The sequence below is a fragment of the Jaculus jaculus genome, chromosome 9, assembly GCF_020740685.1.
Source record: "Jaculus jaculus isolate mJacJac1 chromosome 9, mJacJac1.mat.Y.cur, whole genome shotgun sequence".
In the NCBI taxonomy this organism is placed as follows: domain Eukaryota; kingdom Metazoa; phylum Chordata; class Mammalia; order Rodentia; family Dipodidae; genus Jaculus; species Jaculus jaculus.
The window spans coordinates 1,160,571-1,232,659 of NC_059110.1; the positions used below are offsets into that span (position 1 = coordinate 1,160,571).

General features: G+C 45.0%; 1 protein-coding gene across 2 annotated transcripts; it reads left to right on the plus strand.

The window, feature by feature from the left end:
* The first annotated feature begins 18,943 nt into the window (after window positions 1-18,943).
* Thbs2 (thrombospondin 2) lies at window positions 18,944-53,440 on the plus strand. 2 transcript variants are annotated; one of them, XM_045157890.1, is made up of 22 exons: window positions 18,944-19,205; window positions 21,668-21,811; window positions 23,045-23,601; window positions 27,792-27,876; window positions 30,442-30,638; window positions 31,627-31,767; window positions 32,462-32,558; window positions 34,251-34,415; window positions 34,652-34,828; window positions 35,607-35,780; window positions 36,332-36,459; window positions 36,536-36,688; window positions 37,836-38,054; window positions 40,352-40,459; window positions 41,724-41,883; window positions 43,817-43,935; window positions 44,598-44,832; window positions 46,643-46,870; window positions 47,277-47,548; window positions 48,062-48,159; window positions 50,255-50,394; window positions 51,770-53,440. In XM_045157890.1, exons 2-22 carry the CDS (start codon window positions 21,760-21,762, stop codon window positions 51,775-51,777), a joined length of 3,513 nt encoding a protein of 1,170 aa, XP_045013825.1. In that variant the 5' UTR covers window positions 18,944-19,205; window positions 21,668-21,759; the 3' UTR covers window positions 51,778-53,440. The 2 variants fall into 2 exon arrangements, with proteins under 2 accessions (XP_045013825.1, XP_045013824.1); XM_045157889.1 differs by having other exon boundaries at window positions 18,945-19,205; window positions 34,245-34,415.
* Window positions 53,441-72,089: the final 18,649 nt, after the last annotated feature.

Below are 72,089 nucleotides of genomic sequence, written 5' to 3' on the forward strand. Positions count from 1 at the left end.
CACTTCTCCCACATGTGGACTCTGTATCCACATCTATGGCTCATACCAGTTGAAGCCTGGGTATGCATGTACAAAGGATTCCAGGCTTGCTTTGGAACTCTGAAGTTTATGTACTGAGTGCGGATGTTGCTCCCAAAGCAAGTGTAAGGATTGGGGTGAGAGAAACACCTCGGCCCTGTGCTGGCACAGGATGCCCTCGACAGGAACAAGAGGCAAAAGTCCCAGCTCTCCTGGGTTCTTTCATCCCAGTGACTCTTCGCAGCATGACTTCCAAGTGACTCTCAGGCAGTGACAGTCAGACTAGAGTCATGAACCTTTTTGGTGATCTGAGGGTGGTACTTTCTCCCCTGACGAATAGCTACACACCAGGACCCACAGTTTCCTGCAGTTTTAGATGTTTCAATGGTGATCTAAATTGATCCTAGGATATTTTTCACTCTTCTTCTGAATGAGTAAGATAATAATGGATAATCAGGAAAATTCACATATTTTCTATGCTTCAATAGCTACAAAACATCAACAAAATGAACATGATAAGAAGCACTTTTAGGACCAAAGATTTGCCTTAAAAGGATCTGTAGTGTTTTGGATGTGTGTTGCCCTTGGCTAAGGTATTAAAATTAAAGCTTGTAACTTGGATCTCTAGCTGCTTGGCTAGAGAAGGTGTCACTGGGGAGTAGATCCTGGGTCCAGCCCAAAGGTGCATTTGGAAAGGGAACTGCATGGCAGACAAAAGGTATGCAGAGAGGGTTTGGGCTTTGGTGGAGTCCTGCTTGCGGCTGGCTCATGTTTGCTGCTTTTGGATTTTGCTGGCTGGGAGTTTCTTTCTTTCTCTTTGCTTGTATATATGGAAACAGCTTCTTCCATCATCGATAGAACTTCCCGGGATCTCTCAGTTTGAAATAAACCCTTTCCTCCCATATAAATTGTGTCTGGTTTGTATGTCTATTGCAGCAATGTGAAGCTGTCTACAACAGGATCCCATGTAGATGGACTTCAATATGAGCTCATCTTGGTGCCTCCTATTCCATCCTCAGAGGTTTCAAGGAGACCCTGTCAGGAATTATCTACCCAGTTGTGAGCTCCATTTTCATTGCTCCTCATACACTGTGTCCACTGAACCCAGCAATCTCTGTACCTTCTCTTTTGTTGGGTTTTATCTTGCCCATAAAAAGAGATCACAGGGTACCCCAATACTGGTCAAACATTATCCTAGGTGAATTGGAGGATTGTTTGTGTGAGACTGACATTTGACTCTATAGATTAGCAAGCAACAGACCTCTCCAGTGTGGTGGACCTCGCCCAATCAGGTGAAGGAATTAATAGACTAAAGACCGAGCCATCCTTGTAGAGATGGGAACTTTTCATTTAATGGTCATTAGCCTTTCTCCATATTGCTGACTGGAACTCACATAAAACATAGGTTCTTCCTGGGCCTGGAGCCTGCTGGCCTCTGAGGAAAGCTACACCCTCACTTCATCTGGGTCTGTAGTTGCTGGCCTCATTTGTTTGGATGTATGACTCATATGAACCAATTATTTATGATCAATCCCCCCCACACACACACATGCACGCACACACACTATTGGTTCTGTTTCTCCAAAGAGCCCTGACTAAGGTATAAACTTAGCCAAACATGTTTCAAAAGAATTCAGAATGGAGGAAAGTAGAGGTCCTAAGATGTCCTTATGAGGCTGTGTGGTTCCACACATCTTGCAAAACTCAGTCTTATAACAGCCTGCTGACACGGAGGGGAAAGAACTCTTTCATGGCTGTGCTTTGCAAAAGGTTGAGCTTGCTCAATGTAGGAAATTATATGTGCATATGTCAAACCGACTGGGAGATATCATAATCACTGGAATTCTTCTGCCTTCTTGACTGATGCATGGCTCCCAGTGTGACAAGGCAAAAGGCACATGCATTCAGCAAGTGAGCAGGAGCTTCGAGATGAGCAAAAGATGACTGCTTTCTGCTTGATCTCCATGCGCAAATTCCTATATAATTACAAAAATCTTGTGCAAATGATCAGTCACGAGACTCGGTTTATTAAACCCACTGCCATGTGTACATTCTCCAGGGACAATGTGGTGTGTGACTCTATCCTAAGAGGCTTCCATCACAGAGACAGCCCCAGGAAGGCACACTGTGCTGGTCAGGCAAAGGACTCCCATGACACTGAGCCTCTGGTGCGCATGCTCTGTCAGTCACATGTAGTGTTAAGGTAGCATTCCCATGCCCAGTTCTCATGCTGTTGATAACCAGTTTCTGCTCTCTATAGTGGAATGAGGATGAGTTTTAAAGGCTAGAAGCATCAGGAGTCAAGCAAGGGAGACAGGTGTAGAGAAACCCCCCTAAGGACAGGATGCAAATACTTTCTGTTCAGCTCCTGGGAGCTTGTCTATAGCTTCCTTAGCAAATAGCACTTTGTGTATGTGTGCTCAGAGGTGGACTTTGCTCAGAGCATACATGGTGTGCCCACCTTCTTGTATCACCAATAGGCAATAATGCCTACCTGTGGCTCTGCCCCAGAACCCAGGCCACATAGCGTTTGTCTACCCTGAGGAAAAGAGTGCTCCCATAAGGCCTGGCCTAAAGTCTGGCTGTGGGAAGTGCTCCAAATACCCTTCATTTTCTTTCTCCTCCATGTTCATTCCCTTCTTCCTTCCATCTTCATGATCCTTCCATCTCCAGGAGCCATGCAGATGTGAGGAGGTTCAGAACTCAGTTCTCTTCCATGGTAGGGTTCCTCCTGACCAACTAGGACATAGATCTTCACAGACTATCTGACTCAGGCTAGTGGGGACCACCTTGTTGTGCACCTGTGATTCCACACAGGAGCCAAGGTGTTTGGGGAGCCAGTAGTTGAGATACCATTCAGTTAGTGCCAGAAAGCTGGGTTCTGGTGAAGGCACAGGCTGCCTTCTTCCTCCAGGGTGAACCTAGCTTTGAGAGTCACTGGACTTTTCAGAAGAGTACTGGAGTCTATTTTGAGCTTGTGGATGTTGGACTTTGATTTCTGATTTGCAAGAGAAGGGCTGGGATTGGAGATCATCCTATTAAGCAAAATAAGCCCGAAACAGAAAGAAAAATATCACATTCTCTCTCATATGTGGAACTTAGATTTTACACACACACACACACACACACACACACACACACACACACAGAGGTTTAAGGGGAAATATGTGAAGAGGAAGGGGATTAGCAGAAGGACAATAAGATGACTATGGTCAAAGTACACACCGTACTTGAATGGAAATGACATTAGGAAACCCAGTGTTTTGTATGATGAACATATGCAGATCATAGTCACTCAGAACCTTAAAAAAAGGTTGTGGCCTTTACATTTTGTTTTCAGATTGTCACTCTTTCTTTCTTTTTTTGGTTTTTCGAAGTAGGGTCTCACTCTGGTCCAGGCTGACCTGGAATTAACTCTGTCATCTCAGGGTGGCCTTGAACTCATGGCAATCCTCCTACCTCTGCCTCCCAAGTGCTGGGATTAAAGGCGTGCGCCACAACACCCGGCTCATATTGTCACTCTTTATTCTCTGTGTTCTTTTGGCAACTGGGTAGACCTGTGAAACCCGCATGTGAAACCTACCATAGGCTTATGTTTCTTTGCACATCTTTGTTACTGACTACATTCCTGCTCTAGTAACACAAGGTAGGGAATTCAAAAGATCTTCATTGTTTTTGAAACCCATTGCCAAAGCACTTGGCTATCCACCATATCTAAATGGCAAGACCCTGTTTCTGAAGACACCACCAGCTGTGGTTTTAGGACATCAAGAGATCATGCTGGAACTGAGATGAAATCCAGCTCCCTGTTGGCTAGCTCTCATAATGCTCTAAAGTGTGAAGTGAACTTCCAGGGGATAATGGTCACCAACAGCAGGAACAAGTGGGGATCCTGTAAGCTATGAAGCCAACCAGCTGGGCAAGATGCATACACCTGTGCAATAATGGCACACGGGCTGTGTTTGGGGGGGGCGGTAGTCAATTCCTCTCTGAATGGATATGAGGCACAATCAGTGAGAAAGAATTCATACCTGGTACTGAAAACCAAGTTAGAAGCCTATGGCTTGGAAAGTCATAGACCCTATAGGGAAGCTTCTACTCTTCTTTGGTTAAAAGAAGAGGGTATTCCCTTCCAACAGTCTTATCAATGTCTATTTTTTATCCCTTTTGAGCCATGCTACTCTCAATTTTAGAGATTCTGTTTTTTATAGATGGCAGAAAATACCAGGATACCCAAAATCCATCACTATGACAAGAAAACTAACTTCCTGGCATGAGCCCAGTCATCTCTATCACAACTTCCAGGGCCCAGGAACCATTACAGAGATAGTAGTGGACTAAGTATGAGTTCTGATTTCACTGCTAACCTGAGGTTCTCCTCCAGGGAGATAGCAGTAGACACCAAGGAGACTCAAAACACATCCCCACATAGAAAATCCAAGGCTGCTGAAAGCTCAAAGCCTAAGGAGTCTTATAACATGCCCTCCAAGGCTCAGGGAATGTTGTGAAAAGGAGGAGGAAATATGTAAGAACCACAGACAGGAAGGTGTATTCTGAGGCATTGGCCCGCCCTCTCAAGACTACCTGGTGCATTCTTCACCCCATAGTTCTTACTGGAAGGACAGTGTGGACATGAGTATAACCCAATAGGAATATGATCAATATACAATATGTTTATGCAATAAAGTTCTCATTTAATATCTTAGAGATAAGCTGGGCATGGTGGCGCACGCCTTTAATCCCAGCACTTGGAAGCACAGGTAGGAGGATTGCAGTGAGCTCAAGGCCATCCTGAGAATACAGTGTGAATTCCAGGTCAGCCTGGGCTAGAGTGAGACCCTACCTCAAAAAACCAAAAGAAAAAAAGTCTTAGATATATCTTGGAGATGGCTTATGAATTTGTCCTCATCCCTGCATTTCTTCAAGGCCACCTAGATGTTGTCTCTAGTACATTCTACCAACTGTCATAGTTTCAGGGTTGGCATGCATCCTGTGATCCACAGTGTATGGGGAACATATGGGGCAGCACTGAGGCTTGGTGTAGCACATACCAGGTCAGTGGGTGTCAGATACTGCAGGTTATTTGAGTGTCTCATTCTTAAATGCAGCCTAATGTCTGGGGAGATAAAATAGCTCAGTGGAAAAGTCTTTGCTCCACAAACATGAGTACCAGAGTTCAGAAGCCTAGCACCCATGTACAAAGCAGGACTGTATGGCAGGCATATATAATCCTAGCTGTGCCTATGGGCAGGAAGGAAAGTGGAGTCAGGAGCCAGATAGCCTGGTGAAAGCAGTGGTGAGCAAGGTGAGACCTTGCTTCAAAAGAGGACTGCTACCCCCAGATTGTCCTCTGACCTCCACATGGGTACCCACTGTGCATGCCCATATGCACATGACAACACACACGCACAACACACACACACACACACACACACACACACACACACACAATTAAAAAAGGCTGCTTGTCACATTCGCTCTATACTTTTGCCCTGGGCATTAGTAGTGGCTTATTATGTAATCAGATTGTATGCTAAATGTCACCTGAACCTTCTGGCAGTACTCATCCATCAGTGACTCTGAGGTTACTGTGTGGGAAAGAGGCTGCAGGGTATAGGGAGCTGCTCTCCCTATATTTGTATGTGAGTCAGGAATTTGGGGGTTAAGAGCCAGGTATGTTCCCAGGTATGGGCCTCCATGAGGCAATCAGAATACTTGATTAGCTGAGAAGTTAGGGTACAACAGACTGTGGCTCCTGGGCCAAGGAACCTGCTGTGGGCAGGAGATATCAGCTGTGTGAATTTGGGCAGAAGCTGGAAAGATGAATCTATTGGAAGGATGAAACATGCAACTGCAGGCTAGAAGTCATGTTTAAAGAGCAGGCAAAGCGATGACACGTGGCAGCTAGGGGAAGGAGGCTGGGTAGCTGCGTCCTGCATGGCAGGTGAGTTCCATGTAGAGGCTGATATAACCCATCAGAGAGAAGTCCTGTGACTGCAGCCTGGGCTTCCCCCTGTCTTTCTGTGGGCAGCCTCTGTCCCTACCCTGCTCCTTTACCAGATGTTTACTGATAAGCACTCATAAAACCCTGTGTGACTCTTTTGACAGATCACAGAGGATTTGAAAAGAAACAGCCATTGTATTTGCATGGCTCAGTTGCTACTGAATTCCATAATCCAGAACATGAGATTTAGGGACCAGGATCCCCACTGCAGTAGCAGGTTCTGAAGCAGGTATCATGGTGACCTCACAGTGGTCTGGAGACACTTTTATGTTGGGCAGTTTGAGGTGGCTACAGTGATCATAAGAGTTGACTGCACAATGTCTGTGTGGCTTCCTGGCTGGGAACTGCATAGACAGAGCTTGATTCATGGACTCTGACCCAGGAGGCTTGAGGCTGGGGACAGAGTGCCCCGAGAGTCCCTCAGACCACAGGTACATCCCTCCCCATTTCATTGCGAGAGGGTTCTCATTGTGGAGGAAACCAAGGCCACAAGAGGCATCGGAGTACAACAAGCTGGCTTAGGGCTGGGTAAGGCTTTCTGCATACCTCAGACAGGGTCCTGTCCACCCTCATTTGTGCTGTGGCTTGACTCATACAAAGAGTAGAGGCAGCCCTGGCCTGATCCCACCCAGTTCTTATCCCCATGAGCCTTTGGGGGAAGTTCTTTTCTTTTGCTACCAATCCTGAGATGCTCACGTGGTTCTCCAGATAGCTACTCTTCTCTGCTACTGGTCAGAACAGAGTTAGTTCCTGGAACCCCCTCCCCAAGGAGGGCTCAGGGCCCAGTGCTTACTCACTAAGTCCAAGACACACTAAGAGGAAACAGATGTCTGAGACTGTGACTTTGCAAGCCCTGTGCTTCTGGGTTCACTGTGCCCAGTTCTTGGAGTGCCAGGGCCTGTGGGGCATCCCTAAGATGTGCGCCAGTAGATGGAAGCTGTGTTGTGCCCTCTATGCTTTCCCATGAAGAAGGAGAGAAGACAACATTGTCCCTTGTGCTCACTGACACCAGGTTCTGGGGGTCAGGAGCCTCCCCTGGAGAGTGGCCCAAGTCCCCAGGCTATTGCTAGGCCACTTAGTTCCTCTTTCTTGGCCCCATGCACACTTGACTGACTCAGTGCTCCTTCAGAAGGGGGTGGAACATTATGCTTATTCATTTGTAAATCTTTTTTGTTCATTTTTTATTAAAAATATTTGAGACTCTGCCACACCTAATTCATACCAGATACTTTTCACAGTGCTGACCCTCAGAGATGAGTGTGAAACAGTGTCCTTGAATTCCTGGGGCTCATATCAACCTATCACTGCCTTATTCTCACATCCCCTGAGGCATCACTACCATAGGCCCTGATGGACTCTCAGGCCTGTCCTGCAACAAGGGTCTCAGATAGCTATGGTAAGTGAGACAGCGTCTTCTGCCCCTCTCCTTGTACACAAGCTGTTTTCTTTTAGGCTTGTTAAGTTGATAGGCTAACTTCAAACTCATGGTCTCCTTGCATCCAATTCCAGACTGAGGGGATTATTAGTGGCTATGGCCACCACACCCAGCTAAGCCATAGGTCCTGCTCCTCCTGCTTCTGCAGCCTTTGGCAGCAGAGGTGTCCTTAGTCCCTGTCCTTAGAAACATAGATCCTCATTGTTCCTTCACTGTCCTGACCATCCTTCACCTTTATCTACCAATGGTCATTCCTTCTTCATCTTAAGTCTGGACCTAAGTGTCTCCCCAGAGTAGCAGACAGCAGTGAGCACTGAGCTGTGTCTACCATATCCAAATGCTCCTGTGTCACCAAGTTCCCTCCCTTTCTTGTTCAGGATGCCTCCAGAGCACTCAAGGTTTGAACCTATATGAAGATCTTTCATCTCACCCTATGCATTGGGCTTTCTGGATGTCCTCATTTCCTGTGTTCAGACTTGAAATTCTCAGGCTGACTTAACTCTGGTCCAAAATTTGAAAAACTCCATTAGCCAGGCATTGGTGCTAGCTAAACACTGACTTGCTCCTGATTCTAGCAAGTGACCCCATAAGGGGTGCTTTGTAATACACACAATGTATAGGTGGTCCACTTAAGCTCCTTTATCTCTGCCTACGCTTTCTACTCCTTTGTGTAACCTTATCCATTCCAATGGCCTCATGGCTTTCTGTAATAGATGGTGCCTGATTCATGCACTCAAAGCAGGCCTGTGCATACAATTACTCTACAGTGTTACAGTGCTTGTTAAAGGATGGTGTCAATCCTCATTAACCACCTGCAGAAATTTAGTGTGATGGTACCAAACAGAAGCACATAGGGAACCACAAATGTCCTCAACACATGATAGGAAGAAACCCCCTGTCTTTTACCATTATGATAGTCACTCTCTGTACCCCATACACCTGAGTACCCCTTTACTGTCCCCAAGGTGCTCTTGCAGCTACACTCCAGGTATCCCTGCACTTTACTGGGGTCCTCATTCCCACTGACTGGATCCCTCCTTCTCACATACATTATCCAAGTCTAGCCTTGCTCCTTTATCTGTCTGCTCTGCTAGATCTAGAGTAGCTCTCTGGGAATAGGATCATGAGCAAGGCCTGGTGGTCCATATTCCGGTCCTTGAATTCAGATTATCAGTCCACCATCTGGGATCCATGCACTCTTACCTCTGGCCTGAGTCCTGCCTAGACTGAGCAGTAGCTAGTGGAACTCCTGAGCAAGGGATGGACTTTATGGTGAGGCTCCCTCCAACAGGGTGCTGAGCTGACCTGCCAGTCTTCTTCACTGGACTGCGAGGGCTCCAGGTAGGAGGCCAACCCTGTCCTTCCTCTCACCTTCAATGCCATGTAGTGGACATGATTACCAGTCATGCTTGCCATCTGGCCACTTTCTGCCCATCCTCAGGATCTGGCAGGGACATTCACCCAGAACCCTGGCCTTGCAAGTGGTGACCATTCAACTTTGCTGGCTACTCTGTCTTCTGCTGCACTTGCATGGCATAACACCCAGAGCCCAGGTGGCTATCCTGCCCTGGCTGCTTCCATAGGCTGAGTGTGGAATTGCCTACTGCCTCTGAACTTCTCTCTTCCTATGAACTGCAGTTATACTGCACGCAGGTGTCTAGTCTCCAGGGTCTAGAATCATTACCTAAATCTGTCAGTGCCTGTGCATATCAGGCTTGCCTCCAGTTCTGGTAAGCATGTTTTATTTATTTATTTTTTAATATTTTTATTTATTTATTTGGGAGCAGAGAGAGACAGAAATGAGAGAGAGAGAAGAAGAAGAAGAAGAAGAAGAAGAAGAAGAAGAAGGAGAAGGAGAAGGAGAAGGAGAAGGAGAAGGAGAAGGAGAAGGAGAAGGAGAAGGAGAAGAAGAAGAAGAAGAAAGAGAGAGAGAGAGAAAGAAATAGGTGCACTAGGACCTCTAGCAACTTCAAACAAATTCCATACACATTTGCCACTTTGTGCATCTGGCTTTTTGTGGGTACTGGGGAATGGAACCAGGGTCTTTGGGCTTTACAGGCAAGTGCCTTAACTGCTGAGACATCACTCCAGCCCAGCATGTTTAAAAGTTTTTTTTTATTGAGAACTTTAATCTATAAATTTGATCATGTCCCCATAATTTTATCCTTTTTGGTCCCCTTTCCCCTGTCCCCACCACTTGAGGACCCTTCTTATTCAAGGTAGTCCTTCCCCTGTCTTGTGGTCTCCTTCATTTTTGTCCTCTTCCTTCCTCCATGTCAAAATGCTGATGGTCTCAGAACCATGCTGCTTTTGTAGGGGTATCAGCAACCACTGGGTAGGTCCTGAATGTGCCAGTCCATTCATGTTGGGAAGACAGTGCCCCAAAGTATGCCTACATGTGGCCCTTACATTTGTTCTACTCCTTAATGCTTCCTTTTGCCTCAGGTGCATAATCAAGTGCTTTGACAGAAGCCTGTCTTGTTTTCAGGACTTCATAGGTCTCTCTGATCAATAGTTCAGTGTGGGTAGCAACCTATTTCTGGTGCTGGGAGTTACAGGCCCAAGCCAAGTGTTTTAAGAATAGGCATCATTCCACTCACTTCAGGGCCCTCCTTTCCAGAAAATTCCCCCCATACTCCTACTGAGTGTTAAATCTTTTAGTCTACCTTCAAGGAGAAAGATTTCTATAATACCAGTTCCTTTGGGGTTTAGTTTTGTGTTTATTCCCCCCCCCCCCAACTTCCCTTTCCCTCTCTCAAAACCCTTCCATCCCTATTGTCTGGGCCTTGAGTTACCTGTCAGGTATGTCAGCAACTCCAGCTGTTTCAGAAGAGGAATGCAGATAAGTGACAACATGTAGCATTTGTCTTTCGGTGATCAAGTGATTTCACTGAGTATGGTCTCTTCCAAGTCTGTTCGTTTTCCTATAAATTTCATTGTATTATTTTTCTAAGGGTTAGGTCTTCAATTCTGTTCTATTATTCTATGCGACTGTTTTTATGCCAGCACCATGGTGTTTTTCTTACTATGGATTTGTAGTATAGCTTTAGATCAGGGATGGTGATACCTCCAGAGGTGTTTCTTTTGCTGAGAATATGTTTGGAAATCCAAGGCCTGCTGCAATTTCATATGAATTTTGGGATCATTTTTCTATCTTTGTGAAGAATGATGCTGGAAATTTTATTGGTGTTGCATTAAATCTGTGTATTGCTTTTGGTAGAATTGCCATTTTCACAATATTAATTATACCTATCTAGGAGCATGGGAGGTCTTTTCATATTCTCAAGTCCTCAAATTCCTTCCTGAGTGTTTTTATGATTTTATTATACAGGTCTTTCTTGTCTTTGGTTAGTGTTATTCTAAGGCATTTGATTTTTTTTTTTTTGCAACTACTTAAATGGGACAGCTTCACTGATTTCTTTCTCTGCATATTTGCACTTTGCATATAGGAAGGCTGCTGATTTTTGTGTGTTGATTTTGCATCCTGCCACTTTGCTGAAAGAGTTAAATCACCTTTAGAAATTTTGTTGTGGAGTCTTTTAGGTCACATATATATGATCATGTCACCCACAAATGAGGCTAATTTGACTCCTTCCTTTCCAGTTTGCATCCCTTTTATATCTTTCTTCTTTCTTATTGCTTGGGCTAGGACTTCTAGTACTATGTTGAAGAGCAGCAGTGAGAGTGGACACCATCTTGTTCCTAATCTCCATGGGAATTCCTTGAGTCTTTCCCCATCAAGTATTATTTGGGCTTTAGGTGTTTTGGATAGTGCCTTTATGGTGTTGAGATAGAAACCCTCCATATTTATTTACCATGAAATGATGTTGCATTTTGTCAAAGGCCTTTTCTGCATCTATTGAAATGATTATGTGGTTCTTGTGATTAAGTTTATTTATGTGGTGGAATATGTTAACCTATTTCCCTGTTGAACCATCCCTGCATCCTTGTGATGAAGCCTAATTGATCAAGATGGGCAGTGCTTTTGATGTGTTGTTGAATTTGGTTTGCAAGGATTTTGTTCAGGATCTTTGCATTTAAGTTAATCAGGGATATAGGCATATAGTTTTCTTTTCTTGTTGTATCTCAGTCTGGTTTTGGTATTAGGGTGATGCTAGCTTCATAAAAAAACGTTAGGGAGCATTCCTTGTACTCTAATTATGTGAAACAACTTGGGAAAACTGGTTTAAGCTCTTCAATGAATGATTTATAGGATTCAGCTGAGAAGCCACCAGATCCCAGAGGTTTTTTTGAGCAGGGTTTTGATTACCTTTTCAATCTTGATGGATGTGATAGCTTTGTTTAGGAGGTTAGTCTGCTCCTAATTTTGTTTTGGTGAGTGGTATGTACCTAGGAATTCATCTATTTCTACCAGATTCTCCAATTTTGTGGAGTAGAGGTTTTGGAAGCATGGCCTGATGATTCTTCAATTTCACTGATGTCTGTTGTGACCATTCCCTTTTCATTTATGATTTTATTAATTTGAGACTTCTTTTATTTTAATTTGATCAAATTGGTCAGGGGTTTATCAATCTTGTTTACTATTTCAGATGGATGCACAAGTTGTGGAGGGCATAAGTGTACCAACAGCTCTGGGCTGGTGCTCAATAAGAAAGGTGAGGTTGCAGGTCTGCAATCTCTTTGACCTGGTCTCAGTTTTGTCTTGCCTATGGCTCAGAGTTTATATCACTTGCCCTTGCTCCCCTACTGGACCCAGATGGGCAGGTTATGGAGGACTCACTGGTTTCTCTAGCAGGTGATTGTCAGATGTTTCTGTGCTGAGATGATGCCCCAAGTAGTCATGGGTGGGGCAGTGACTACAGGTGGTGGGGGTCTCTGGGCTTCATAGACCAGAGTTAACTGGTATAGGGGAGACAGAGGCATGGCTCAAGGGCCCACACAAGGGCACCTGCAGGCAGCACATGGTGTAAAGGGGCTGTGAGCTGGAGCAGCAAGGGAGGGACATGTGTGAGCCAAGGGGAGCACTCAGGGCCACCTGTCGGCAGTGCAGTGGGCAAACCTGGTTGGCAAGGCAGGGGTACACATAGGCTGAGGGGTGCATTCAGGACCTCCTGCTGGTAGCATAGCTGGAAAACCTGGTAGGAGAGGCAGGGCATGTGCACCAGGTGTGGCAAGTGATGAGGGAGCCCCGAGGGTCTAGTAGACTGCCTGAGAGCATCCCTGTGACCACCCAGTGGAGGTATGCCAAGACTTTCTCATACTGGAGCCCCACAATTCTTGCCTGGTATTACCACAGGAGCCTAAGTGTGGTTAGGAGGCTGCCATTTTGACTAGCGCCTCTCAATATCCTCTTATTTTTTACTCTGATGAATCTTGAGTCTCCTCAGTGTCTTCCATCATTTCCATAGAGACAGTACACTGACTAGGGGTAGAAACATTACTCATTCTTTCCACAGTCACCTCTGCAATGTTTCCTGAGACCTGTGGTGCAGACTGAATCCTGTGAGAGAGATGGCATGTTCACTGCTGAGCCCTGAACTTTCAGTCCTTGCTGTGATTATATCAGCATATCTATCAGCTGCCAAGGTCCCTTGGTTCGTGAATGACCAGTGCCTTCACTCTCTCTTGCACTGACATCAGCATGTCCTGACTTCAGGTGGCATCCACATCAGAGCAAGGTGGGATACTGTGTCCCCTCTCCACTTCCTTTCTGACCACTACCTTAACTCTCTTTGCCCTGATGAGTCACCATCACTGACCACCTTGCCCCTCCCCTTGGGACTGGATTTTTTGGCATAGGCCAGTGTTGCCTTATCTTCTGCAGTAGAATTTCCCTTTGTACTGTGTGTGTGTGTGTGTGTGTGTCTATAGGGCTGTTCGGTTAATGGTGCCTGTGGCATTGAGTTGCAAATAAGGCGTCAGGCAAGGTGTCTGACAGATAACATGTCTATCAGGCAGCATATCTGTTTCCTAGGACTGCCATAATGGTATACTCCAAACTGGGAAGCTTAACAAGAATAAAATTGATTTTTCCAATGCTTTAGGAGGTAAAATTCTGAAGTCACTGTGTTATAAGGTCACATTCTTTCTGGAGGCCCTAGAATCCTTTTTGCCTCCTGTTACGTTGGTGTTCTTGGCAGCTCTTCGTGATCCTGAACCTCAACACACAGCAGTTGCAGATGTTCCCACTCCATCCCAGGTGTTTCTATCACCATGAACTGGCTGGATCTTTTTGTGCAGTCAGACAGAAATCGTGAGTAGTTGGGGACAGGAAGACCTGGACCTTTGGGTGCCAATGGCTTTGAGGCTCAGACAACAAACTCTGAGGTTATAGTTCTGAGTCTTGAGAATCAGAAGCTTATGGCTCCAAACTCTAGGGCCAGATACTTAAGACTCCTACTGCTTGACTAGAAGATTATCATTCTAGGCTTTGATTGGTAGTGGCCTGGCACTGGTCAGCTAGTATAATCTTAGATTCTCATCCATCAGCAGCACCTAGTACTACTGATCCCAAGCCTTGTACACAATGGCTCATGGCTCCCCAGAGCAGCGAGAGTCACAGTTCTTGAGTCTTGAATGTCAAGACCCTCCACCTTAAGGCTTGGAAGCCTTAAACCACTCTCCAAGGGAGCGAGACTTACAATCTTCTATCTTTGGCTCTTTGAAATCTTCTCTGGCCTTTGTCATCTCTGGTCACATGATCTTACCTCCCTGGCTACTGTCTGGAATTCTTAAGCCTCTTTCTTGCTGCTTATTGCCCATCACTGCAATTGTTACTGCTGTGTGGTCTCTTCTTTGAGTTAATAGCTCATCTTGGTATATTTGTGGCAAAAACCAAAAAACAGACAAAGAAAAGACCATTTGGGAGAAGACTTTGAGCCAAATGTTGCAAGACCAAGGGCATCACAGGAAAGTGTCTACCATCTGACTTGAACTGTGAGCCAGGTTATATAGTTATGAGTGGGGAAAGCGGTCCTGTCAGCAGATAGTTCAGAGTTGGTAACACATAGGGCTTGAAAATCCCTTAGGCACAGCTGGTGTCTGGCTAGAAGCATATATCATGCTCACCAAACTGCCCTGTAAGCACTTTTCTTGACATTCATATTTGTATATTAATGCTACTCTCACTTCTGGCTAGAGAAGTTGCTCTTTTCAGATGGTGGTGACCTCTGGGATGACCCAAAGGGTACCACAATGCTGAGAAGTGACAGAGGAGTGCTCAGCACTGAAATATCTCTCTCACAAATTCCAAGGCCCAGGGTCCATTGTGAAAGAGGGGGTGGAAAGAATGTAAGAGTCAAAGGAAGGGTATCACTCTTTACAATGCACTTTTCCAGACACAAAATGGCCTGGATATACATAACCTCACAGTGCCTGGCACTGCCTACACAAGACCAGTATAATAGGAGGAAAAGATGATGATATCAATATAAAGGAGACTGATTGAGAGGGGGAGGTGATATGATGGAGAATAGAGTTGTAAAGGGGAAAGTGGAGAAGGAGAGGGAATTATCATGGCTTATTGTATTGTCTATAATTATTGATGATGTTGTCAATAAAACAGTTTTAAAAAGTAAAAAAAAAAATCCCTTAGGCACAGACAGCTTTGGCACTTAATTTTTGCAGCTGGTTTAGCAGGTCTGGGAGTGAGGAGCGCTTCCTTAGTGGCAATAGAGCGCCAGCGAGGAACTCTTGCTGCCGCCCCACTGCATGCTCTACCATGATTTTGAAAGCCAGAGGAGTTTTCCTCTACTTTCTGTGACTCTTTCCACACTCCACCATGTTCTTTTTAAAGCTGGTACTGCTTCCTAGTGGTCACTGTGAAGACATGGGAAAGAAAGCCCCATGTTTGGTGAGACGTGCTTTCCCTCCCCAGTTTGGCCAGCTCCCCTAGTTGTCACCTGTGATTTTTACCTCACTTGCATGCTCTCAACTCATCAAGGCCTGCCTGGGTCTACGTGCATGCCTGTACCCAGCCTTTCTGTCTCAGAGTCGTCAGACTGCAAACTCCTTGCTTGGACTATCATATTTGTTGGATACTGAAGAAAGCAAAGACCTGAAAGAAAGACCTGTTTTTGGTTCCAGTTATGTTTCTATCTGGCTCTGGAGTTGCTGGACCTACTCCTGCTTCCAACACCACCCACCCAGGACTGTGCATGCTCAGGGCTCTGCACCTGTACTTGCCTCTGAAGGACCAAAGCTACTCTTGGAGCATGGACCTGCCGCTACTCTTGGCACAAGGTCAATACCTCCGTTCAGATGTGACTTTTGATGTTTAGATTCACTCATTCCTTGGAGAAAGATCTTTAGCTTTACCCTTCCATTCTAATTTCACATTTGTATGTGAGTTTGAGTGCCTGTGTAAATAAAGTCTCCTTATTTTTTCACTTTTTACTGTCTGTCCACTTCATTCTCTGTTGATAGGGACATAAGAACCCAGACGAATTTACCATTTCAGTTGGGGGTGGGGTATGACAAGGGTGTCTGGGCCATTCACGGCACAGTCTGTATTGTACCAATCACAACCTTTCTGCTAACCACCATGAAAACTGGATAAATACAGTTGTAGGGTCATCTAGAGTTTGCCAGTCTAGGCTGTCCTGAGTGGTTATGACTGGAGCATGTCTTCAGCTGTGGCTGTACGGTCCTCTGAAGCAACTGGAGTTTCCTCAGATTGATCTTAAGGTATAAGACTAGCCAGGTTGCAGTAAATGGGCTGCTTTGCTGACAGTTTCCTGCCCAAGGCTGTCAGGCCTAAGGGAAGAGCCTATTAACAAGCTACTCTTCATGCAAAAATATTTCACAGAAACCACTAAAAGTGTGTTCATGGGCTGGAGGGGTGGCTTAGGGGTTAAGGAGTTTGCCTGCAAAGTCAAAGGACCCAGGTTCAATTCCTCAGGACCCATGTTAGCCAGATGCACAAGGGGGCACACACATCTGGAGTTCATTTGCAGTGGCTGGAAGCCCTGGAGTGCCTGTTCTCTCTCTCTCTCTCTCTCTCTCTCAAATAAATAAATAAATAAAAGTTTTTTTTTTTTTTTTAAAGTGTGCTTACAACAAGGACCAGTGAAAGCTCCATAAAGAACTACACTCCAGCACCATCTAGTTTCTGTCTCAGGCCCCAGGAGAGGTGAGTCCCGTGGACTGGTGTCATTCTTGTCACTGGGTTGTAATTTCCTCTTCCAACAGGTACACCAGCTATTGGTGAGTACTGATGTATTCCAGTACAACTCCACCTTAATTCCTTTCCATGTGCAAAGACCCCGATTCCAGCAAGTTCACACCTACAGACTCCAGATCTCCTTCTGGTAGTTTTTCCCAAGGCCATGTCCCTTTCATACTCTGCACAACATTTTACCAAAGTCTCCACAGGTTTGGGGAATCCCATCTGTCCCACCATGTTCTCTGTCTTCTCTGTGGTTTTACCATCATGTCCCTTTTGCCCTTTCTCAAGGACACCAGAGGTAAGCGGTCTTGGAGAGTACCCTCTATGTCATAGTGGGTCCATGGAGTCAGTGTTGCTAGTTTCATGATTTCCTGACCCAGGGATGTTCCCCTGGCCATTGCTGTGCCCTCTTATTGCTCTCAGCAATTGCTGCCCTACGAACTTATCGCACACTCCAATTCCACATTCATGTTGCTGACTGGGCTGTTTCTGGTCCCTATGATGCTCCATCCACAAACCACACATTGTCAGTTAATGTTGCCTTCTCCACGATGAATTGCAGACTGTCCCCATGGGGTACTATAAGGAAGAGATATCTCCACATCCCAGGAGGAGTGCAGGCCTCTGCAGGCCAATTGTGCTGCAAAGCATGGTAGCCTTTCCTCTCCAGATCCCCTGTGCTCCACCACACAAGTCACTCTATGGGAGAGACCAACCTGTGAGCAGCAGATGGGCAGTTAGGTACCAAAGCTACCTCAGGGAGACTGGTGTGGTGTATTGAACGTGAAATGCCCACTCCCAGACACTCGTGTGTCTGAATACTTCATTCCCTATTTATGGTCATGTTTGGGAAGGTTGTGGACATTAGGAGAGAGTGTGTCACTGGGTGGGGAGAGGAGGCTTGAGGTGTCTCCCTTGCATTCATTTCCCCATTTCTTCTTTTCTGATGTGACACCAGTTGTCTGCAACCTACAGCAAAATAAACTCCTTCCCTAAGCTGCTTCTGGCTTAGCAACAAGAAAGTAAAATGTTTGTTTCATTTGGAACTATGAGAAGACATTAATTTTGATAAATTTGAGTCTAGATACTTTGATTCAAATAATGACTTTGGTGTCAGTTGAGTGACCTAAAGCAAAAATCTTCCTTTAAGGGAAAAACATGCTTGTTTGAAGCTATATTCTCTCTCAGAAATGGATGCTTTTTTTAGCTTTTTAGTGCTGACAGAACTGCTGTTTTAAGAAGTGGGCCTTTAAAACACCAGCCTCTTCCTCTCTGACCCTCACTGTCCCCCACGTTTCCCCCCATCTCTAACAAAGATACTAAGATTGGAGATCAAAACTATTTACTTCTGAGGTGAGGTCTCTTGCTCCCTGTCCCACTTGGCTTCAGTCCCACATAGTCCAGCTCAATAATGCCAGGATGCTTCAGTAAGTCCTCTACCAAGAGCTGAAGGTGGCTAAGAGCCTTGTCCACACACTTTCTCTCCAGTGTCCTTTAGTTAAGCTTGACTTGTTTATTGCTATGTGTCAACCCAGACAAATGCCCAGGCACTCTGGGAATACTCTGCAAAGAATGAAGTCTGAGCAGGGGTTCTGGGAGATGCCACAGCTCATCCTCTGTCTGTCATCCACTCTGGCATGAGTCCTCTTCTACCCATGCCCAAACTCTACCCCCTGTGGCCTGGCTGGTATGAGTGGTAGGACAGGGGGCATTGTCTGCTGCCTCTACTTTCACTGAGTCCTAAGATGTCCCCACCTACACGTCTCACTGTGCTGCCTGCCTCTGCTTTCAGGTTTGCCACCATTGTGAAAGATGTCCCAGGAGTAGTTGGTTAGAACGGGCTTCCATAGAGTGACATGATTGTGTGGGATCTCAACTGAGCAGATGAAGTGGGTTTAGATTAAAACCCTCTCTCCCAGGGGCAGGGTTCCAAGTGCCTGAGATAAAATGAGTGGGCTCTTCCTTACAGTAAAGTCCTTATTTTTTTTCCACATGACAAACTCAGTACTTTGAATAGAATAACGTCACCAATACACCCCCTGATCTCTCTGCATTTTTTCTGGTTGCTGCTCACTTGGTTTAGAAAGACCAGTATTACATTGGATAATTTGAAACATATTTAAAACACAGAACTGGCATTTTTTTCTCCTAAGAAAAATGGAGAGTCCCAGCCAATCATGCTAGTTTTATTTATAGCATTTTACTTCTTATGAGAAGACAGGAAAACTGAGTCTGTGCTTGCCCCTCTTGTCTGGCTCCTCCCCAGGCCCCTGTCTGGCAGGCCTGAGTGGACTTGGAGGAGGAGCAGTGTCAGCTCAGAGGGGCTGGACTTGGACTTGGACACCAGGTACCCAGAGCAAATAGTGAGACCAGAAGGAGGAATTATGACACTCCTTCGAAGGAATGAATTAAACGTGCCTCCGCGTGTGCCTGATTGACAGGCCGCTGGGGAAAAGAGTGTATAAAGGAGCCGGCTGCTGCCTGGAGGCAGTGAGTGTCCACTGAGAGTCCATCATCCACACGCTCCCCAGCCAGGTCTCCTCTCTCCAGCCGTACTTCTTCTTTTCAGAACAGAATCAGAGCTCCAAAGTCCGGCATCTCCCGTTTTTTCAACATACCAGGTATTTTCTTATTTTTAAGTTGTTTCACTGGGCTCAGATTTTTAGAACATGTATTCTAAGTACCTGAGATAGATTGGGTGGGCTCTTTTTACAGTAAGTTCTTGGCTTCCAAGAGGAGAGGAAAAAGCGCACAGGGGTCACCATCTGCCTTGGTGCCATACTGCAAACACCTATGGGAGCTGCAGGAGCCCTCACTGCAGACTTGGGCCAGGCACATTCATGGAGCGAGTCTCCCATGCCTTCCATGGCAGGCTCTTGGTGAGGGTCTGAGGGGCTTCATTCTGGGAAGCTGGGAAAACACTGACATTTTCAGCTTCAGAATAAGAAGTTCCCTAGGGAGGAGGAATCTGAGAAAGGAATTTCAAAGTATTCCCTAAAAATGCGGAAATATTCAGAGAGGTTATAGAGATCCTGCCTCTAAGCGTTATAACAATCTGAACAAGTGTTGGCTGTCATTAAAATTTACCATAGGGGGAATTGTGGGAGTGCAACTCTTTGTAGACTTTGGGGTAATTTGTATATGAAAAGGACTGGCAGCCTGGGGCAGTTAAAATATAGTGGGGCCAGCGGAAGGAAGGGAGGGAAGGAAGGGAGGCAGAGCTAGGGAATGAAGGGGCATAGAGACCTCCCAGCAAAGGTTCTTTTTATTTTGTTCATTTTAAATGGACTTTATAAGACCTTTGTAAACTGCAACTGTATCCGGCTGTGGAAAGGTGTCTTTGGGAAAGTCTGCTCATGAGCCCACAGCATAGCAGGGGCTCTCAGGATCTGTGCGTGGGCCATTGAGCTGGGGTATAGGGGTACTGACCTCCAGGAGGCTGCATGACCAACCACTAGACTTTGTTTATCTCTTGTATGTTATGACAAGCCAGAGAGATGACTTGGGTTCATCATATTTAGCAAATGATAGATTGCTCATTCTTTATGACACTCCTATTTTGGGTTGATTTTGCCAAAACAGAGTCCAATCTACTCTGCCTAAGTGTGTGAGCTGGGCACTCTAAGCTGTAAAATGCCATGGTTTTTGGATGGAGCTGGCTTTTGCAGAGCCAGTGTGGTGACGCTATCTACAGGATGAGGCAAGCCATGGGTGGGAAGACAGGTGTCCTGCGGGACATGCCTAGTCAGGGTGGCACGGGGAGGAGCCTTCAGATGAGGTGCAGAGCTGGCCATTCCCAAGCATTTTGTGGCTCTCACTGTGCTCAGGTACTGTTCTGAGCACCACCCTGACCTTGAGTCCTCTGAGAATGCAGTGGTCACCTTTCCCATGCACCTCAGCATGGAGTGGTAGGGTCCCTCCAAGCCTGGCACATGCAGGCCACTTAGAGAGTGCACACTTTCTGGCTTTCTGGGCCTAAAGGTGTATCGACACCTTTCTCATAATATCTTTCCCATAACAATCCAGACAAATGGATGTTTTAAAAGTATACTTTCTTTTAATTTATGGAAGAGGAAACTGAGTCAGAGAGGGTGACTATGCTGCCCTGGGTGGCCTAGCTGGTGTAGGACAGAGCCAAGTTGCAGTGGGAGGGGTCAGGTGGGGTGCTGGGCTGGGTGGCTTCCTACAATATAACCAGGCAAACAGCAGGTTCTTGGGGATCACAGCTGTAGGATATGGACTAGGTTCTAGAAGGATTCCTATCCTTATTGCCTTCCTGTGGGGATTCTGTCTCTCCCTAGAAGGCATCTGTTACTTGATTACCAAAGAATTCTGGAAAGGGAGACATGTTCCCATCAATGTGAAGCTAAGCAAGTTTGGTCTTCGAAACAGAAGCAGAGGGTTGGAGTGGCAGGACCTGGGGTATGTTCTCCCACTCACCGTGGCTGAGGAGTTGAGCTGAGGCTGGAGCACAGGCAAGTCCATGAGGAGTTAACTGTGGCTGGGCTACTGGCCAGGCCTCCTGACTTCTGGTCCACAGTCTGCTGAGCCAATTTAGATTCTCCAGAATGGAAAACAGGCCTGCAGGAGTATAGGAAAATGGGGCAAATTCTTTGCTAAGTTGTCTTCTGTGTTTATAAGAACGATGTACCCAGCTAGGTTTATCCCTAAATTTGAAATGCAATAAAGATAGACTCTATCTAAGGAACTTATACATAACTTTTTTTCTGGATATTTATATAAAGTGCCTTTCCAGATTGTTCTCACTGGGCGGGATGGTTTCTTGTGTCCAGGCCTCCTGGACCTAAGTCCTGGTGACATGTATATGCAGAGTGCTCAGGGTGAGCAACTGCCCTGCTCTGCCCCCACATGCTCTGCAGAGTGGGCACAGTTAAGGCTGCAGAGACCTCAGGTCCCTAGGAGGAGTGCTTAGCAATCCTTGTGCCATGCTGCTGGAGAGGTAGCCAGATCAATGCTAGCTGTAGTTAGAACAATCTCTTCTGGAAGGGAAGCTTTGTCCCTGGCATTTTGCCTCCTGCTTACCCATGTGCTTCTGATTTTGCATGAAAACTGTTTCTCCAAGGTCACGTGAGCAAACATTCTGGTGACATTCAAGCAGCAGCTGTGCGAATCACCAAGGCTGGTTCTCTTCTGGGAGCTTCTGGCAGAGGCAGGATGCTCTGGGCACTGGCCCTGCTGGCTCTGGGCGTGGGGCCAATAGCTCATGGTGAGTGTGGACAGACCCCCCAAGTCTCTGCCTGTAGTGAGGCTTAGCTCAGGCAGGGACGAACAAGCATGTGTGGTAGGTGCATTTAACCTGTGATGCTTTCCTAATCCCCTTGCAAATAAAATATCCAGTTGCTTGTGACTCTTTGTAGCACAGAATGACTAGCTTTTGGAAGACCTAGTATTTAGAGAATACTACATTTGCACCTAGGAATGAAGTGTCTTGCTATGCATAGCTCGTTTTTTAAAAAACACAATACTTTTACATCACTGCAAGAACTTTACATGTGATATATACCTTTTACCATTTTCTTGTGTAAAATATTTAACTTATTTATTATTTTAGCATGATATTAATGACTATATAATATTCCATCACTGATAAGTCCCAATATATGTTTTTTTTTTGAGGTAGGGTCTTGCTCTACCTCAACTCACTATATCGTCTCAGGGTGGCCTTGAGATCACAGCAATCCTTCTACCCCTGCCTCCCCAGTGCTGAGATTAAAGGTGTGTGCCACCACTTGTGGCTCCCAATATTTTTAGATCATTTTTAAATTTTGATTGTTATTTTATTTTTATTATTATGAATGAAGACACAGGGATATTGTTTTGATTAAATCTTTACTACCATTCATGACTATATCCCTTGAATACAACACAAAACTGGAATTGCTATTTTTAGAACTAGTTGTCAAAGTTTCTAATTATTTTAGCAGTGGAGTATTGCCAATATCTAGTGAGGCATAAAGCTCATGCTTCTATTGGCAACCATGTGTCTGATGTTTTAATGTTCCAAGATCTAGATGAAAAGTCTTGTTTTCACTTTCTATCTATCATATTCTCTTCAATTATTTCAGTTGTTATAATTTAAGGAGATCTGATAACCTCATTAATGTTGGATGATGACTTAAACCTTGACAAAGCACATCTTTGTCTCAGACTCTATCCCACAGTACATACTGATGCATAGATTATATTTCTAAAATAATAAATAAATAAATTGATGTTAACGCCTTTTGTTTAAGGCAGAAGATCCCAATAAGAATGTGACCAGCCCACAGCTGTGTGGGTGTTTGTGGGCCACCTGCTCTGGTGTGGCTTGGGTTGGGGAGTGAAGCTCACACAGGTCTCTGCATCCTTGCCAAAGGGAGAAGTGGGTCCCATCATGAGCTTGTAGCTTGTCAGCCTTTGGCCTGCAGCTGACTGTCTCCCTTGTGTTTCCCTTTGGCAGCTGGTGACCTGGGTGAGGACACATCCTTTGATCTTTTCAGCATCAGTAACATCAACCGTAAGACCATCGGTGCCAAGCAGTTCCGAGGGCCAGATCCTGGGCTGCCTGCATACCGTTTTGTTCGCTTTGACTACATCCCCCCAGTGAATTCACATGATCTCAGCAGGATCCTCAGGACAGTGAGGCAGAAGGAGGGTTTCTTCCTCATGGCCCAAATGAAGCAGGACCGCAAGTCCCGGGGCACACTGCTGGCACTAGAGGGCCCAGGTGCTGTCCAGCGGCAGTTTGAGATTGTATCCAATGGCCCCAGGGACACTTTGGACCTCACCTACTGGGTAGAGGGTAACCGATACCATAGTTCCCTGGAAGATGTGGGCCTCGCTGACTCCCAGTGGAAAAACATCACTGTGCAGGTGGCCAGTGAGACCTACAGCCTGTACCTGGGCTGCGACCTCATTGACAGCATCACCCTGGATGAGCCTTTTTACGAACAGCTGGAGGCCGACAGGAGCAGGATGTACATAGCCAAAGGTGCAGCCCGAGAGAGCCACTTCCGGGTAGGTGTGCAGAGGAGCCTGTGGTGAGCATTCAGGGAGGTGCCGGGAGCCCGCAGCAGGGTCAACTCTGTCCAGCTTCTGGGCTGGGGCAGGCTGCTGTACACACACGGTACACACACACACACACCAACACACACGTGTACATTACATACCTACAGCCACAAACATTCCTACACACCACACATGCACACTTGTACAATGCATGTGTTTACACATATGTACACACATTACATGTGCATACTCACCCCAGTGTGTTCACTACCACACACAAGCATGTACGCCATGACTGCACATCCTCCCATTTGCATACACTTGCACACATGTACGCACTGTGATGCACACTCACATCTGACAACACAAACAATATGGTCATGTGGAACCACATATGTGTGAACATGTACAAGCAGCACAGACACTTGTATGCGAACATGTGTCCCACACATGGGCATCATGCACATGCTTACACAGTGTGTGCTTCTAACACAATCAGGTCTGCATGCAGGTACAGCACACATATTCCTGTACCAGAGGAACAGAACCATGTCACAGGACAGCTATTCACAAACACTGATCATCTGCTGGTTAGGGGCAGGAATCAGACCCTTCCCATGTTCCTGGCAACTCCAGATTCACTTTTGTCCTGAAGCCACTCCCAGACCTTGCTCTGGCAGTGAAGCTATTGAAGGAGGAGTTAAAAAAGAACTGTGCTTTCTGAGAAGGAGCTGTTGCTTTCCACACCCATTGTAACTAAGGAAGTCTGTAGCAGCAGTGCCCTAAAACTTTGGAGACTTAAAACCCACAAAGGCATATCTGCACAAGAACCCTCCCCTGCCCCACTTATGATGGCTCTCTTAGGATTCGTCCTCTTTACTGTGGTATTTTGAAGATTCAGTTCATAAAAACCATACATGGGTTCTAAATGTTGCTCTTTTGTGGGCTATTGATATGTGATCTGATCCTCAACCAAGATACTGGGCAGTGCAAGTCAGCCAATAACCACAGGGAACAAAGGACAAAGTGTGTCCCACCCAGCATGCCATGTATTTATTACCTTACGACCCGTGTGTCCATTCATCATCTACTATAGGTAAAGGACTTCTGAGCAGCGCTATCTTGCAGACATATACTTGCTTTCGGAAATAAGCATGTCAAAAGTCAGTTCTTGGGCTGGAGAGGTGGTTCAGTGGTTTAGTGAGATTCCTGCACAAGCATGAGGGCCTGAGACCACTGAAGTTTGAATCTCCAGATTCCTGGTCAATAGCTCGGTAAGGTCATGTGAGCCTGTTGCCCCAGTCCCATAGAAAAGTAGCAACCCTAGGTCACTGGAGCCCTACACACCAGCTTTGGAATCAGTAAAGAGACTGACTAAAAACAAAGACATGATGGATGAATGAAAGAGTGGATTACCTAACATTCTTCTCAGACAACCATAGTGTCCTTTCCCTTCCACCTCCACAGGCAAACAAATGGGGAACAGTAACCCCTGACACATAAAACAAAACAAACAAACAAAAACCCAGTAAGTTCTTTATGTAAAAGGCCTAGAGATGCATACATTATTAGGGCACTTTTGTGGCAGTCTGATGGGCCATTTCTACTGCAGCAGTGGCTCCCTTTTCAATGTGCAGCCCAGAATCTGACTCAGCCTGAACCAATGGACATTTCTGAGCCCTGAGATAAAGGTGAGGACTGCTGAAGACATTTGAAGGAAACACCCTAGCCTATCTACCTTGGCATGTGCAGAGGGCAAAATTTACCTTTCCCTGGGGACTCTCATTCTCTTCTGTGGATCTTTATAGAATTAATTAATTAATTTTTTATTGACAACTTCCATAATTGTAAACAATGTCCCATGGTAATTCCTTTCCTCTCCTCGCTTTCCCCTTTGAAACTCCATTCTCCATCATATCCCCTCCCCCTCTCAGCCAGTCTCTCTTTTATTTTGATGCCATGATATTTTCCTCCTATTATGATGGTCTTATGTAGGTAGTGTCAGGCACTGTGAAGTCAGGGATATCCAGGGCATTTTGTGTCTGGAAGAGCATGTTGCAAGGAATCCTACCCTTCCTTTGGCTCTTACATTCTTTCTGCCACCTCTTTCACAATGGACCCTGAACCATGGAAGGTGTGATTGAGATATTTCAGTGCTGAGCACTCCTCTGTCATTTCTTCTCAGCACCATGATGCCTTCTAAGTCATTACAAGGTCACTATGATCTGAAAAAAGAAGGTTTTCTAACCAAAAGTGAGAGTAGCATTAATATATGGGTATGAACATTAAGGGAAGTGATTACTGGGCAGTTTGGTGAGAATAGTATATATTTATAGCCAGATACCAGCAGACATTACATCCCTAGGGCTCATGACTACCTCTGTTGTAGGTTTTCAGTATCAGGGATGTATTACCTTCCATGGAGTGGGCCTACAGTCTAATTAGAGGGTGGTTGGTTTCCCCTATAACAGACATGCCACTATTGCACCAGTTGGATCATTTGGCCTGGCTGGCCAAATATAAGGCTTGCAGTGTCCACTGTTGAGTATCTTTCCAGGTGATTTCTCTCTCTCCCATTGAACTGCATGCAGTGTGGCTTTTTCCAGCTTTTTTGACAGCTGGTCTACATGGAGGAAGTTTTTAGCACAGCTCCAGCAAGTTTTATCAGTGACCTTGCAGCCCAAATATGTGGAGTCTTCAGCAATAGGGTCTTACCATCTATTCCTAGTGGGAAACCAAGGCCCTTGGCAATGGCCTGTAATGTTTTGGGGGCATCAGGGACCTTCCTGGCTAGCAAATCACTGGAAGGCATCCCATCCCTCACAATGAAAATTTTCTAGTAACAATCTATGGCTCCTGAGTGTTCCATTGTCCAAAAAAAGTAGATTTCCATATGACTTATTTATATCCTCCTATATTTTGCTTAGCCCTCCCTCCACCTTTCTTTTACTTAGTCTCTTCCCCAACCTCATTTAGTCCTTTTCACCCCCATTAATCTGTTCTTCTACTTACATATATATAATACCATACTATCTATTACTAATCTAATACTCCCTATCTATTCCCTCCATATCTCCTTCCTAGCTTACTGGCTTCTGCTACTGAGTTTTCTTTCTACTCACACAGAAGTCCAGTCATTTGTAGCTAGAATCCACATATGATAGAGAACATGTGACATTTGGCTTTCGGGGCCTGGTTTACTTCAGTTTGTATAATCCTTTCCAGATCCATCCATTTTCCTGCAAAGTTTCTAACTTTATTATTATTATTACTTGTTTAATGCTGAGTAGAATTCCATTGTGTAAATGTGCCACATCTTCATTATCCACTCATAATTTCAGGAACATCTAGGGTGGTCTCATTTCCTAGCTATTGGAATAGAACAGCAAGAAACATGGTTGAGCAAGTATCTCTAAGGTAGTGAGATGAGTCCTTAGGATATATGCCTAGGAGTGGTATAGCTGGGTCATATGCTAGATCTAGGGTTTTTTTTTAGTAAAAATTTTCATGCTAAACTCCCATTTTTTAAAAATCTTTCTTCTACCCCCACCCAGTGCTACTTTATTTTTTATTTTTTTTATTAGTTAGTTTTGTATTCAGCAAATACAGCCTGTTTGGTACCATTATTAGACTCATCCGTGACCCACCCCCTACCCATTGGTCCCTCCTTGTTGAGGTACATGGGTTGTGCATTGTGGAGTTAGCCCACAGTTATGGGTAAGATAAATGTCTTTGCATATCATGACCCAACATGTGGCTCTGACATTCTTTCCATCCCCTCTTCCGCAAAATTTCCCTGAGCCATGTTGGGTTCATTTTTGGTCTGCTTCAGTGATGGGGTGTTGGGGACCTCCGAGGCTCTGGTTCTCTGATTTGGTAAGAGTTGACTTTTCTCTGTGTTTGTCTCCTTCCCCCTTGTGCTGGTATCCAGTTCATCAAGAAAACAGCACTGTTGCTTGTTTCGCCAATTTTTCTTAGAAACTTTCGTGTTTTTTTTTTTTATGTCTAAATCCAAGTTTTCAAAATAGCAGAAGTAAGAAAAGTTTCAAAGAAAACATTTTCTATCCCACTGAGTAAAAATCAGGGGAGAAAATGTTCTGTTGGAAAGTCCAATCCTGGTTTTACAGATGCCACCCAGGTTCCGTGGAGCCCTTGGCATTGATCTATTGCTCTCCTCCTTCTGCTGTGCCTCTCCCCAGGGCCTGTTGCAGAATGTCCATCTTGTGTTTGGAGATTCTGTGGAAGATATTCTAACCAAGAAAGGATGCCAGCAAGGCCAGGAAGGTGAGTGAGCTCTGAGATGTACGTTTCTCCTTCTGACCCTCTGGATAAATTTCTACTTGGCCATGTGTGGGTGTACTGTGGGGATGTGGTTGACAACATCTGTTAGTGTATATGGATGAATTTTCTGGTCAACTTAGACATGATGGCATTTTAAAATGATAAATTGTCAAAGGATTTATTTTGAGTAGATTTTAGTCATAAACATGCATTTCACAAGCCGAATAATAAACCACACAGGAAAACTTGCTGGGTTAATGGATAGAGATAAACATTAGGAAATGGTGAGATGTAACTCCTTGGACCTCCCAATACTCATGGTGTCCAGTCAGTTCAGTTTGATGCTGTGGTTTGGATCAGGAGTCACTGGCAGACACTGCAGTGAGAGAATCATAAGAAGTAGACATGTGGTGTGTCTGTATGTGTGTGTGTGTGTGTGTGTGTGTGTGTGTGTGTATGTGTTGACTGACATTCACAGGTGTTATCCTCATAAGGAGAATGTTTCCAATCACAGAGGCTCCTGCACCATGACTCCACACAGTCTGGGTTGGAACTAGACATCACAGCTGTACTGAGCTCATTGCTATGGTAGTTAGTGGGAAAATTACTCCTATGACCAAGAGTCTATGGCTTGTAGACATACAGCATTCACACCCTTTCAAGGCTTCTATATACTTTCTAATATGCAGCTTCCTTCAACATAGTATTTTAGAACTATTAGAGGCAAACATTTATAATTTGCTGGGAATTCCAAGCTCTTCTCAAAAAGCAAACTGAGGTTGGACAGAAGGCTTAACAGTTAGGGCACTTGCTGGCAAAGCCTAAGGACCCTAGCTCAGTTCCCCAGTACTCATGTAAGCCAGATGTACAAGGTGGCCCATGCATCTCGAGAACCTTTGCAGTGGCTAGAGGCCCTGACATGCACATTCTCTCACTATCTGCCTCTTTCTCTCAAATAAATAAATAAAATATTTGTTTGAAAAAGAAAACTGATATAGAAGTCCAAATCTGTTCTGGAGACAGGGAGTAAGAATGAACTTACGGCTCTAGATCCCCACATCCATATGTCAGGGGCCTTTGTGAGTATGGGTACATGGGCAGTCCTTTCCTGGCACAGATTTCCATTATCCTCCATGGATCATATCTGAGTCGGAGGATTCTGACCCCAGACAGCTCATGAACTGGTGCTAAGTCATGGCATGGCCCCTTTGCTGCTTGTTAAAAGAGAATACCTCTGTGACAAGGCCAAACAATTAAAATTTTACCACTGGAAATATTGGTGTACACAGGGGATGTGCAGGCTGGCCAATATGTTGGATGACCACAGGCCAAATGGATTCATGACAGAAGTGAGGTAAACAAAGAAACAGGGTTCTTGCTGCTTAACTTTATAAATGTCCTGGATAAGATAAGGGGTTTTAAAACATAAATGGACATGAATGCTGAATAAAATCTGCTCAGAATCTATTTGATTATGAATACACTTATATTTACATGGCCTCTTAAGACTAGTGGCAGAGTGAATCCAGGGGAAGGTGCCAGCCTGGATGTGGATTGCAACAAGTATTGGAACTCAATATGAAAATGAATGGGATGCCAAACAAACTTGTAACATGTCATGTAGTAACTCAACAGTGGAGTGTTTGGAAGCAACCAGGCATTGTAAGTTTGTGATGCTCCACACATCTCCTGTCTCTGCTCCTCCCCACCACCATGAGGAAGCTATAGCCTGGATAAGAGTAGATGAGATTTTTCTTCTCTTGAGAATTCCTTCTCTGAGCTCCTTCTTCTGTAGAACCCTTCCTTTTCTAGAGCCCTTTCTTCTCCAGAGCTCTCTTTCTCTGGAGTTCTCCTTCTCTTGACCCTTCCTTCTTGGGAGCCCTTCCCTCTCTGGAGCCTTTAGCTGGCCTTGACTGATGATGACTCTGTTTCTGGACTTGTCCCCAAACAACTTGAGAGTTAAGGATTACATCCCATTATGGTCTGGGCATCCACTTTTCCTCTTGGGGAGCCCCTTCGTGAGTAGAGCATGGATGGTGGGTGGAAGGATGAATGTGGAGGGTTTATGTGTTTGGCATGAAGATGCCTGGGTTTGCTTTTAGTCTGAAAGAGGATAAAATGGAAGAGGGATTCACAGAGAAATGGCAGTTGAGAAAGGGTGGAGCAGAGGAGTCAGTGCCTTGGATATGTGATAGAAGAAAAGACTTGGGGCTGAGTAATATTAGCATACTGCTGGCCCCCAACTCAATTTGAGTGAGGTGTGTGCCATATGACCCTCTTTTATGAAGGACTGTCTCCCATCCCTTTGCTTGGTCATTTTTCATTCTATGGCTGGACTTCTGCCCTTCAAATGGACCATCATATATGCTAAATAGGTGTCCTGGAGTAGGACAAAGTCCTCTTGTTAGGCATAAGTTTTAATTTGAAATAGCTGTCATCAATTGTTCTTGGGAACAATTTAACCTGTGGCCACTGCAGCCACAGGGAGAGCAGCCACATGGGTGCAAGCATGCAATCTAGGGTCCAGGGCCTCAAAGGCATGCTCACCGACTGCTTTCTTCTCCTTAGCTGAAGCCAATGCTATCAGTGAGCACACAGAAACTCTCCACCTGAGCCCTCACATCACCACAGACCTGGTGGGCCAGGGCATGGAGAAGAGGCCAGAGGTGTGCACTCACTCCTGCGAGGAGCTGACCAACATGATCAATGAGCTGTCTGGGTTGCATGTCATGGTGAACCAGCTCAGCAAGAACTTGGAGAAAGTGGTAAGTGCCTGAAGGCTGCACAGTAAGTGAACGTGAGTGGTGGGTGAGGAAGGCAGGCTGGCTATAGAGGTCTTGGTGACCAACCCTCCTGTCAACCAGGAGGCCACCAGTAATCATTCACTGGCTTGGAGAAACTGGATTCCATTTAGAAAGGCACGGTGAAGAGTCATCCAGTTTTGACTCTTTAGGGACTCTGGCTTAACATAAAGCTAGCAAGAGGAAAGATGCAGGAACATGAGGAAGCATTGCAAACAACAACACAGGCTGGGGAGAGACTTCTCAGTGGGGAAGGGGCTAGCTGCACAAGCTTGAGTACCCACATAAAATGCTGGGTGTTGGGCTGGAGAGATGGCTTAGTGGTTAAGTGCTTGCCTGTGAAGCCTAAGGACCCCGGTTCAAGGCTCGGTTCCCCAGGTCCCACGTTAGCCAGATGCACAAGGAGGTGCACACGTCTGGAGTTCGTTTGCAGAGGCTGGAAGCCCTGGCGCACCCATTCTCTCTCTTTCCCTCTACCTGTCTTTCTCTCTGTGTCTGTCGCTCTCAAATAAATAAATAAAAATTTAAAAAAATATATTAAAAAAAATTTAAAAAATGCTGGGTGTTGTGACACACATGTATAATCCCAGCACTAGGGGGACGGAGACCACAGGATCTCCAGAGCTTTCTGGCTAGCTTATTTGGCTGAATCGATGAGTTCTAGGTTCAGCGAGAGACCCCGCCTTGAAGACATGGTAGGAAGGCCACAGTGTGGCAGACAGTCTGCAGGGCTGTGCTCTATGACATGACTTTTGTTGTGGAAGGTTCACAGGAGCCCAAGCACCATCTTCCTGTACTAGGCTCTGCTGTCTTCATTCCAGTTCATGCCTACACATGTCCTGTTCTATACATGACCTTCAAGCTCCTCAGTGCAGGAGCATGGCTCTTCTGTTTCCACTACACAACTTTGTTGAGCTCTTGTCTGGACCTAAACCTTTACCTCCATTTCCAGTCCAGTGACAACCAGTTTCTCATGGAGCTTGTTGGTGCCCCTCTGAAGACAAAGAATATGTCAGCCTGTGTGCAGGATGGCCGCATCTTCGCTGACAATGAAACTTGGGTGGTAGACAGCTGTACCACATGCATCTGTAAGGTGAGACTCAGAAACGTATTCCTTCCAGAAGTGAGAGCACCGGTGCAGGGTAGGGAGGTCCACTCACTGGGCACCAAACAATTCCTAACCACTGGGAAATGGCCTGCTCAGTAGCTATGAGTAAACTGTGTTCAATATACAAAGATGTTTAGCACAAGCGTGTTAGGAGAAATGACTGCAAGTGACAATTGAACAGACTTCTTTGTGCTGTGCATCAATAAACCACAACCCAGAGGGGTAGAGAGACTTAGCCAGCATCACCAGATAGAGAGAAACAGCACGAATGGAGGGACTCAGTTTTCCTCCAGTTTGTGTTTGATCCCTTTCAGCTTTATCAGGGCCTTGATGCTTTGCAGAAATACCCGGGAAGCAATCATTATTAGAAAAATATAGATAATTTAGTTTCTTCCCATTGCTCTGTGTTTCTGTGTGTGTTGACTTCTGGGAAACAGAGGGGCATCTTGCCATCCTTGGTCTTCCCTGCCCAAAGTATGTAAATGTGTCTGCTCTCATCTCCCAGCTCAGTGGTGGCAAAGAGGCATGTTAGGGATGGATGACCCCTTTGAGTCTGATCTAATCCCACATGATGGAGTAGGATGCGTGAATGGAAAACACCTAGACATCCCTTCCCCACCCAGTCCCTGCACCAATATCTATAAAGTGACGTTCTCTAAATGTCTTCCTATACTTACAGAAATTCAAAATTGTTTGCCATCAAATCTCTTGCCCACCTGCAACTTGTGCCAACCCATCCTTGCTGGAAGGCGAGTGCTGCCCGTCCTGTTCTCACTGTGAGTCACCTGCAGGGAGCACGTCTCTCTGTTTGCTGGTTTTCTGGTTCCAGCAGAGGTTCAGACTCCTGGGGTCAGGTAGGGAAGGGGCAGCAGAGGAACATCTCAGGCCCTGTGTCAGGCTGAAGCTGTCTTTCGGACAAGAAAGGGAGCTCCAGTGATCATGTAGGGACCAGAGCCCCGATCCTCTGGCTCAGAGTGAGGTTTTAGGTGAATAGCCAGAGTCATAGCTGGGTCTGAATAGAGACTGAGTAATTGTTGCTCAAGTGCCATGTGGAAAACAAGCTCACAAAGCCCAGGGCCATGATCAGACAATATTCTAAGCAGGAGAGACACAGTCTAAGTGGCGGAGAGCTGCTGCTGTACAGCCTGTTTGAGCAGCTGAGCAGACAGGGCTGAGCTGGCACCAAGGTGTCCCTGGGACTGTGCCTCACTCCAGACCTTTCCCAGAAGTCTTTCCAGAGTCAGCTGCCCTGTCTTACCCAGAGCCCGTGGAGGTCCTTGACTCCCTGGTGGCAGTGTTTTCATGGAGGCTGTGGGTAGTACTCTGGTAGGGCTGCTCTGCACACATGGTGGGCCCTTTCACCCTAGTCCCCAGCCTGGAACATTCTGGATGTCTTAGCTCAGTCTCTGTCCTGAGTTTTCATGCTGCTTGTGTCCAGAACCATGGCTACCTACAAAGTGCCAAATGCTGGAGCCCCGATTCACTCCAGGAATCCTATTATGCTTTGTGTTCATGAGGGCCAGGGATCAGAGGCACTGGCTGCCCTGTGTCCAGCACCTTCTTCCCACTTCCTAGGGGGCCTTAACAGTGGGACACGCTGTGTACAGAGCCTGGCAGGACAAAGGCTGGGAGAACAGACATTCTGACAGATTCCCAGCCTTGCACACCATTGTCTGCTCTGCTGCACTGATTTTCTGAATTTCAGATTCCATATCTGTGAAAAATAGAAAAACTGTTCCCAATATGCAGGGTTAATCTTAAGCATACTGTGAGCAACACAGTTCATGTGAAAACACCTGGTGGGTATTTATAGAGGCAGATGAGAACTGCCAAGATTAGAAACAGAAAAATGGATTGGGGGAAGAGAGCCTGGGGCACCAAGGGGCCACACTATGTTTCCCAGCCTTCTTGCTGCTGAGACACTGCACACCACACACCACAGGGCACCATACCCACTGCTCACCAGAAAGGTTTCTGGAGCTATGATTACTTGTGAAGAATTTCTTCCAGAAAGTTGTCTTTTTATTTTAATTTTACTCAGTTTAAAGCATTTGGACATAAATTACAACTTATAATTTTAGCCAATGTTTAGAGCATCATTACTATAGCTGAGTCAGTCGAGGCTAAGATTAAATGAATTCTCAGTGACTTTAACAAAGCCTCATGGAGACAAGATTCTGCAGTCTCTTCTGGGAGTGATTCCCTTTCCTTTGTGGACTAGCTTCTCCTGAAACACCTAAGTCAAGCTGTCCTTATCACTCAGACATGGTATCTGCCCTGTGTTTTATTCTTCTCTTGAAATGACCCCAGTTCCTACCCAGGAGGCAGGCCTCTGTCTGCCCACTGGCCCTGGCCACCTCCCAAGCTCTTCTCTTGTCCCATATGGCAGTTTTGTCATGCCTGGCCTGCCTAGGGCCTGGGGAGAGGAGGGCCTGCCCTCACCTGTGTGCTTTCTTGGCCAGCTGCAGACAGTGAAGAGGGCTGGTCTCCATGGGCAGAATGGACTGAGTGCTCTGTCACATGTGGCTCTGGGACCCAGCAGAGAGGTCGGTCCTGTGATGTCACTAGCAACACTTGCCTGGGCCCCTCCATCCAGACACGAACATGCAGCCTGGGAAAATGTGACACACGAAGTGAGTATGACCCTGTCCCTTGTGACCATCTGAGTATGCCAGCGTCCAAGATGACTGTTCATCTCTGAAGCTTCAGCCCACGTTCTTGCTTGGGTGAAGCACTTACTTCCTGGTGAAGGTCTCACATTCTTGCCTGTCCTCTATGCAAGCGGAGCTTAGCTCAGAAGACAGACCCTGGGGAGAGACCAGCCCTGGGACACAGTCCAAGGTATTGACCTTTCTCTGTTTCTTGTCAGTCCGGCAGAATGGTGGCTGGAGCCACTGGTCACCCTGGTCTTCATGTTCTGTGACTTGTGGAATTGGCAATGTCACACGCATTCGTCTCTGCAACTCACCAGTGCCACAAATGGGTGGCAAGAACTGCAAGGGCAGTGGCCGGGAGACCAAGACCTGCCAGGGCCTCCCGTGCCCAGGTGAGTGGGCCGTGCCTGGGGTGGGAAGAGGACTCCCTCAGCAGGATAACACTCAGTCAGATTTACTGGCCACCAAGGTCTGCTCCAGCCCACCCAGCTCACTGAAGTAGAAGCTAGCACAGCTTCCAGAGCGGAAAGTATGGCTTCCTGATGCTCAGAGATCAGTGCAGATATGTTGTGTCTGGCCCTGACCTCCCAGTTTGCCCAATTTCCTCCACATTCCTCACAGAGCAGCCAACAATGATCTTCACTTAGAGGGAAATAAGGCCTAGCTATGGCCTTGGACCTGGAACAAGACATGAACAGAGTCGGTCACAGAACAGGGCTTTGCCTGTGTCTACGGGCACAGAGAGACATGGCATAGGGAAGCCACATACCATATAAGCCCTCTGCATGGATACTGGGCTTACATGCTGACTGATCCAGGGGGTATCTTTCATGTTGGTTTATTCATGTGGCTCTGCACCTCATCGCTGCAATGAAGTATAGTTCCACACAGCACTTGAGAGCTGAAGCCAGTCTCCACTTCGGGACTCCTGGGCTTCTAGATATATAAGGTTGTGAGGATTTTCTTCCAGAGGCAAAAAGAAATTCTGTCACCCACATCATGCTCTGTCTCATGGCCATGGAAGGGTGCAGTTATCTAGACCCTCCATTTTCACATATAAACCTGTTTCTCAGGCCACATAAACACATCATCCTGCTCTGTACTCATCAGCACTGACCCAGTGTTACTTCTTCATCCACCTCTTAAATCCCTTTCTGGCTCTCCTCACAGTTGACGGCCGCTGGAGCCCCTGGTCCCCATGGTCGGCCTGCACAGTCACTTGTGCTGGAGGAATCCGCGAACGCACTCGTGTTTGTAATAGCCCAGAGCCCCAGTATGGAGGGAAGGGCTGTGTAGGAGATGGGAAGGAACACCAGATGTGCAACAAGAGGAGCTGCCCCATCGGTGGGTGACAGGTGCAAGTATATATGTATCTGTTAGTGCATGTGCGCATGTGTCAAAGGAACTACTGGTAGGTAGGGGCTCATGGCACAGGCAGGTATGCTTTCGTGAGAGATGCCTCTGAAGGAGCATCTGGTGTTTGTTCTGAGGCAAAGCATAAACATTTTGAGGACCACATAGAAGAAGAAAAAATGTTTGTATAGGCAGAGATAGTTGCTTTTAACAACTTTCATGTTCCTCTGGTATTTCATGCAAAGCAGAGAATACACAGTGAAGTGTGCACATTGTGAATGGACACAGTGACAAGCTGCACACGCTTGCAATCCATCACACTTACACCCTTGACTGTTTCTCTGAGAGTGGATATCCTTTCATGATTGTCTAGCTTCATATTGTGTGGCTGTCCCCAGGATGTCCCTAGCAATACAATTTTAGGGTCACTAAATCAGGGGTTCTTGACGCACCTGAAAGAACTTCCTTTTATGAGTGACCCATGTACTGTGTGGGGCTGGTGCTATGAGCACCTGGTCTTAGCTCTGCCCCTTCTCGCACAGATGGATGCTTATCCAACCCATGCTTTCCTGGAGCTCAGTGCAACAGCTTCCCTGATGGGTCATGGTCCTGTGGTTCCTGTCCAGTGGGCTTCCTGGGTAATGGCACCCACTGTGAAGACCTGGATGAGGTGGGTACCTCCACCCTGGGGTGCAGGGAATCCTGTGGAGACTGAGAAAGGGGTTCATTACTGTTTGTCCTCACAGTGTGCTGTGGTCACAGACATCTGCTTCTCAACCAACAAAGCTTCCCGCTGTGTCAACACTAACCCTGGCTTCCACTGCCTGCCTTGTCCCCCGCGCTATAAGGGGAACCAGCCCTTTGGAGTTGGGCTGGAATCTGCCAGAACAGAAAAGCAGGTAAGTAAGGAGGGCTTTATTGGTGTCCTTTAAAGTTTTTTGGGGAGGAAATATCAGATTCCAATAGGGAAGAAGAGGACAGCATTGTTGGGAGAGAGACAGAGGAAGATAAACACCTCAGGAAGCCTCTGGACCTCTGCCAACTGGAGGCTCTCCTCCTGGCATTGAGGAATCCAAATCTGAGGTTTTGAGCAAAGAGTTTATGAGCATCAAGGGAACAATGGAGAAGTCTATTCTGTACTGCTATGAGAGAATGCCTGAAGCAGCAGAAAAGAAAAAGAACAAGACATCCCTAATTTTGAAGGCTAGAAGTCCATGATGGAGAATCAGGCATCTTGTGTGCTGTCATCTCATGACAGAAGCCAGGATGGAGATAGAGAATGGGAGGAACTGAGAGTCTCAAGCTCTTACACAGTCAGCACTAACCACTGACCCACCTGAGAGGAAGAGACCCTATGGCCTGAGTACCTCCCATGAGTACCCGCTTACCAAAGCTGGAGTTGCACTGGGTAGTTGGCTTCCAACTCACAAAAGCAGTGGCAAGTGACACCATAGGGTAAGCTGTAGGTATGCCTAAAAAGGATGTTTGTAGGGCTGCCTGGGGAAATGACTCAGCTAATAAAGTCCTTGTCTTGTAGCCATAACTGTAGCCATGAGGATCTGAATTTGATCCCTAGAGCCCATGCATCAGTGGTTGTGGTCATGGTAAAAAAAAAATCGAGTGGTGGTTAACTTTGTAATCCCAACACTGTGGAGCATTAAAATGCAGGTCCCTAGGGCTTGCTAGTCTGCCAGTCTAGTCAAATTAATGAGTTCCAGGACAATGAGAGAACCCTTCTCAAGAAAAATAGGTGATACCTGAGGGATAGCAACCGAGATTGTTGTCCTACTCCCACATGCATGTGCACACACATGTATATCCCCACACATGTACACACACACACACACACACACACACACACAGTAATGTTTGCTTGGATCAGAGAACCATTGAAAAGTTTTCAAGACTACATCTAGAAACATTGGACTTCCCAACTTCTGGACCTGACACCTCGTCATGTCTCCCTGTACCCCTTGAGGAGGACCTATGCAACCCCGTGGGTGTCCAGAGTCCTGCGTGAATCTCTCACTGCTCTTGGTTCTGTAGGTATGTGAGCCAGAAAACCCGTGCAAGGACAAGACTCACAGTTGTGACAAGAATGCCGAGTGCATCTACCTTGGGCATTTCAGTGACCCGATGTACAAGTGTGAGTGCCAGATAGGCTATGCGGGTGACGGCCTCATCTGTGGGGAGGACTCAGACCTGGACGGCTGGCCCAACAACAACTTGGTGTGTGCCACTAATGCCACCTACCACTGTATCAAGGTGAGACATGGGCCCACTGCTGACCAGGAACAATAGTTCCAGGCTTCATCACCTGAACCCCGTCATGTGGGCCAGCTTAAGCTTTTCCCTCAATCACTGCCACCACTAGCAAGCCCTCTGAGACTCAGTCATTTCCTTCCATCAGTGATGTGCTGCCAGGAGCAGTTGGGGCCATTTAGAAATAATGCATTAATCTAAACAAGGAGAAGCTCCAGACTGTCCAGTCTCTACCTTCCTTCCCTTTGTGTGGAATTCCTACTTTGAGATCTGACCATGTGACAGCCAGTATTTGCACACAGCAGCAGAGATAAAGGGGACATGGGTCTAACCTGTGGGCCCTTAGTGTGGTGAGCAGACATCCTGATCCTGATCCAAACACTGCCACTTCACAGTGGTCCTTTTAATTTTTTTTTTTTTTTTTTTTTGCCTTATAGGGCCATGATTAAAGGCAGAGCCTATTCACACTGATGCAGCTTGTGTTGAAGCACACAGTCTAGACAACACTAGGGGCCACAGGCATACTTCATACCTGGCTCCAGGTGTGGGGAGGCTGACATGTCCTCAGACATGTTGCCGGTCCTGTAATCACTCAGAAAGTCCCTAGAAACCCTTTTTCTTTGTAAATACACAAATGTAATGTGAGGTATGGAGGCAAGTTGGCCACTGAGACAATGGTTCTTGGTCTACACAGGTGGGCCACTGTCCCTCAGCCACAAAACTGTGCCCTCTCAGCATTCTCACATTCCAGGGGACAAGGTCTAGGCCCCAGCAGTCCTTCTTGCCTTTTCCAGCTTCTGGGGACTCTGCTCAGCCTTTATTCCACTGTTTCCCTAGAGTATCTGACCTCAAACTCACTCTGCTCTTCATCAAAGTGAGTGTGGTGCATGAGGCCCAGTGAATCCAACAAGGCACCTTCTTTCAAGACCATTGCCTTTATCTCTTGGGATTAATTCTTCTACACAGTACACAGTCACCTGTTCCATGGACTACAGTGAGAACATGTCTGGGGACCACCATTTTGTTCACTATGCAGGATGTTAGTACAATTTTAGTTCTTATACCTTCACAAGACTAAGTGCTATGAGATTACAAAAAACTATCATTTTGAAGCATAATGATATGCATATTAATACTTGATCATTATAAATTTAATGATGCAGTTTTAGTTTGAATTTCCTCTCTCAGTCACTCTTCATTAAAGAAGGAAAATATTGACAGAAAGAAACACTATTTTTATAGAAATGAAGCAGTGATTCCCATTGTGCCCCAGACCACACAGCCCCTTCCTTCCATCTGTTGTGCTGCACAGATTTCTAATTTTTAAAAACATTTGTGGGTTGGAGTGATGGCTTAGCAGTTAAAGTGCTTGCTTGCAAAGTCTAAAAGACTAGGTTCAATTCCCCAGTATCCACCAAAAGGCAGATGCACAAAGTGGCACATGCATCTGGAGTTCATTTGCATTGGTACAAGGCCTTGGCACATCCATTCATTCTCTCTCTCTCTCTTTGTAAATGAATAATTAAAATATTTTTTTAAATTTGGAATTTCAAATAAGAATATAATAGTTTCAAAAACAACACATCACAGGAACATATTCCATACATGGGAATTTATATGTATAATATATATATTACACACACACACACACACACACACACACACACACACATATATATGATCTGTGTAAATAAATATACACATGGAATGGTGTCAGTGTATTTGAAGCCAACCAAGTCTTCATGCCCTGCCCTGTTCTTCCCTATTCCCTCAAGTTGTTGGTGTCTATGGGGTTTGGGTCTGAGTACCAGCACAGACTGTTCCTGCTTCTGTATATCTGCCCTTCACCTCCTGGAAGAGCTAGAGAGGAGATAGTCTTGCCTTCTAAGCCTGAGTCTACATACCCACAAAGACCCCCTCCTTGAAACGTGCTGATAACAAAGTGAAGTTTGTATGCTGGGCCCTTGATTCATCAGCAGAGGCCATGGGAACGAACGTCATGTCTCCTTGGAGAAGCAGCCTTTTCACCGTCTGCTCTCCCAGGTGTCTGGCCACTTCTCAGGGACCCTGAGCTCAGAACACGGCTCCCTTTGTTTCCACTTGTGGGAGGTGGTGACATCATTCCTGAGCCAGAACTTGAAAGAAAGCTCACACTCTGGCCAGCTGGCTCTGGTCCTCGCTTTCATTCTTCTGCCTTTTATTGTGGACCAATGTCTGCCATTTACATATTCAGAGCCTGTTTTATTTCCCTCATTGTGAAGAAAGTGTGTTCATTACTCTTGTTCCCCCACTAACTACAGGACAACTGTCCCAAACTTCCCAATTCTGGGCAGGAAGATTTTGATAAGGATGGAATAGGAGATGCCTGTGATGAAGATGATGACAACGATGGTGTGAGCGATGAGAAGGTAGGGTAGAGGCTGTGATCTCAGGAGGGAGAGGTCAGAGGAGACCAGGGTTCTACATGGAATGGTCTTCACAGGGCTGTTATTCTGTTTTCATGAACAGTGACTTCAGATATCAACAATAAAGAAAGTTGTCACTTCCAAAATCAGTGAATTGGTGCATGGGGCTCCCTGGAGTGGTCTACCACAAATGTGCTTAATAATTTCATTTACTTTTGAAATGTGTATATTTTGTATGTGTAGTGTGAATTTGTAGATGCATGTATGTGCATTTATGTACATGGGTGCACATGTATGTGGAGGCCAGAGAACATTCTTAGGTGCCATCTGCAGGAAGGCTTCTATTTTTTTTTTAAGACAAAATCCCTCATTGGTCTCACTATCAATTAGTCTAGACTATCTGGCCAGCAAGCTCCAAGGATTCTCCAGTCTTTGCCTCCCCAGTGCTGGGATTATAGGCCCACAATAGCACACTGGGCAGTTTATGCATTCCACAGATGGATCTCAGATCCGCATGCCTGCTAGGCAAATACTTTACTCATTGAAGTTTTTCCCAGTCCCCTCATTTACTTGTAATTTTATCAAAGTGGCTTGTCAATTTTCCCTTTTATTTTTCTGGTGAGCTTCCCCAGAGAGAAAAGACTGCTGCAAACAGTTTCATGTGTCAGACTGTGTGTACTTGTGATGACAGGCTAGCTATGTCTGTATTCAGTGCCCTCTCCCATTTGACTTTCATCTATCCTTTGGCTCCTCCCATCATGAGTAAATAGTCATTCATTTATTTGACTTCACTAAGAAGTAGAAGGAAGAGCATCTTTTCCGTAGAAAATCTCAACATGGCTTAGAGGAGGACAGATGCCCTAGTAATGATAAAAGCGTTAGAGGGCTGGAGAGATGGCTTAGCAGTTAAGCGCTTGCCTGTGAAGCCTAAGGACCCTGGTTCGAGGCTTGGTTCCCCAGGTCCCACGTTAGCCAGATGCACAAGGGGGCGCATGCGTCTGGAGTTCGTTTGCAGAGGCTGGAAGCCCTGGCGCGCCCATTCTCTCTCTCTCCCTCTATCTGCCTTTCTCTCTGTGTCTGTCGCTCTCAAATAAATAAAAAAAAAAAGCACTAGACACTAACATGTACTTGCAGAGGGCTAGCTGGCTCATTTCTGCTTCCCATCTTGTTCTGTTCTACTCAGTGCAGGGAGTGCAAGCACTGGGCCTTCTTGTAACCATCGGACACATACACTCTTCTTTCTGACAGTCTGTTATTCTATTTTTAGGACAATTGCCAACTTCTCTTCAATCCCCGTCAGCTTGATTATGACAAGGATGAGGTTGGGGACCGCTGTGACAATTGCCCCTATGTGCACAACCCTGCACAGATCGACACAGACAACAACGGCGAGGGAGATGCCTGCTCTGTGGACATTGATGGAGATGGTCAGTTGCTCCGTTCACTTTATCAGCAAAGGATTTAGAGGGGCTCAGTTGGCACTCTGTGTGTTCAGGTTCCTCATCCAGGGATTCCACTAACTGCAGTAGATCTCTAAAACAGATCATGAATGAATATACTTTATGTTGTCAGGTTAAACAACAGACTATAATTATAAGTAACTCGGAGGTGGTTTAAGGAACATGAGAGGATGTGTGTAGGTCATATGCAAACATTACAGCATTCACTACAAGGTACTTGAGCATCTGGAGTTTGGTATCTGTGTGGGTCCCAGAAGCAGCCCTCCATGTATACCATGAGACTCATACTGGAGAGACTCATCCTTTAGTTTGACCTCGTTGGAGAGGTTCAACTTCTACATACTCTTGAAATTAAGCAATTCCTTAAGTAGCTTGTCTTTTCACATAAGGCTTACGTCCATTCTTTTGAAACTTTCCCTTACTCTAGCCTTGTATTGTATCTTCTTCCTTCATGGGTCTTGCTATATGCTCCTCAGCTCAAATGTCCTATGAACCCAGCCTCTTGTTGCATCCACCTGCTCTAAGAAGGGTTTCATTCTTATTCCTTATAAGTTATTGGCAAGCTCCTCACATGGGGTCTGGATCCCCACCTAGGTGTACCCTGTGACCTCTGAAACCATTGCAGGTTGACAATTTGCCCTGAAACCCACTGGCCTCTGTAAAGGAGGTCAGAAACCCACAGGGTCCCCATGGCACTTGGCTACCCCTTTCTCATGTTGTCTGTAGACCAGACACTTCCAGCAGCAGCTCAGAGTGCCAGCCTGCCCGGCTCCTCACAAAGCACCTCTTCCTGCCTTGCCCTCTCCTTTTCACCCCTTCCCAGCCATTCTAAAATCAAAATCTCTGACTTACTCTAACATACTATTTTGTCTCAAAGCATGTTTTCTCATTTGAACTTTTTAGTCAATTTCTGCTTTAACCTTCATTCCAGGAAAGTCTGAATTCTGCCTTCTCAAGGCTCAATGGTACTGTGGGCTGGCAAGTGTGATGATGTACTGTAATATACTGACACAGGCTGTCAAATTCTGATACCCTGGCATCTTAGAAATCCTTCCACTGTTAATGTTGACCCTATGCAGTCTCTTCCTCCTCAGGCTCTACAGGGCTAAGGCAAGGGTGGCACACAGCTGGGTGGCTTTCCAGCTGAGTGGCTGACTGGCTTTGGCCCGTCACTTCTCACTCTGCCTCATCACTGGCCTTATGGAGTACCTCATCCTGGTTCACACTTCCAGGACAAGTAGACTTCATTCTTTTCAGATTTCAAAAAATAAGGTCTATTGTCTAAATCTCTCTCTCTCCCTGCTGATTTCTCTCCACCATTGCTGTTTTCCTATTAATGTGCATGGATGTTAAGACAACATTACCCAGAAGCTAATAAGCTCCTGAAGACTCAATGCCCATTTCCTGGGGAACAGACAATGCAAGCTCAGAGAGCAATGCCATGTCTGCAAATTCACTCTAAGATTATGTAACAGCACCAGAAAATTCCAGATACTTATCCTACTTTAAGCTAAGGGGGTTTGAATTGTAGTCGCAAATATATCAGACACTCCCACAAAATAACCATTTCATAATTTTTATGAGAATGCGAGAGTAAGAAAAAGAGAATTGGTGCACTATAAAAGAACTCCAGATGTATGTACCACTTTGTGCATATGTCACCTGGTGCATGTAACTTACATGCATTCTGTGGAGTCGAACTGGAGTCCTTAGGCTTCACAGGCAAGCACCTTAACCCCTAACAACCTGTCCAGCTCCCCTTTTTACATTTTACCATATTCATAGCATGTTATTATTACTAAATAAACAGTTGGCTGTGTGCTATCTAGTGTGATAGGAAAAGCAGAACACTTTGGCTAAGCTTAGCATATTGCTATGCTTTTCCTTTGGATTCCAACAGATGTTTTCAATGAACGAGACAACTGTCCCTATGTCTACAACACTGACCAGAGAGACACGGACGGCGATGGTGTGGGAGACCACTGTGACAACTGTCCGCTCATGCACAATCCTGATCAGGTGAAGGGATGCTGCTGAGCAAGGATCTGTGGTCCTTAGCTGCTATATAAAAATGCACCTTTGTGGATGACAGGGTAATGGGGTGAGCAGGGTGTCCCAAATCCTTAAACTGCTACATGAAGATGCATTCGTGTGGTTCCCATCTGCTCTGCCAAGGCATGACTACACAGAGTCTTAGATAATACCAGCTGGAAACTCTCACGGAACCCAGTCTAAGTACATTATATCTCAGTGGCCACAGGCCAAATGAGGTCGTGTGTACTCTTCCTGTCTGCAGAGATTGGTCTCAGTGGTTTCTGATGTAAGCATAGGAGCTGGCTTCATTTCCAATCTTGCCTTGGAAGAGGCAGAGAGAAAATGATCTCATGATATGGTCTGCAGGATGCATCATAGAAAGCAGTAGAAAGGTGTTCTTGTGTGATAGTTCACTTCAGTAAGCCCCCTGTAGGGGATGCACAGGTAGTGGGAGTTTGAACCCAGATTTCTGGATTCCATTTCCTTCTGTGTGGACAGGAAGTGGGCCAAATATTTTTTTTCTCCTTCATGGCTGCTAGTGCTTGCCCTGTGAGACAAGGAGTGAGCCCTAGGTCTAGTGCTCCAGAACCTTCCTGCACCTTCTCAGAGGGTTAATCATGGTATTTGCTTCCTGCTCTGTTGCTCAGACTGACCTGGACAATGACCTCGTTGGAGACCAGTGTGACAACAATGAGGACATTGATGACGATGGCCACCAGAACAACCAGGACAACTGCCCATACATCTCCAATGCCAACCAGGCTGACCATGACAATGACGGCAAGGGTGATGCCTGTGATTCTGATGATGACAATGATGGGGTCCCTGATGACAGGGACAACTGCCGGCTTGTGTTCAACCCAGACCAGGAAGACTCAGATGGTGGGTGCCTTCCTTATGAGCATGTTGGAAAACTGTATGACCATGACTAGATCTGCCCAGGCAGAGGCACTCCTATGGGTCTAGAATCACTTTAAAATTCCTGGTGTAGAAAATGCCATTATAGTGGCCATCTCAGGACACTATGTACCTGGATAGCTGGCCTTCCACCTGCTCTACTTGGGAGTTTCAGATTCTTGTATGTGATGATATATGTCAAGTATGTCAAGTATAAGCTTGTGTATTTTGAGAATGATGAAAGCTCTAAGTATCCATGTGCTTAGTGTGCATGTGTAGGTGTGTATTTGTGTGCATAGGTACACATGTGTATACATATACACATGTGTGCACATATATGTGAAGGTCAGATAGCAGTCTCTGTTGTCAATCCTCAGATGTTGTCCACCTTTTTTGAGACAGGGTTTTTTACTTGTCTGGGATTCCCAAGTATGCTACTCTTACTGACCAGTGAGCCCCAGGGATCTGCCTATCTCTGCCACTCCAGTGCTGGGATTATATGCACATACCACTGTACCCATTTTTTAAAAGATGAGTTCTGGGAGTTGAATTCTGGTCCTCATGGTTACAAGGCAAGCACTTTATCAACTGAGTCATCTCTCCAGCCCATCCATCTTTTTACTTTTGAAAACCTTTGGCAATCTCTTAGAAAGAAATATGGTTCATCAGCTGAGGCCAGCGAGAGAAAGGGGATTTATACTTTAGGTCAAAGCATCCAAAAGTGGAGGAAATATGAAATGAAAGGTCAAATACTATGTGCCCAGTGGCTATGCATGCTCTGGAGGCAGTCACACCCCAGGAAGGGTGACTGTCTCTGAATTATGAAGTGCACAGCTGTACTCACTAGTGGACTGGATTGTAAGCAAAAGGCTGAGGGAGCCGATTGCTGGCCAAGTCCTCTCAAAGACATGTATCCTGAGCAAATGGACCCAAGAGTCTCAGGATGTTGGGCCAACATGACTCAGATGCACGTGGGAACACTGGCTCAGACACAAGGGCAGCTCCTACCATCCTCCCTGTGCAGGAAAGAAGGGATTTTAACAGAAAACTCCCAGCTTGATTCAGACACCAGAGGATGTGGGTGGGAGATGGACTTGGGGCTCAGCCAAGAAGGGGGATTGGGCAGGCAGAAGCTGACATGCTAAGGAATGTTTAATATTTTTGAAATGTCCTCATGCATGAGGAGGTATCTCACACATTAAAGGAATATGTGAACTGGAAACTTATTTGAAGAGAGGGGTTAGAGAGTCAAGCTAGCAATCTTGATGTCAAATATATTTTCTCCCTTCTGAAACAAGAGACCACAAGCAGAGCCGGCTGGCTTACCCCACTGGCTCTGCCCAAAAGCCTCTCACTCTGGCCAACAGCTAAGCAGCTGTGAGATCACAAGGTCCACAGTCCACCTCCTTTGCAGACCACAGTGGTATGTGACCCATAGAACCCCCAGCCCAGACTCACTGGAAATTTGGCCACAAGTCTAAGGGAAACTCGTGTCTACAGTAAAATTTCTACTTTCAATACTAACTTGACTTAAATAGCTCCAAGAGATTCATGACAGCAAAGAGAAGCAAGCTGGAAGCTCAGAGAGACCTGTCTTGATTGTGGCTCAGAAAGCAGGGTAGAGAGGTCTTATGGGAGTCACTGTGCCACCTGTGGCTGCAGTGTTTGCAGTAGGAGTGTGTGAAAAGGTGCTGGGATTCCTCTCAGCACCACCTCCGTGTCGTGGAGGAAGCTCACCAGATACATGCAAGGCACCCAGCTTGTTCTCTCTGTATTTTTTCTTCTTTGTCCCCAGGGGATGGACGCGGTGATATTTGTAAAGATGACTTTGACAATGACAATGTACCAGATATTGATGATGTGTGTCCTGAGAATAATGCTATCAGTGAGACAGACTTTAGAAACTTCCAGATGGTCCCTCTGGACCCCAAGGGAACTACACAAATTGATCCCAACTGGGTCATTCGTCACCAAGGCAAGGAGCTGGTCCAGACAGCAAACTCAGACCCTGGCATTGCTGTAGGTGAGCCTGAGATCTGGGTGAGGTTATGAAATAGGATTCAAGAATCTTCCTGGTAGCCCTGACCTTCCTTGGGATGTGAACTGCTTTCGTGCATAATCACGATGGGGAGCCTTGGGAGGTGTGGAGGTGGTTCTGTAAAGTCTCTGAAGGTGTTCACTAAGGCACTTCATTTTATGGACTTACCTGGAAGTGTTGTCATACAGTGAAACCTCTGAGCTAACCCTGCCAGTTATATCTGAAGAAGCTTGTAGCTTTCCTTAATCTGACAGCAAAAAGCCTGGGCTGGATGGAGGAGCAGAGCACACCTAAGCCCCTCTGACCTACTTTTAAGTGACAAGGGCAACCGAGGGGATCCCTGAGGTCCTTCTCACTGACTCTGCAATCTGTGTGCTTCCTTCACATGCAGGTTTCGATGAGTTTGGGTCTGTTGACTTCAGTGGCACATTCTACGTCAACACAGACCGGGATGATGACTATGCCGGCTTTGTCTTTGGCTACCAGTCCAGTAGCCGCTTCTATGTGGTGATGTGGAAACAGGTCACCCAGACCTATTGGGAAGACAAGCCCAGCAGGGCATATGGCTACTCCGGCGTGTCCCTCAAGGTGGTGAACTCTACGACGGGGACAGGCGAGCACCTGAGGAATGCACTATGGCACACGGGGAACACAGAGGGCCAGGTGAGGGACAAGGCAGCTGATGATCTCTGTGGATGCAATCCTAGCCATTCTGCAGGCGCTTCTGTCTTCTGTTTTCACTCAAACATCAGTCATTTTAATATGGCTGTTGAGCACCTCCATTACACAGTACATATGGTACTTCCATCAGCCTGGTTATCTTGCTGACTACACACAGCTCCACTGTCTTATGAGTCTGGGTAATGCAGGTTCAAAATGTTACTTCTTTGCTCAGAGTCCTACATTCATAAATCAGGTTAGAATTTGGATCCAGCACTGTGTGAGACAAGCATCCACACTCTAGTACTGAACTGTAGTGTCTCTCTGAATTGGATTCTGGTGCACACTCTAGTATGCACAGTGTGGTATAAGATACAAGTGTTTGTTATATAGTATGCAAACTATAAAATATATTAGAGGGAGAGACACATCGCGTAATGAGCCAAGCATTACTTGTCAGAGCCCATGGGGGAAAGCTGGTGGAGAGGAGTGCTTAACAGTACTGGTTTCCCACAGGTGCGCACATTATGGCATGACCCCAAAAACATTGGCTGGAAAGACTACACTGCCTACAGGTGGCATCTGGTTCACAGACCCAAGACAGGCTACATGAGGTAAGGAAAGCAGGTCATTGCATTTCTGCCAAATGATGTCTGTCTTAGAAATATTCCTATTGGACAGTAGTCTTGAATGTAAGTGTACTGGATAGGCATTCTGATTTCCTATTGGATGACCGGTCTGCTTTCCCATTGTCCTTCCTCTTAGTTAGCGTGCTGCCCATCATTAAAAATCCAGCCTGTCTTCCCTTTGAATAGACACCAGATTGCCAGTCTGCCATCCAGTTGAACAGTTTGCTTTTCCATTGTATTAAAAGGCGAACTCCCCAAATGAACTTTTATGTTCATCATTGAATCTTCATCTTAGAAGGCCTTCTATTTTCTATCTTTCATTTTTTTCTATAATTAGTTTTTGAAAAGTCTTGAAGTGGAAAAAATAAATAGCATATTTTTCAAAATGTATTATCATTATTATTAACAACATATTTCCTATGGATACATCATGTGTTGGTACTCTCTTTTCTTGAACTATGTCTTAAGGCACTGGCTAAATAATAGACATCTCTTCCAGTAAGAGTCCAGGCAGGTAAGGGAACATTCTACTGGTGCAGATCTGACCTGGACATCGCCTGCAGAGTAGACTCCTGTCCCTCTCTGAGGTGTCAATAGCTGTATTTAAAGTACATATTTGAAGAAAACATTTACACAACCATCAGGCTAATAGAATTTTGTTCTCCTACCTTGACACCATTTGTAATTTATCTGAATGAAAGCAAAATGTGAACAATTTTAAATTAAGCTTTTTTTTTTCCTCTACAAAAGTTAGTATCTGGCTGGAGAGATGGCTTAGAAATTAAGGCATTTGCCTGCAAAGCTAAAGGACCCAGGTTCAATTCCCCGGACCCATGTTAGCCAGATGCACAATGGGGCACATGCATCTGGAGTTCGTTTTTAGTAGGTGGAGACCCTGGCATGCCCATTCTTGCTCCTTCTCCCCCCACCTCTTTTTCTGTCAAATAAATAAATAAATAGTAACAGAGGCCAGTAAGTTAAAAAGGAGATATAAAGGGAAGAGAAAGGAAGGGAGGAGGGTACTTAATAGGTTGGTATTGTATATATGTAAGTAGAATGATTGAGATAGGGAGTAATATGATGGAGAATGGAATTTCAAAGGGGAAAGTGCGGGTGGGGGGAGAGAGGGTATTACCATGGGATATTTTTTATAATCATGGAAAATGTTAATAAAAATTGTGAAAAGAAAAAAATTTAAAAAAAGAAAAAAATAATGTTTTAAAATGTTAATATCAGTTAAAAATCTCTCCAGTGGGAATTTTTTTCCCCTGTAGTACTTGGGGATGAAATCCATGGTTGGGCACATGCTAGACAAGCACTCTGCCACTGTATGTATGTGTGAGCATGTCTTCTGTGGGCTGTTTGAAGTATGTCGCTCCATAGTAGTCATAGAAAGATCTGAATGGATGAGTGCAGACTGGTGAGCAGCGGTGTCACTGCAGAGAGGCCTCTTGTGTGTCACTTGTGTGCTCCATCCCCCCTCCCGTCAGTGAGCTGTGGAACACCACTTTTCCCTCAGACAGAAGGATGGAGCCCAGTCTCCACTCTCGTGGGCAGCTCCAACAGTGGTGCAGAGCTGGGAGTTCAGGAACTTCACGGGAGATAAAGGTCATGGGAGCAATACACGAGAGAGAAACTGGGGCACTTATAGCCCAAAGGGATCAGGAAGTGGCTCTCACTCCCACACTGTGCCTCGGTGCCTCAAGGCAGAGACCTTTGTAAACCCTGGTGGTTATATAAGTGTAGACGCTGAGGATGGCAGAGCTTGAGCTGTGGGAAGGACTAAACACTTAGGATTCTGTTGCCTGATGGATCCAGTGCTCCTAAAAAGAAGGTAAGCCCTGATCAGACCTCAGGAAGTTCTGAGCAGAGGCTGTATCTCCAAGTCCCTATGTGTTGGGCTGGGTGTGGATCAGTGGTTAGAGCCTGTGGGTAGTGGATGTGAAGGTTCCATGTTCTTCCTCAGCAATAGGAAAAAAATAGACCCCTCTTTATCAAGAGCTAACATCCAGAATCCACCACAGGCATTCTGTAATGAAGAGCAGAATTCAGTTTCTCTTTTAACTCTTATCCCTTTCAGAGTCTTGGTGCACGAAGGAAAGCAGGTCATGGCAGACTCGGGACCAATCTACGACCAAACATATGCCGGTGGGAGGTTGGGTCTGTTTGTTTTCTCCCAAGAGATGGTTTACTTCTCAGATCTCAAGTATGAATGCAGAGGTAAGAGCAAACATCAGTGGTTGGTCCCACAGGACTGGGAAGGGCTGGCATACAGTTCCTGCTCACAGAAGCTTCAACCCAGAAAAACAAACTGATGCTGAAAGTTTCTGAGGGTTTCTGTTCCTCATAGCAGGGGTATGATTTAGGGAGCTGAAGGTTAGTTTTCACTATTTCCTTGTTCTTAGTTGAATACGAATGTTTTTGTTGGGACATACATACTTTCAAATGACTCATAGATCATGTGCCTACACTGTACTAAATCCTATAGCTTCCTGATATTATACTTTCTGGGCTTTTAGAAGAATTTTAAATCTCTGCTTTTTGCTAAACATTGAAGGAAGGATAGGATAGAGAGCAAGAAAGAAAGAGGGAGAGATGGGATAGGAAAGAAAGTAGGGATGGAGGGAGGGAAGAAGGAAAGAGGTGCTTTTTGGCTTATGTTGCTAGGAGTGTACCTAAACCTGGAAGCAAACTTGCCTTTTGTCTAGCTACAGGCCTTCTTCACAAGAGGTAATGCTCAGAGATGTTTCTCAAAGATCTCACATTGAAAATCACACATGAATCACAAGGAACGGAAGATAAGAACCTTAATTGCCCTACTTCTTTTCACTGAAGTTTCCCTTTCCTCATTAAGATGCTATTTAAGACATTTAATGCACCTGTGTGTCCACTTATCCAGCCACCCACCCATCCATACACCCACCCATAACATGCACCCATCCATAACACCCATCCATCCACACATCCATCTACCCATCCATAACACCCATCCATACACACACCCATCCTCCCATCCATAACACCCATCCATACACACACCCATCTACCCATCTACCTATCCATAACACCCATCCATCCACACACCCATCTACCCATCCATAACACCCATCCATCCACACACCCATCTACCCATCCCTAATACCCATCCATCCACACACTCATCTACCCATCCATAACACCCATACATCCACACATCCATCTACCCATCCATAACACCCATCCATCCACACATCCATCTACCCATCCATAACACCCATCCATCCATCCACACACCCATCTACCCATCCATAACATCCATTCATCCTTCTACTCACTGATCCATCCGACTGTCTGTTATTCCATTCATTATTCTACCTGTCTTATTTAAAGCTAAAATAATTACATTAGAGAATACAGGTAATTCCAGCATTTGGGAGGCAAAAGTAAGAAGGTTTTCATAATTTTGAGGCCAGTTTGAGTTACGTGGTGAGTTCCGGGTTAGCCTGGGATACAAGAGCAAAGCCCCATTCATTCATCCCTAAAATACATGAAAACAACCCTAGAAGGAATTCCCCATCCCGTCATCCTAATTCTGCTGCAATTTCTTCTCTTCTAGATGTCTAGAGAGGACAAGCTGCATTTCCAGCAGTGCCCTGCTGTTTCCTAGACATGTTGGTCCATTCTGGTATTTGCAGCTTTTCTCTCTCTTGCGGCATTTCTCATTTCTTGCTATTGACTCTGAGTGGTTCTCCACCTCCTTCATCAGCCCCAAGTTCAAGTGCCTTCAGAGGATAAACACTAAGGGAACTCAAAGATGAATACCTAGCCCACTACCATAGATAACAGTTTGATGATGTATGAGATTTTATGTGGAGTGAAAACCGAGCATTGTTTTTTTTTGTTTGTTTAAAAGAATGACGTTTACATGTAAAATGTAATTACTTATTCTATTTATGTGTATATGGAGTTGAAGATTCGGAATATTGTGCTTAAGGCATTATCATAAATTAAGAATGAAAAATATTTCTCACCTATGTTCACTGCTTAACATTGTCACTGTCCTGGATTCGTGCTGTTCTGTGTAACATACAAATCCTGTAGAGTTGATTCCAAGAAAGGGAAGTCAAGTAATTCCACAGTGAGAAATTGGCTTGAAGATAATCATCACCTGAGACTGTGGTCACAGGATGAATGGTGATTGGAACATAGAAAGTCATTTCAAAAGTCCCTTTGGCTTAGTTTGGCAAAATATTTCATTAAGGTTCCAAGTATAAAAGTTAGTATTTATTAAGTGGATGGATGTAAAATATACTATACTCCATGCCTCAATAACTTATTTTTTTTAAAGTAACAAATATGTAGTATCTTTTCTAGTAATAAACATATAGCAAGAATATAATATAAAGATACACTTAAGACAAAATAACTGTTGCTTGCAATCCAAGGATGATAACATGTTATGATAAATTGTGCTATAAGGTGGAATAGGGAAAATAAAAAGTAATGAAGAATTCATAATGGAACATTAATATAGACTGTCAATCATGGTTTTGATTTTGACAGTTCTTTTGACTATTATTTCTCTGATGTATATAACAATTGTTTAAAATTTGAATGCTGGAGAAAAATCATTTGATTTTATCAGACACACCCAATAATCAGTCACATAGCAACAGACACAAGTTTGACTTCCTGTTTTGTTTTCAGCTACATGAAATACTCATTACTTCCAGCCCACATGAGTTCAGTGGACGTGTCGCGTCCTCTGACACAGGGCAGATTTCCTTCTCTTAATGGTGCTTGCCTTTCTATATTACATGGAAAGAAACCATTATTTTGGCCTGAATTTCCACACTTAACCATGATGCAGATATTTGTGTTACTGTCTTTGAGGTTGAGTTTTTTTTGTGTTTTATTTTCCTGCACTTTTTACTTTTGATGGAACTGTATGCCTGAGGCCAACACAGGGTTGGGAGACTGTTGAACATGAGGACCAGGGAGAGCATGCAAGCTTCTTTTTATTTGGGGGCATTTGGTCCAATGGTGTGAGGTGGTGGGGATGATGATGTGAATAACTTAGTGTACTATATTTTTTGTAAATTATTTATGTCTTTTTAAAAACCAGCTTCTCATATTGACTAATGAAACGGTTTTCTTTACCAAAGATTGTAAATATTTATTTATTTGTTCACCTGGTCAAAATTTCACCATTGAAACCTTACATTTAGCTAGAGCTCCATTTTTATACTTAAGATTAATAACAGCAAATAAATTATAAAAAATTCTATAAGCAAATCTCTCTCACTTTTTTCAAATGGGATTCCTTCTGTAGGGAGGGAGAAGCTTCCACTCAGGAAGACTTGGCACTTTGCTTCCTGGAACAAAGAGGATGTGCTCCTTGTTTGCAGGTTTTGTGGTGTGTGAATATGTATAAAGACAGCGTCAAGGTCCACAGCAGTTCTCTCTGACACAGGCCCTTGTTGAAGAGAGGAGTTTGGGCTGCACATAGCTCAGCCACTCAGCAATGCTTCTCTCAGGTTCTTGTCATCAGACTAGAGCAGGAGCTTGCTGAGGATCTGGCAAGAGTCACTGACTGAAGAATTTCAAAAGCAAGCTGAGATGTAACAGTTTCTCATGAACAAGCTTGCTGCATCCAAACTCTCTTCCTTCACACAGCAAAGCAAGTCCTGGGCTAGTCTGGAAAAGCAGTGGCCATGACCTAATAGCCTGGAGTTTCCTCAATACCTACATGATGGCGAGTCAACCATATGTGGAAATGAGAGAGGAAGACAGAGGGAGAGAAGAGACACAGCACATAAATACAGAGTGAGAGAGAGGGAGAGAGATAGAGTGCATGAAAGAATATGCACATATAAACACTAAGTATTTTGGCTATAGTAGCTGGACCAAATCAGTCCGTGAGTGATGAGATACTGAGTGGTGAGCTGAGCTGGCATGCAGTATTGTTCTGAATTGTGGAGTGAGTGGGGTGGCCTTCATAATTAAGGAAGAAAAAGGTAGGTATATATAAGGTATATATAGATCAGAGATTGAGAATCACAAGCACTGAGTGAAGTGACCAGCTAGACTCTGAGGAACTGTAGAAGAAAGATTAACACACACTCAAGAAACAAGAATGGTTCATGATAGGCACAACATAGGACTTTGCTTGTGCATTTGTGTGTGTGTGTGTAAATTATCATCTATGGACAAATAGAAGTTTTCTGACAAGTGTGGATGCTTTCTGAGAGCCCTGTCAAAACTACAATGTTCAGAACTGGGGTTTGAGTCTTTGACCTGACCAGGAGAGTGAGAGGTCCCTGAAAACTGATATGAAAGAGAAGCTGGCCTTTTCAAAGATTCTACAAGTTTTGGCGGCCACACACCCTCATTCTATGGCCAGGATCTGTGATTTTGCAAGCTCTGATCAGGCCAACTGACGGTGCAGAGCGGGAGACCATAGAAGAGCGGGAATCAATGTGCCAGCATGCTCTCAGTGTACACACTGTGGCCAACATCCTCCTTCCCAAGGGACTGACTGGATGTCAGGAGGATAGAAGTTCTGGGACAGAGTTGTGCTTTGCTTTGCACTATCAATCTTGGCTGCACGTTTCTCCCTGCAGGATGAACTGGCTTGTTACATGCTGTGGAGGATTTGGAAGCTCAGAAAATGTTTCTCAGCTGACCTGAGTTTCACTTGTCTTTGGGGCCCTGAAGGCAGAGTGGTCCCAGGGCTTACGTGGCGCTAGCTGGGGGAGGCATGGATATGTCCACCAGCTCCAGGACCAGGGCCACTGAGCCACTGCATAATTGAGATGGTGATGGGCAAATCAGGGGGCTCTGCTGATAGCTGCCTTTCCCCTCCTTCATCGTCCTCCATGGCCAACATCCTGATGCCCAGTAGAGAGGCTGAGAGAAGCAGGGACATGAGTGGTCATACCAGCTGCCTCCCCAGGGATGGGGGCCACACTATTACCAGGGAAGTGAGCTTTGCAGAACACTCAGTTCCAGTGAAAGCAGCTGGCTGCCAAGGCAATAGGACCAGGAAAGTAGCCTGAGAACCTCTCTGGGTATTTGTGTCATGAAGTCTGGGCCACTAGCCCAGTGGTCTCCCCAAGCCCCTTGGACCCTTTGAACAATATGGGGATGGACCTTCATACCACTCCTCTTGCTCCATATGAGATCGCCAGAGGTCCTGCAGCATGTGTTGGCATTGAACCCCCACCATCATTCCCATGTGTCTTCCTGAAAACCACCAGCCATTGGTAGTAGCTGAGGCAAGACCCTGCCACTTACAGACTTGACTTGCAGAACTCCGTTCAGTTAGTCTCTCACTATAGCAATGCTTGAAAACTGACAGTTTGAAGACATCCTCTGCAACATATGATTCTTTTTTTTTACCCAAAACACATTAGATGCATGTAAGTGATATTTGGATATTTTGCTTCTTAAAGACACACTTCCATATACTTTGGCCCAGCAATTTTAGTGACAGGAACAGATTGGATAGACTGAGATGTTTTTCAACAGAAATTAGATGCAGGAGCTGTAACAAGTGAAGAGGAAAAGGAAAAGGGGGGGAAAGGTGGCTACTGGAGGTCTTCCAGTGACCGGACTCTGACCCACATCCCAAAGCTATCAGGAGCTCAGGGGTGGTTTGGCCAGGAGGCCTCTTCTTTTTTTGTTTAGAAGACAGTATGGCTGCCAGGAAGAAGATGCCTTTGAAATGTTCGTTCTAAGAGGCAAGTGTAGAAAACAGGTTAGCACACTGCATTTCATTTTATGTGCAGTTCCTTTGCTTTCAAGAGGCTCAATCTCTTTATTAACCTTCTGTTTCAATGGATTTACTTTCTGCGTGTAAAAATCAATTTATTATCATGAGATGATATAGGGTATACATTTGTCTTTCAAAGTAAAGATTAGCTGGAAGAGTGGCAGGGAGTGGGAGGAGGTGGTACCAGCCCAGCCACTGTGTAGAGAAATGAGCCTTAAGCCACACTGCTCTGGGACACAGTTGGGAGGAGTACAGGGGCCTTTCCTATCTCAACCTTCTTCCAGGCACCTGGCCTACATGACTAAAGGTGTCCTTGGTCCACTGGTATTCTAAGCTGGCCTGTCAGGCCACGGACCACTCCAGGAGATATGTTATCTGGATTCTGTTGTGCATTGTGCCTGAGGGGCCCATAAACTTAAATATCAAAAGATTAATATATAAGACAGGATGTTTCCAAGAACCCACAGGGCACAGTATATGCACACATGTGAACATCTATCTTATGTGTACACTGACACTGGTGGATGTGCATGCATGTGTGTGTGTGTGCATGCATGCATGCATGGGTCGTTAATGAGTAAAACCTGTGGATACCGCTGAGATAGGTGTTACATACACACAGTGAATCTTCAGGTCATTTCTGTGTATTCCATCTGTTTTCAGTGCTCTGTGTGGGAACAACAGGGATAGTCTGGGTTGACCAGGCACCACAATGCAGTGAGGGTCTGGGGAGGTCTGCAGTGTGAGGTGCAGGGATCCTGCTCTGTAGAGGAAGGTCCACCTTCAAATGTGTCACCTATTTGGCCTGGGGTTAGATTCCAGATGCTTCAATATCGCTGTGTGGGGTCTTGATGTTCAAACCATATGGTCATTGCTAGAGCTTTCTGAGATGTGCTAATATAAAAGCAGATAGTGAAATTATTGATTAATTATTAAGTATAAACTATTGTTTGCAAGGAAGTGTGCTACTGACTTTACCTTTGAGAGAGCTGGAAATCTTTTCATTGAGGTTGATGCATAGGGACTGTGCTTCCTCTCAGTATGCCTCAGTCGTGAATGGCTGTGCATCCTAGGAAAGTTACCAGTCTTTTCTGAGCCTTGCCATCTAATCTATTCTACAGCAGAAATAATGTATTCCTTAAGGCAGGGGGTTGTGAGAATTGATTTAAATAAATAATAAATGAACGTCTTAAGTTGAGAAATTTTGGAGGAGAAAAGATGAAAAACTAATGGCTTGGAAGAGCAGAAAGGTAAATAGAAGAGATTTGGGGCTTAGGATAGTCAGTGTAGCGCCCTGGTATAGCATGAGAACTGCTGACAGCCGTAGGAAGCCTCTGAGGGTCAGCATAGGTGGGACCATGGAAATGAGATCAGCCCTAGCCAGGCAGCCTGGATGGATGAGGTCACCTCTGTGGAGGGAAACCTTCCATGCAAGCATCCCTGAATGGAAAGCTGAGGAGTTTAAGAAACACCCAACTCTTAATCAAACCATCCTGGGTGTAAACTTTGAGAAGAGTTCATTTTCCTAAGCTTAAATGAGTCCCACTGTGGGTTAATGTGCTTTCAAAAATGACTGTGTGGATGGAGACAAGATAATGAGCCCTGGAGCTGAGGGCTGCAGCAGACAGGAGAGTGAGGGTCAGCCTGTGGACCAGAGCCAGCAAAGGGATTCCCACAGTGCAGGAACACCCAGATGGGGTCACTGTCTGGCGGCTACAGAAGTATGGGCTCATGATTATCCATGTTGATGATTGAGAGCCGTTGTGACAGCCTGACCAGCTTCCTCATGTGGATCTCTAACACACAAACAAGCTTTGTGACTGGATTGTGCCTTATCTTGTTTTTTTTTTTTTTTTTTTTTTCTCAAAGCAGAGTATGAACATGGACATGGGTCACCTCATTTGTTTGGTGTGGAAGTGACCCCAGGCGCTGAGGAATGAGGGAGGAACTGTGCTGCATGTTCTGAGGGCAGGGGAGGCTGGGGTTTCCAGGACCCTCCTGAGGAGCATGGGAAGCTATTCCCTGAAGGGAGAAGCTGGGGGCAAGCATTTTTCCATTAGCTCAACTGCTCTTCCTGCCTATAACTGCCTCTTGTAGGAGAAGCAAAGCAGAAAGAGACAGAAAAACCTGAGAGGCATTCCCTACTCGAGGAGGAACTTTGCAAAGCTAGAGGGCATCCACCTTGTGCAACCAGATTCAGAGCTGGAGCCTGGGACCCAATGTGAAGAGCCTAGTGTATCTGTGGTGCAGGTTCTCCTGCAAAGGGACAGGTCAGCTTTGGTGCTCTGTCCTGGTCATTGCAGTGTGAGTTTCACTGATCCTCACTCACTTCTACCTCTGCTGTACAGCTCACCATTTTTTCTCCATCAACAGTCCATTTAATTTTTTAAAATTATTTTGTGAGTGCATGTGTGTGTGCATGTGCGCACGTGTGTGTGTGTGTGTTTGTGATGGCACACATGTGGAGGCCAAAGAACAAATTTTGGATCAGTCCTTAACTTTCCATCTTACTTGTGGTAGGGATTGATTCTCTGCAGATTCTTGCTCTGCTGGTCTTTGCTGTACTCACAGTGAGCTTCTGGGAAATTCTCCCATCTCCACCTCCCATATCACACTGTGTCCTGGGTCATAGAAGCCCATCATGGCTTCTGGATTTTTCCATGGGATTTGGAGGCTGATCTCAGGTACCTCAGATTGAGTGGTGAGCACTTCAACCATGAGCCACTTCCCCAGCCTCAGTACAGCCCTTTTTAAAAGTATATATATTTATATGTATACACACACACACACACCCACACACACACACACAAACACATTGTTTTTGAGGTAGGTTTCACTGTAGCCCAGGTTGACCTGGAATTCACTATGTAGTCTCAGGGTGACCTTGAACTCTTAATGATTCTCCTACCTCTCTCTCCCAAGTGTTGGGATTAAAGGCGTGCACTACCACACTGGGCTTAAAGCATATTAACATGCAATAGAATTTAGCAGCCTGGTTTTTAGCTGAGTGCTCTGGGCTGCCTAACAGTGTTCTCTGATGCCAAACTGTCTTTCTACCATTTTCATGAAAACAAGTATGACTCTTACATACCTGACACCGTAGAGCCGTGGGAACACTTATCATTCTGAGCTAAAAGCGACATTTCATAGTGTGCCCAGGAATCCCCATTTCTTGCCAGAAGCTCTGCATTACCTGCTGAGGAGCATTGTCTGACAGAAAGGGGATGGGAATGGATCCCAAGCGGCAAGAACTGGACCTCCATGGTTACACATGTTCTACATGAAAAGCGCCATCTGCTTTCACCTTTCTTAAAAATTTATTTTATTTATTTATTTATTTGGCAGAGAGAGACAGAGAGAATGGGCACATCAGAGCCTCCAGTCACTGCAAACAAAAGCAAGGCACATGCACCACCTTGTGCATCTGGTTTACATGGGTCCTAGGGAATCAAACCTGGGTCCTTTGGCTTTGCAGAGAAGTTCTTTGACCACTAAGCAATCTCTCCAGCCCTGCTTTCACCTTTTTTATGACAACTTCAGCCTCAGCTCCTAGGGTGCATGATGATCTTCAGAGTTCTAGGATATGAGTAACTTGGGATAATACAGATTATAATCTATTTCTAAGAAATAAAAAACCTAAGACTTTTTGCAAAGTTGTATAATATCCCCTCATGTGTGGATCATGTTGAGTTGAGGTTTCCTCCATAGTTTAACAACTATTTATTTTAAACATTTTAATACTGTTATTATGCAGGATTAAAGAGCACCAGTCTAACCTGGGAAAAAATACAGATGGAAGAGAGAGTTTTCTCACTGAAGACTGCTGAGCCTTCAAAACAAACAAGTCATAAGAATGTTATCATGGTATAAAAGTTCTTACCCTGGTCTTTCTTTCCATCTTCTCTTCATTCTCTTATTGTTTACCATTACAATGCATTGTTTGCTCATTACACATAGAGGAAAATTGTGGTGAAAATACACCCTAGATAGAATAAAATTATGTTTGAAATGCAAGTCAATTATAAAAAGAGAAACTATCTTGATACTTTTTTTCTCACTTAATTTTAATAAGAGAGCTAGTCGCAGTAAGTAGAATCACTCTTCTGCTATTGAAGTCCTATCAAAGAGCTTGGAGAGGCGAGTGAATAGAGCTTACAGAGGAGCATGAGGTGCATAAGGCCACATAGGAAACAAATTAGCTTTGCAGGCTAAGTTTTTTCCCTTGGATTCTGAGGCACCTGTTTTATTACCATATTTTTCTAAAATCAATACAAACTATATCTTCCATTTTGTAAAACTGAGTTATGATTTTGTAATGAGGAACACAGGCTTGGGACACAAATTCTATCATGCTATTGTGAACCTAAGTTCCCGATATTCTCAGGAACCATCTGCTTTCTAGTTGAGACAGTGGAGTGACCTTGGGGTCAGGAGAGATGCTACAGAAACCCTACCCATTGGTGTCCATGCCCAAGATGCAAATTTTGTTTTTTGGTTTCATATGCTTCTGTGATAGTCCCTTATGTGTGGATCATTTTGAATGTAGGTTTCTTCCATCATTTAACAACTGTATATTTTAAACTGATATTATGCAGTGTGTGAGTGTGTGTATGTCTTTATGTTGATGTAGCTTTCAGAGTTATTTTTCAAGAAGTGGTTCCAACCCACAGAGAATATTGCATTTCTTGCCAAAACAAGGCAAAATATTCCTTTGAATAAAACAGAAAATCATTTGTGGCTCACTTAGTGGCCAGTAAGAATATGTCTAGCACTCACTTAACTATGAAATGGAAGGTTTCAACATTTACCTAAAGAAGCACCATGACACTTCAGACACTAAGATTCCAAGTTTCCCAGAAAAACTCCAAACTATCTTCCAAGAAGCTTGTAGATGCTTAGAATGGGGACTGGCCACACACAAGGGTTCTGCAAAGTCAGACACTTGTGTCTGCTGACCCCAGAGCTATGGGGTGGGGATGGCTCCCAGGAGAAGCTGGAGACATTCCTCACCCACCGTGGTCAGGACTATTTCAAACACAGGATCTGAAAGAGACTCAGCATGACACGCACTGCTGAGATTTCCCAAAAGTGTGCTCTGGGCTTCAGCACTGATGAAACAGATGGGAAACCTAGGGTTCAAGACTTGGCCCTACTAAGGAAGCCTTACTTCGTGTATGAGAGGGAGGAACTGAAGCATCAAGAGGCCAAGGGTGGAGGGTCAGTTTCCTGTGATTTCAGCAAATCTTTGACGTCACATAACAAAACTGAAGTGCTTGTGTTCCTTCACTCCTCCCTGGGGCAATTTCTCCCCAAAGCCCTCCAGTATCCCACACTGCCTCTGGGAATGTCAGACACATGCGAGGACACTAGTCTGTTCTCCCAGACTTTAAGCATCATGTCCTAAGGAAAGAGAGAGACTGTCAATAGAGGGAAAACAGCTTCAGATTCATGCTTCCATACTTTCAGAAGAGACCCTGTTTTATTTTAAATTGATTACTTTATTTGCAAGATGAGATGGGGGTTGGGTGGGAGGGATAAGAGGCATGCCAGGGCCTCTCGCCACCACAAATGAACTCCAGATGTGTTTGCTACTTTATGCATTTGGCTTCAGTGGGTACTGGGAAATCAAACTCAGGTCATTAGGTTTCGCAGGCAAGTGCCCTAACTACTAAGCAATCTCTCCAGCCCAAGACTTTTAAAATATTTTTTATTTATGTGAAAGAGATAGGCAGAAAGAAAAAGAGAGGGGGGAGAAAATAGGAGGATGGATGCACCAGGTCTTCCTGTCAATGCAAATAACTCCAAACTCATGCACCATTTTGTGCATCTGACATCACGTGGGTACTGGGGAATCAAAGCCATGTCATCGGGCTTTGTAAGTAAATGCCTTTAATTGCTGAGCCATCTCTCCAACCCTGAAGAGACTCTTTAACCTGAACTTACTCTAACATTTGGCTGATAGTAACTCTGGATAATTTCACGAAGAAACCAGGAAATGGTGCTGAGGAAGACAGATAAGTGTAAACTACTGCTTTAAGTATAATAGCAATCCAAGCTAGAAAAATAAATAGCTACATTTTAAATTGCCCTACCAGCCTTATGTGGTTAACAAGAAATCTGATCACATGTCTGTGTTTGTCAGTGAAAACTGAAACATGGTCTGCTGTACTGGGTATCAAACACAGGTTTTGATTCTCTGAAGTTATATTTCAGATCATGATGTACAGAAGATAAGCAGGTTTACAAATCACTTCCCATCAAACTGTGGGATTCTCAGAACTGCCTCTGCACTCCCTAGCCTGGACCAGAGGATGTATCAGAATCTATCTTTCCCAGACACAGGACCTAACCTCCTCAGATGTAGTCCTCCACTGTGACCCTACACAGTGTATGGCCAGACTCCCCTAAGTGGGATTGCCCCAATCAGCACATGTTGGTTCCCAGTGTTCTTTCATTATTTATGTTAGGAGTGATGTCCTCTCCTCACTCCACTGTCTACAATCCTGGCACTTCACCTATAATTTTAGAAACCTTGCACTTTTGCACTTTGAACCCAGATTTCTGTCTCCTCCCAGGCCTGCCCATTCAAGGCACCTGCTGCATGGGTCCTGAACAGACCCTGAGGGTCTGCACACAAGTGCATGCCAGAAATGCAAAACTCTGCCACATGAAGGCTTATCTTTTTTTCTTCCTTCTTTAAACTACTGAGTAAGACTACAGTTCAGAGGCCTAGGAGCTTCCCTCTAAGGTAATAGGTCCCAACTCTCCTTGAAAGTGTTTGGCAAGAGTTAAACCCTTTAAAATACTGTTAAAACATTGACATAAATGACTAGTCATTATTTACATATTTTTCAAGTAAGCTAAACTGTTGGGAATTAGGCCAACTTGACTCTGATTAACAGCTATCAGGAAAACTTTGTGCCTGGCTGCCTTAAGCAGAGAGCTGTTAACCTAGCACTCCCTTCCTGGGGGCTGGCTGTAATGTCATCATGGTATCTGAGCTGCTGGTAACACTCCACGAACATGGAGGAAGCTGCACTCCATCTGCAGGGAGGATTGTAGCTGCCCAGCTGCCAAAGCTGCAAGCATTTGTCCCAGAAGGCCCTGCGACAGCCATGACTGTTCCAGACCATCTCCACCTGCTTCAGCCATCACAAGTCTTGCTGAACTCTGGATGGCTCCTGAATCTGCAGCAACTCTTAGTACCAGTGGGAAGGGGGCACCTCCCCAGTGACTTACCAGAAACACCTGTGATTGGTCCTTATGGAACTGAAAGCTATGATTGGGGACATACACCTGTGTACAAGTGTGCCATACCCCTCTTCTGGCTATGACAGCAGGCTGTGTGCATTCTTTCCCAGTTAGTCTGGAAGGCTTCTATTTATTTCCTTTCTGTGACACATTAAGTCCTAATAATGGCTTCTCCCAAGAGGTCTTTTGTCTAACTGTGGTCTTTCCTAATGGGATAGTGGGCTGAGCTGGGAGAACGAAAAGCAGACTAAGAACCTGGGGTTCCTACAGCAGAAAGGGGAAGGTAAGGAAAGAGTTCTAGAGTCTCTGGAGCCAAGGATCCTGGTGGCAAAAGCTCAGAGCCCTAACACCAGGAGGAAATTGAGAGTTACAGAGGGCCAAGGGACAAAATCTGCAAGAATCTAAGGAAGAGGGCAGAGAAACTGAGATTGCAAATGGTGAAAGGCTGAGGAGAGCCAAGGTGGGGTGGAGACTATGAGACTGTAAACCTCATCACTAGAAGAGTCTGAGAGAGCTGCCAAGGGTTAAAGGGCTTAAGATCCTGAAATTGGAAGCTCAAGAGCTCTGGCTTGGGCCTATGGGTACTGATGTTATTTGTCCTGGAACATGAGCCTCTGTCTTGAGCATTCAAGAAATAAGTTTTCTGCTCAAAAGGCATGAAACCAGTAAGATGCTAGTTCTCAATGTTGCAAGCCTGTGTTGTGGAAGCCCAGCCTGTGAGCAGCTGTAAGTCAAGGCCTCAGTTCTTACCATTCAGGAAGAGAAAAAGAACTCCAAGCTTGCCATTTGTGACTCTATAGAAGTTCTGGGTAGCAGGGAATGGAGACCACATTCCCATCACAACAGAACCTCAGATGGAAATCATCTTGATAGAAAAGTAGACATATCAATACAAGTCAAAAATCAGTACTGTATTCCTGAGTATATAGTGGATGGAGACCACATCTGTAGTTAAGTCTACATTCCCATCACAACAGAACCTCGGGTGAAATCATCTCCATAGAAAAGTAGATGCATCAGCACAAGACATAAATCAAGCCTCAGACAAAACCCAGCTTTCTTGGATCCCTGTTTCTTTACGTTATGACCATTAAGTCTTCCTCTAATACCTTGTTTTTCATATAAATTAGTTTATCTAAAATGTGCATATTTTTATCAAGTTATATTAAACTGTCTTCATCACTATTTTCTGGAAACTAAATCTCAGGCAGTAAAATGTTTTTGTCTGCTTCTGTTGCCAAATAAGCTGTTTTCTTTCAGATAACCATAGATCTAAGGCCATATGCATATTTTTTATAATTCACTGAAGATGAAACTTTTATTACAAATATACTATGCTGTGGAATAAGAAAGAGTACATCTATAAAACACTTGCAAGCTCACATCTTTTCTGGCCAGGGAAGACAGTCACGGGTGTAAATTGCTTCCTCAACCATTTCAAGGAAAAGCACATGCACACACACACACACACACACACACACACACACACACACACACACAGAGAGAGAGAGAGAGAGAGAGAGAGAGAGAGAGAGAGAGAGAGAGAGACGTAGGATTACTTATGAAGCCATCCTTGCATTTGTTTCAAAGATGCCAGTTTTCAGTTTTATGAGCATGTAGGAATAGAATGAAAGATAAGTCATAGGATCAAATGAGAAGGAAAAGACTCCCTAACTAATATGTGGAAAGGCTTTTTATGTTCCAGTCTTTGAAACTTAGAACCAATGAATGTAATAGCTGGTTTGGTCCCTGGAATGTTTTCCACAGTTGAGCCAGAACCTACACCACATTCCAAAAGAAGAGCTCTCCCATGGGTTGGTCAGGACCTACTTGCATTTGTCAAGCAAATGCAGTTTCTACTATTTGAAGAAATTGAAAATATGTTGCTAGACCTCTGCAGTTTTTTGTATAGCATATCATTTATGGTGTGGTACATGTTCTTCAAAAGATACAGAATCAATAAGTATATCAAAGCAATGTTTAGTTAGTTGTAATATGCATATTGCTATGTATTTGCATTTTATAAAGACGAAGCACTGGTAATTCTAGACATTATTAATAGAGAAAAGTTACACATGTAATTTGTTCATTTATATTGGTTATTATCTTATAGATATAACTGATAAGAAAAAGTTACATGTGCAATTTGTTCATTCACACTGTCATTATTTTATCTTCAGAAAGGAATAAAAAGGCTGTTACTAAGAAAGGTTTTATCAATGCTGGAGACTTCTTAGTTGGGCTTTCTTTTTTCAATTTAGTTTTCTTTTCCTTTTTCTTTCTTCCTTCCTTCCTTTCTGTTTTTTTCTTTCTTTCTTTTTTTTTTTTTTTTTTTTTTTTTGTTCTTCTGAGGTAGGGTCTCATAATAGCCCACGTTGACCTGGAATTCTATGTAGTCTCAAGGTGGCCTCGAACTCATGGTGGTCCAGCTCAATTGTTTTCTATCACATTTTATCTTACAATTTCAAAGATGTTTTCCTTCCATAATGGGCTCAAATCATTACTTCCTGTGCTTATAATCTGAGCCTGTCCTTCCCTAGAGAACACTTAACAAGAGGAGGGACATAGATAACCCATTTTGGGGGGTTGAATTTTGTCTTCAGGCACCTCAAGGAAGCAGGTGTGGTCAGAAAAGTATACAGGCTGCTGATTTGGACATGTGTTTGCAGAGGAAAAAAAAAGAAAGAAAGAATAGTGGCTTCATGTTTTAGGCCTACCTACTATGATCAGGACGCTAAAATCTCCTTAACTTCATGTTATTAAAATGGGCTTTAAGAAAAAAGGTTCTCAGCCACACTATGCCTGGGTACAAATGTGACAATGTGCCATGAACCTATGTAGCAGCATGCTCTGGGCCACATGACAATGCATCAAGAATGCCAATGTAATGGTATGACCACCCACTGACCGTGAGTACCGAAGGCACAGTTTTCTCTGCCCCTGAACAGTGTGTGACAAGTACCAGCTCATGTCACGTGCACCAGCATGACAGAGAGGAATATAAACTGATGGTGTTTCCATCAAGCTAGTGTAGAGACTAAATTCTTTATGGTGGGAGAATCAGATGAATGAATGGATATGTGACAGAAATTGTTAATGTAGAACTGCAAACTATGGAGTGAATGTAGGATTGGGGACTAGTAGGGAAGAAGAACGGGTTTAATGGAAGTAGAAGAGGGTAATGGTGGTGAGTGTGATCAAAATGGATTATATATATATACAAAACTGTCAAAATAAATACAGAATGTCAAGTCCCTGGGAGATTAAGGGACAGCAGAGGTGGATGGGGACCCTTCTAGCTCATCCTGCTATCTACAGCCTCTGTCTTGGTGGGATGAGCATCAGAAGACAGCAGAGCATGGAGACAAAGTCTTGTCTATGGACTTCTATGGAAGGTTCTCTGCAAAACTGTAGTGGGGAGAAGGAGATATGGCATCTTTTAGAGCCATTAAGCCTTTCAGCTCTATTAGACTTTGGGTTATTCAGCAAAGGGAAAAAAATGATAGTCAGCTGTGATATATCATCAACATCACTAGCTAATAGCCACTGTTAGAGTTAGCAATAAACTTAGAAGACTCCATGTTTTACATCACTGGCAATGATCTGATTTAGAGTAAGAGGCTGCCACCATATTTGTACTCCACATTTGAAAGACATAAAAGCCAACTCAGAGAAGTCAGGGTCATGGGCAACCAGGAGCCATGTAATTAGCATGGTGGAGATCAGGCCTCATTAGCAAGGTGGAGCTCAGACATTAGCGTGGTGGTAGAGCTCAGGCCTCATTAGCATGGTGGAACTCAGACATGGGTAACTTTAGTTTCTGGCATGCCAGCAAACCAAGGGTCATGTAACACATACTCTGCTGACGACGGGAACTCCAAAACCAGAGCCATAAAACAGAATGACTTCTTTGAGGGGGCTGAAGCCACAGAAATGATATTGTACTGTCAGCAGTCATTTGGGTTCTGCCTTTGCTGAAGCTCATGGGTAAGTTCTTGGCAGGAGACTTGAGAACTGGTGACTATATTCAGCATGTCACAGTCCACTCCATATTCTGTCCTTATTGCTTTTGTCCCCAGTAATAAATAAGTTCTGCCCTTTTGTGTAAACTGGGCTGACTCACAAATATGGGTATTTCTGACAAGCAAGCAGACCAGGTCCAATAAATGTCCATTTATGACCATCAAGGATGAAAACAGGCTTATTGCTTTGGGAGATTCAGAATTCATCTTCCATCATCACAAATGTTTCCAAAGCCCCCACTAGTGAGAGGTTCTGAATTCCTCTGCCACCATCACAGTGGACATGTGCTGGAGTGCTGATAGTGGGCACCACTGAGGCCCATAAAAGACACCACATTCTTCTAGAAAGGAGAGCTGTGTAGAGAGGAGAAGCTCAAGGTCACACTCACTGGAGGAGCATCTCCTTTATCTCCAGCTCTCAAGTCCACTGCCAAGCAATTACTCAAACAGACATAATGGAGCAAATGAGAAAACCATGCACTCACCTTCCTGATGGCAGCAGAGCTGTGGAGACTGTGAGGATATGTGTGGTGCTAAGCCTAGCAAACTAGAAGTAAGATCGATCAGATGTCTGGATGTTGCAGCACTCTGACCAGCGTCAGGGTTCTGGGCCGTCCTTCTCTGCTTGTTCTAGCTTCTGTCTACTTATATTCTAGCTTGCCCTTTCCTTTTTCTCCTTGGCACTTACCCTGTGGCTCCCCTTTATCCCTGACTTATAATGTTTCCTGCGGTTAGGTTCTCCCTAGAACCTGCCTCAAGTAGCCAGCAGCTGCCTTTCCCATGGCTCAGCAGTGCTCAGCAAGAAGCCAAGGGTGCAGTACAGGCTCACTCCCATGACAGGGGCAGAAGCTCTTCCTGTGGTGGCTGTTTATGGCTCAGTCCCATCAGTTTTGTTTCAGGCCAGCCTTCATAGGTGCGAGCAAAGAGGAAAAGCAGCATGGGACCTAGCTGGGGGTTGAGGAGGAACCTGGCATCAGAGCCCATTGAGGCCTGGGGAAGCCAGCCCTACAGGCTAAGGATGACACACGGTGCTAGGTGGTCAGGGTAGAGTGGACCGTACAGTAATGGTTATGGAAGTCACAGCATGGAAAATGGCCTTTAAGTTTAACTGGCTTGCCTGGTATTGTGCTTGATACCTAGAAGCAGCTGGAAGTAGACCCAACCCTGACTCTTGCAGAGACATCAAGGCACATGGACCCCAAAGCCATGACTGCTGCAGAGGCCACTCTGTGTCCAAAATGAAAGCACTCTTTATATACAATGTGTCCAGAAGCAAAGATATATCCCCAACCCAGTGACCATGTGACTTGAAGTAGTTCTGCACATGGGAGTCCATTCAAGAGACAGAGATGCCACTGGTATTGGACTAGAAGGGACTTCATGAAGCTACCATCACCAGCAAGAGGTCAAGTGTTAAGGAAATAACCAAAGGGGGAAAGAGCTGAAGTTCATATTGTGGTAGTTAGTGCAGGGAAAAGAAAGAAAGAAAGGAAGAAAGAAAGAAAGAAAGAAAGAAAGAAAGAAAGGAAGGAAGGAAGGAAGGAAGGAAGGAAGGAAGGAAGGAAGGAAGGAAGGAAGGAAGGAAGGAGAGAGATGCACATTGTTTGTTATTTTGAAAGTGTTTCTGAGAGGGAGCAGGCAGTTAAGGTGACTGGGCCCCAAAAGTAAAAAGGCAGGAAAGTCTGCACTTGCTAGAAATCAAAGATGATCTGATTTATTATCTCTTGCCTAGTTCCCTAGACCTGTTTCTCCACAAACAACCTGGGACCCTGGTCTTTCCTAGGAATTAAATCTAATCTTAACATCGTGGCTGGCCAAGTTCAGCCCCCAGAAGTTGGTGTCAGGGCTAGCCTCTTACTGATACAGCCTCTAACCCTAAACAACCAGGTGTCTCTTTGGTTCACCTCAGCCAGAAGGTAAGGCCCACCTCCATGAGGTTATAAATACATTTTTGAGGGGAGGGCATGCTCTTTGAGCTGCCTGATCACTTGGGAACTTCTAACTGCTGGTGAGTTTCCCCTTGGCTTGGACCAGACCTAGCCAGGTTGAGCCTAGTTGACAGTCCCCACCTTGCCCTTATTCTTCACATGGGCTCTTTAACCCTTTCAGCTCCCCACATAGGAGTAGCTCTTTGAAAGTTCTTTTCCTTCTTTTTTCTCCACAGTTTTCCCAGGCCCTCCCACATGAGATCTCTAGACTCTTGGGTCTTTCCTTGGCTCTGTACTTCCCTCAATAGATATAATAAGTTTTGTTTGTTTTTTGAAGTAGGGTCTCACTCTAGCCCAGGCTGACCTGGAATTCTCTATGTAATCTCAGGGTGGCCTCAAACTCACAACAATCCACCTACTTCTGCTTTTGAGTGCTAGGATTAAAGATGTGCTAATAAATACAATAATTTAATAATTACTCTTCTCAGCCTTACTTTATGCAATTCTTTGATTAAAATTAGGCACAATGTAGAGTTTAGATTTCAAGGACTATCCTGAACCCCAAACACCCCATTACATTTCCATATATAGCCCAGGTTGGTCTCAAATTCAAAGGAATCCCCTGTTTTAGCTTTTCCAGGGCTGGGATTACAGGAGTGTATTCCCATGCCCAGCTGAGGTTGGAATCCCTAAAGCTGGGGAACTCAAGAAGGCTCCAGACTGTTGCTCTGTCCTGGAGCTTGCTGTTCTCACTGATCTTAGGGGGTCTCTGCTTGATGGGTCCCTGAAGGAGGCATGAAGAAAGTCATTCTAGCACTGAGCTTAGAAGGGACTGTGCTTGATGGGTTCCTGAGGAAGAGTCCCTTAGGCAGGGTCCCTCAGGAAGAAAGTCACTCTACAGAAGCAGTAGCTTCTATGGAGTACAAGGGTGGAACCAGCAAGGAGGTCCCAAAATGTAAACTGAGAACCAAGGCCTTGGCCTCTGGTGGTTGCAAGACCCCTTCACAGCACTCTTGGCCAGCAAAGCCAGGCTGTGACCGAACAAGATATGGCCCAACATTCCTACATCTAGAGCAAGTGGGGTGAGGGTTGGGATTCAGGCACTCTTTTTTTCGAAAACAAACAAAGAAACAAAAAGAAAACCTAAAGTAAATCCAAAACTAAGAACAACACATAAGAAGTATATAATAAGGTATAATATCCTACTTTTATTTATTTATTTTATTTGAAAAAGAATGTGTCATACACACATGTATATGTATGTATGTATGTATGTATGTATGTATGTATGTATGTATAAAGAGAGAGAGAGAGAGAGAGTATGCCAGGGCCTTCAGCTCTTCAGTTGCAAATGAACTCTACATGCATGCATCTCCTTGTGCATCAGGCTTACATGGGTCCTAGGGAATCAAACCTGGGTTCTTTGGCTTTACAGGCAAGTACCTTAACCACTAAGCAATCTCCTCCAGCCCCTTAGGTGCTCTTGAGAGGCAATGTGACCCCCAGAAACTGGACCAAAAACTCCACACAGCTGACTGAGTTTCTGATTCTGGTTGAGAAGTAAACATGTGTCTACAGCCTCCACTCCACCTCCACCCCAACCCGTGCCCTGCCATCTTTCCAGTATTCTAAGGCAGAGAAGAAGCCAGACTCACTCTCCCAGGTGCTGCCCTGGACTCCAAGCAACTATCTCCTGGCACTGTTTCTCAGGCTTTTCCCAGAGGGAAGAAGCCTCTGCACAAGGACCCCAGGTCACCACTGGTGTGGATGGCCAAACAGATATGGAACTAGTGAAAGTGTGGAAAACAACGGATGGTAAGCAGCAGTGATAGGATCTGTGCGGTCATACAAAGCCATGGGTGTGGCTGTCGACATGGTGGCAATGGATTAAGGGACCAACCACATGGATGGCTTGGTGACCACTCCCAATGGACAAGAGGCAAAGGAGCCCAGAAATCCTACAATCGTCAGTGACTGGCTGGAGATTGGACTGGGTAGTTTTCCATCTCAAACATCCCCGAGAGAGCTGGAAGGATCTAGAAGGAACAGACTTACAGGTGCCAGGTGTTGGCAGGGTCTTCGTGTCCCAATCCTTCACTCAGAGCTGTTTCTGTTGGCTGAAGTCCCAGGGATATTAATTCCAAGAGCTTGAAAACTACTCAGCAGCATCTCCAGAATAACATTACTGCTTTTCTCCTCAGAAGAGTCTGGGCCACATAGACACCCTGTGCCCAGACTCTACTTGCATGTTAGGAGCTCTTTCCTAAGAATTAGGATTTAATAGCTTGTAAGAGCAAGAATGGAACATGGGACCAACAACAGGATATTCAACTTTCCTTGATTCCCTATGAAACTGTGAATTTCTGTAATCATGGTTGTTAAAATAAACCTACTACACAAAACCTGCACACAAAGATGAAACTGAAATCCATGGGTAAGATAAAACATTGAAGGATTTGTTGCTCCAGAGAACATCCTGTGAGATGAGCAGAGAGACACTACATAGCCATGGAGAGCTAACCTCACTCAGAACAACTGACCTTTGCTTTAATTAAGAATCTGAGGTGAGGGGCTGGGGTTGCTAGTGGGAGGAAAAAGTAAAGCAGAAGAGATGTAGAAAACAGTGGGTTCTGAGTATTTCTGGTTCTCTGGTGACTACATTGTTATGCAGAAGGTTTAACATTAGAAGAAATGAAAAGTTTAGACTGCAAAAGAGGAAGGCACTGGTGGCCTTTTCCTACACAGGCTCCTTCACTCTAAGATATGTTTCTTTTGTAGTAAGTGGTTGTTATTCTACATGATGTTAGTATTTGTGAGTTTTGCTTTAATGTAGCAACAGACAAAGCAAATGCTGCCATTTCTAAGTGATCTCTTAGAGCCATAAAAGGCTCTTCGCTGCTTTGACCCAACCACAATGGCTATTGCACTGTGACTCTGAAAGACTGAATAAAAGAACAGCTG

Bases quoted from the DNA above. Each gene is read 5' to 3' on its own strand.
- Thbs2 (XM_045157889.1), top strand. From the start codon at position 21,760: ATGCTCTGGGCACTGGCCCTGCTGGCTCTGGGCGTGGGGCCAATAGCT. The intron at 27,877-30,441 runs GTGAGTGAGCTC...TCTTCTCCTTAG, and splicing joins ATGCCAGCAAGGCCAGGAAG to CTGAAGCCAATGCTATCAGT. The intron at 47,549-48,061 runs GTGAGGGACAAG...GGTTTCCCACAG, and splicing joins CGGGGAACACAGAGGGCCAG to GTGCGCACATTATGGCATGA.